Source organism: Scyliorhinus torazame, chromosome 7 (genome assembly GCF_047496885.1).
Source record: "Scyliorhinus torazame isolate Kashiwa2021f chromosome 7, sScyTor2.1, whole genome shotgun sequence".
In the NCBI taxonomy this organism is placed as follows: domain Eukaryota; kingdom Metazoa; phylum Chordata; class Chondrichthyes; order Carcharhiniformes; family Scyliorhinidae; genus Scyliorhinus; species Scyliorhinus torazame.
Genome location: NC_092713.1, coordinates 219,017,405 through 219,089,493, shown reverse-complemented (window position 1 = coordinate 219,089,493; position 72,089 = coordinate 219,017,405). Strand labels below are relative to the sequence as shown.

The window sequence follows — 72,089 nt, the reverse complement described above, 5'->3', positions numbered from 1 at the left end:
TCAGAAGCACAGAAGCTCCAGATTCTGTACACGTGGCTGAGCTCTAATGTTTTTCCCCTCGTCCAGGACGCGCCTACCTACACAGAGGTCATGGCGCTACTGAAGGAGAATTACGCTCAGCAGATCAACAAGACCTACGCCAGGCACCTCCTATCCACGCGGAAACAACTTCACGGTGAGTCTGTGGAAGATTTCTGGCGTGCCCTGCTCGCCCTGGTGAGAGACTGTGACTGCCAGGCCGTTTCGGCCATTGAACATTCAAACCTGATAATGAGAGACGCGTTCGTTACGGGCATAGGGTCTGACTACATCCGCCAGCACGTCTTAGAAGGGGCCACTCTTGACCTCGCGGCGAACAAGAAACTAGCGCTCTTGCTCACGGTTGCCTCACGCAACCTACAGGCTTATGCCCCCGACTGCACGGCACCCCCCCCGTGCATCGTGGACCCCGCCAATGGCCACCCCATCGTGGACCCCATCAGCGACCACCCTCAGCCAACCCCACGCCTGCACCGCGCGGCAGCCAACCAACCATGGGGGACCCAAGTGCTACTTCTGCTGACAGCCAAAACATCCCGGCAGTGCTGCCCAGCACGGAGTCTGCAAGGCCTGTGGCAAGAAGGGACAATTCGCTGCAGTGTGCCAGGACCGCTCAATCGGCGCTCTTGTCCCGGCAACCCCCGCGTGCGGCCAGTGGGCGCCGCCATCTTCCTCTCCTCAGACCACGTGCAGCCCGTGGGCGCCGCCATCTTGCTTGCCTCACAACACGTGGGGCCCGTGGGAACCGCCATCTTGCTCCACTCACAACACATGCGGCCCATGGGCACCGCCAACTTGCTTGCCTCAGAACCAATGGGCACCACCATCTTGCCTGACCCAGGAAACTTACAGCCCGTGGGCGCCGCCATCTTACCCGCCTCAGGACCCCTGCCTGTCGGGCACCTCATCGGGCCGCTCATCGCCTGCAACCGCCGACGACCAGCCACGTCTCGCCTCGGTCGCGATCGACCAGTCTCGACCGCATCACCTCGCGACCGCTTCGACAAAGGTGAAGGTCGACGGGCACGAGATATCCTGCCTTCTGGACTCCGGGAGCACTGAGAGTTTCATCCACCCTGATACGGTAAGGCGCTGCTCCCATGCGGTACACCCCGCTAACCAAAGAATCTCCCTGGCCTCCAGATCCCACTCCGTGGCGATCCGGGGGTACTGCATCGCCACCCTCACCGCCCAGGCTGTAGAGCTCAGCAGTTTCCGGCTCTACGTCCTCCCCAACCTCTGCGCTGCCTTGCTACTCGGCCTGGACTTCCAGTGCAACCTCCAGAGCCTAACCCTGAAATTTGGCGGGCCCCTACAACCCCTTACTGTGTGCGGCCTCGCGACCCTTAAGGTCGACCTGCCTTCCCTGTTTGCAAACCTCACTCCAGATTGCAAACCCGTCGCCACCAGGAGCAGACGGTACAGCGCCTAGGACAGGACCTTCATCAGGTCTGAGGTCCAGCGGCTGCTGCGGGAAGGTATCATCGAGGCCAGCAACAGCCCCTGGAGAGCCCAAGTGGTAGTGGTGAAAACGGGAGAGAAAAACAGGATGGTCGTTGACTACAGTCAGACCATCAATCGGTACACGCAGCTCGACGCGTACCCCCTCCCACACATATCTGATATGGTCAATCAGATTGCACAGTACCGGGTCTTCTCGACAGTGGACCTGAAACCTGCCTACCACCACCTCCCCATCCGTAAGGCGGGCCATTTGAAGCAGACGGTCGCCTTTACCATTTCCTTAGGGTTCCCTTCGGTGTCACCAACGGGGTCTCGGTCTTCCAACGGGAGATGGACCGAATGGTTGACCGGTACGGACTGTGGGCCACTTTCCCATACCTGGACAACATCACCATCTGCGGCCACGACCAGCAGAACCACGATGCTAACCTTTCCAAATTTCTCCACACCGCTACACTCCTCAACCTAACTTACAACAAGGAGAAGTGTGTGCTGAGCACGAACCGATTAGCCATCCTCGGCTATGTGGTTCAGAACGGAGTTCAAGGGCCCGACCCTGATCGCATTCGCCCCCTCATGGATCTCCTCCTCCCCGACTGCCCCAAGGCCCTCAAACGATGCCTGGGGTTCTTTTCATATTACGCCCAGTGGGTCCCAAACTATACGGACAAGGCCTGCCCACTCATTCAATCCACCGTTTCCCACTGACGGCCAAGGCTCACCAGGCCTTCAACCGTATCAAGGCCGACATCGCCAAGGCCACGATGCACGTGGTCGACGAGATGCTCCCCTTCCAGACGTTGGCAGACGCCACACTCAACCAGGCAGGCAGTCCCGTGGCATTCTTTTCCCGCACCCTCCATGCCTCTGAAATTCGACACTCCTCTGTCGAAAAGGAGGCCCAAGCGATCGTTGAAGCTGTGCGACATTGGAGGAAGTACCTGGCCGGCAGGAGATTCGCTCTTCTCACTGACCAATGGTCAGTTGCCTTCATGTTTAACAACACACAGCGGGGTAAGATCAAAAAGATAAGGGGCGAAATTCTCCGGAAACGGCGCGATGTCCGCCGACTGGCACCCAAAACGGCGCAAATCAGACGGGCATCGCGCCGCCCCAAAGGTGCGGAATGCTCCGCATCTTTGGGGGCCGAGCCCCAACCTTGAGGGGCTAGGTCGGCGCTGGACGAATTTCCGCCCCGCCAGCTGGCGGAAAAGGCCTTTGGTGCCCCGCCAGCTGGCGCGGAAATGACATCTCCGGGCGGCGCATGCGCGGGAGCGTCAGCGGCCGCTGACAGCATTCCCACACATGCACAGTGGAGGGAGTCTCTTCTGCCTCCGCCATGGTGGAGACCGTGGCGGAGGCGGAAGGGAAAGAGTGCCCCCACGGCACAGGCCCGCCCGCGGATCGGTGGGCCCCGATCACGGGCCAGGCCACCGTGGGGGCACCCCCCTGGGGCCAGATCGCCCCGCGCGCCCCCCAGGATCCCGGAGCCCGCCCGTGCCGCCTTGTCCCGCCGGTAAGGTAGGTGGTTTAATTTACGCCGGCGGGACAGGCATTTTAGCGGCGGGACTTCGGCCGATCCGGGCCGGAGAATCGCGCGGGGGGGCCCGCCAACCGGCGCGGCGCGATTCCCGCCCCCGCTGAATCTCAGGTGCCGGAGACTTCGGCAACTGGCGGGGGCGGGATTCACACCAGCCCCCGGCGATTCCCCGACCCAGCGGGGGGTCGGAGAATTTCGCCCCAGATCTTGAGGTGGAGGTCCGAGCTCTTCACCTACAATTACGAGATTTTGTATCGCCCCGGTAAGCTCAACGAGGCCCCCGATGCCCTGTCCCGAGGTACATGTGCCAGTGCACAAGTGGACCGACTCCGGACCCTGCACGATGATCTCTGTCACCCGGGAGTCATCTGCTTTTACCACTTCATTAAGACCCGCAATTTGCTCTGTCATAATATACACCAGTATATCATGGTGCAGACACACACTGATGGACACACAGTGGGACCAATCAACACACACCACACCGCAGCCAATCACCAGTGAGAGCACACGCACTATAAAGAGAGGGGGCATCAGAATTCCCGCTCATTCGAGTTGCAGCTAGCTAGGAGGACAGAGCTCACAGCCTGTAACACAGACATTCACCATGTACTGAGTGCATCGACTGGTTAGGACAAGGCAAAGGTCTTTAGTTAAAGCTAGTATCGTATTAACCCACAGTCTAAGTAAGTTTAAACAGTTAATGATTCAATAAAATAGTGTTGCATGTTTCAAGTGTTGGTGACCTGTATGTGATCCAGAACACCCAACACATCATGCCCGACTCTGTCGAAGAAGTCAGGGCGATCACCAGAGACTGCCAGGACTGTGCGGAGTGTAAATCGCACTTCTACCAGCCAGACTGTGCGCGCCTGGTGAAGGCCACCCGCTCCTTTGACGCCTCAGCGTGGACTTCAAAGGGCCCCTCCCCTCCACCGACTGCAACACGTACTTTCTTAATGTGGTCGACGAGTATTCCCGATTCCCTTTCACCGTCCCATGCCCCGATATGATATCTGCCACTGTCATCAAAGCCCTCAACATCATCTTCGCTCTGTTTGCTTTCCCCGCCTACATCCACAGTGACCGGGGATCCTCATTTTCTGAGCGATGAGCTGCGCCAGTACCTGCTCAACAGGGGCATTGCCTCGAGCAGGACGACCAGCTACAACCCCAGGGGAAACGGGCAGGTGGAGCGGGAGAATGGGACGGTCTGGAGGGCCGTCCAGCTGGCCCTACGGTCCAGAAATCTCCCAGCCTCCCGCTGGCAGGAGGACCTCCCCGAAGCACTTCACTACATTCGGTCGCTCCTGTGCACTGCGAAACTCCCCATGAACGTCTCTTTGCCTTCCCCAGGAAGTCCACCTCCGGGGTTTTGCTCCCAACGTGGCTGACAGCTCCAGGACCCATCCTCCTCCGCAAGCACGTGTGACTCCACAAGGCGGACCCGTTGGTTGAGAGAGTACAGCTACTCCATGCAAATCCGCAGTACGCCTTTGTAGCGTACCCCGATGGCCGCAAGACACAGTCTCCCTCAGGGATCTGGCACCAGCTGGGTCCCCACACCCCTGCCCCCCGCCCCCGTGCCACCCTCCCCTCCCCCAGCACACCCCACCGCAGCCCCCGTTCCAGGACAATCCGTCTTCCCCTTGCTGCCATACGGGGATGAAGAGGATTTTGACATGCTCCCGGAGTCACCGAAGACCAAGCAGATGCCTGAGTCGCCACCAGCACTGCGTCGCTCTCAACGACATATTAAGGTGCCTGATCGTCTAAATTTGTAACCTTCCCTGTAATCTTAAAACCAATCTATGTATATACCCCCGCTGGACTCATTTTTAACAGGGGGTGAATGTGGTAGTCACCACTGTTGTATTATATTGTATATATGGGTATTACGGTAAGGCCCCTGTACTACAGGTACGGAGGTAGATCCCTCCCAGGAGGCGGAGTATAAATGTGTGTGCTCTCCGAACAGCAGCCATTTCGTAAGCTGCTGTAGGAGGCCACACATCTCTGTGTAATAAAGCCTCGATTACATTCTACTCTCGTCTCGTTGTAATTGATAGTGCATCAAACATATTATGTATTAGAGTAACACTATTGGCTGGTGTAATGTCGTATGTTACGCAATGACATCATCAGAGCATTTTGCAGGCTTTTGTGGAGTTTACCATTGCTCCCTGTTTGAGCAGCATCTTGTAAATAAACCCCTTGCACTATGTTATACAAACTCGACGTGTGCCTTCTCTTTCTCTTTGTGGCTCCAACAAGGAATGTAACACTACAGGTCAGCTGGAGGGGATGAACATTTAAAGTGGTGGATTGGGTGGTAACAAAGCAGACCACTTTGTTGTCTTTGGTGCTACTTGAGTTGTGTTGGCGCTGCCCTCATCCAGACACGTGGAGAGTATTCCATTAAACTCATGACTTGTGCCCTGTAAGTGTTGAAAACATTTTGGGGGATTAGGAGGTGAGTCACTCACGATAGAACACCCGGCCTCTGACCTGCTCTTGCAGCCATAGTATTTATGCCAGTTAGGTTCCTGATTAATAGGGACTCCAGGGTGTTTTTTTTCAATTTCAGTTGTTTCCCGATGCTGGCAGTGCCAAGAAAGGGGGGGTCGGTGTGGGAGCAAGTAGAGGCGGCATCATGCAAGGGCACTAGTTTGGGGGCATTGGTAACGGCGCCTCTGCCGTTCCCGCCGGCACGGTACTCCACCAACCCCGTGGTGGTAGCAGCCCTGAGCATCTGGGGCATTGGAGGAGACATGTGGGAGCAGAGAGAGCGTCAGTCTGGTCTCCAATCTGCAATAATCACCGGTTTGCCCCGGGGAGGCTAGATGGAGGGTTCCGGAGATGGCAGAGAGCAGGGATCGAGAGGATGGGAGATATGTTTATAGAGGGGAGCTTTCCCAGCCTGAGGGAGTTGGAGGAGAAATTTGAATTGACGGGAGGGAATGAGTTTAGGTACCTGCAGGCACGGGACTTCCTCCGCAGGCACGTCTCAACCTTCCCGCTCTTACCACCAAGGGGGATACAGGACAGGGTAGTGTCCAGAATGTGGGTGGGAGAAGGGACGGTTTTGGACATTTATAAAGAACTCGTGGGGTCAGAGGAAACGCAGACTGGTGAGCTGAAACACAAATGGGAAGAGGAATTAGGAGGAGAGATAGAGGATGGTATCTGTGCGGATGCGTTGAGCAGAGTCAACGCGTCCACATCATGCGCCAGGCTCAGCCTGATACAGTTTAAGATCGTTCACAGGGCCCACATAACAGTGGCCCAGATGAGCAGGTTCTTTGTGGTAGAAGATAGGTGCGCAAGGTGTACGGGAGGACCAACGAACCATGTCCATATATTCTGGGCGTGTACGAAGCTTAGGGGATTCTGGCAAGGATTTGCAGATGTCATGTCCAAGGTGTTGAAAACAAGGGTGGCACCGAGTCCAGAGGTGGTGAATTTTGGAGTGTCGGAAGACCCGGGAATCCAGGAGGAGAAAGAGGCAGATGTTCTGGCCTTTGCCTCCCTGGTAGCCCGGAAACAGATATTATTAGCTTGGAGGGACTCAAAGCCCCCGAAGTCAGAGACCTGGCTAACTGACAAGGCTAGCTTCCTCTGTTTGGAGAAAATCAAGTTCGCCCTGAGAGGGTCAATGTCAGGGTTCGTCCGGAGATGGCAGCCGTTCGTCGTCTTCTTTGGGGAAAATTAACCGTCAGCAGAAGGGGGTGGGGGTGGGGTTGGGGGTTTAGTTTAGTTTAGAGTAGGGTGTTAGAAAAGGTGGGACCTGTGAGGGAGGAAGACGGCTTTTGCACTATGTTTATATTTGTACGTACACTGTTTCTTCTGTTATAAAACCATAAAAACCTCAATAAAATGTTTATTAAAAAAAAATGGTAATGCAGTTGAAGGTCAAGGGAAGGTGGTTGGGCTTTTCTCTTGATCGATGTCTTTATTGTCAGGCACTTGTGTGGCATGAATATTACTTGAATATTACTGTACAGAAACTTTGCCAGGGAGCCTCAGTGTTTTTCCCTTGTGCTCATTCACTGGATGACACGGCTCATGCAAGGTTACATTTTTGAGGGAGCCAACTGAACTGAAATTCCATTTTACTAGTGGCTGAAATAAATACACACAACAATAATTACTGTAGGTGACGCATTCTAATTCTCTGCCCCCATACGTTACATTTCTTTTGTGATTAATCTTAGATTTTATGATTCAGATTTGGCCAGTGACTGGAGTGTGAACACTGCTGTTTCGCATTCCTAAATACAAATGCCCTCCTGTGCAGATGATGGTGCCTCTTTAAATATTGATCTGATGTGCTGGTAACATGATCCGCAAGTCTGCTGAGCTCTACTCCTTCCTGCAAGATTAATGCTCGGTCCATTAGAGCATTGACTCTTTGATGTTCAATAAATTTTCACAGTGTGTGGCTCGTTAGTTCATGATTTGCTATTGGTGATTTAATTGCATTTATTTAATTTCAGTACTCATGGGGAGTGTGGGAGAGGGGAAATCTTGAAAAGTTGCCAATGACTAAACAAATCTTCCCAATTGCTCTGTTCAGTTTTATATCCTGAAGAAGCACATTTTGAAAGGAAAAAGGTGACGCTGTGCTATTTTCCACAAATTTTTGCATGATGCTCTAGGAGGAAGGTGGAAATTGGAATATTTTGAGAGTGATTAAAATCTGTGAGCCTGTGATTAAATAGATTCTGCTGAAAAGGAAATTAGAATTTAGTTACATTTCCAAGTATTGAATCACCTACTTTATGCACAATTTGGATGAAACCTTTTTCAATGCAGCATCAAAATTGTACAATTTAACAAATTGCTGAATAATTAAATTTAATTAGAGGTTGTTTGGCTCCTGTTCCAGGATGTTCCAAAGGCTTTTAACCTTCCGGTACTGGGCGGTTCAGATGTATTCAGGCCAAGTCTGAAAACTGCACTTCCCATAAGTGTTGAAATCTTAATAGAACCATAATCTTTCTTAACATTTTAGTTAGTCCTCCCAGTAGTCCCATAAATGGATTTTGTATCCTACAATCTGTTGAAACTGGACTTTTACAATAATCTGCCCCTAAAGGATACATGGTTCTAAGATGAGTAGAGACGGGGGCTAGATTCTCCGCACCCTGACGCCAAAATCGCGTTCGGCGACGGGGCGGAGAATCCAGTTTCACGCATGAAATCGAGACGGGCTTCAGTTCCGCAATTCTCCGCCCCCGAAAAGTGGCGTACTCGGGGAGTACGCTGCGCCGAGCATCCACCATCTGAGGCCATTGCCAGAGGCCTGCCCCGCTATACTCTGTCCCCAACCGGCCGAATTCCAGATGGTGTATTTCTAATGTGGTCCTGCCGTTCGGGAAACTCACGAGGCGGCTATGGACTCAGTCTGCGGCCGTCACAGTCGGGAGAGGATCGATCGGAGGGCAGGGGGGACCTCATTCGGGTCTGTTTTTTTTTGTGCGGGCGGTCCAGGTCGGGCAAGCGGCCGATCGGGGGCACTATTTCCGCGGTCCAGGTCCGAGAGCTGAGTCCGCCATGGAGCACCGTGCGGCCACTGGAGGCCGCCGCTGTGCGCATGCGCGGCCTCTGAGCCGGAAGTGCGGGGGGCCGGATCGGCAGCTGGAACTGCGAGCTCTACGACAGCTGCCTGCAAGGCTGTGGATCTGTGACCTTTTGATGCAAGTTTTCCTGGCGTAAAAGCCCACAGTTTCCACAATGCCTGGGGACATAGTCCCGAAAACAGAGAATCCAGCCCCCTATTTGTAATAATTTGCAGACTGTACTAAATGGCTTAACATACAAAACTATAGCGCTGATTTAAATTGCATTTTGACTAAATGTTTTCCACAATAATGGCTGAATATTGTGCCTGTTCAGGTCATCAGTATGATGGTGATAAGTACATTTCAGGAAACGCCTGCTAGATTGTCACTGTTCATTTTGTTGGTCTATTTACAGGGAAATAGTGATATGAAACCAAAACGATTACAGCAAATAGCAAAAAATAGTCATCCATCACAGGAGTTATCTTTGGATAGAAGTTCAAAATCCCTGAATGTCAACTTGCACTTGTATTCACTCTCTTGTGCAACTTTCAGTAAAAGTGGCCTCAGGTTATAACTGCCTCTTCATTCCACCCCATCGATTCACCTGGTGTTGAAAGTTAAAATGGAAAAGGGACCTGTGCATTATTTTCCCATTCTGATCTTGTCAGCTTCAAGTTTACATTGCAGTTGACAGGCTACACATAGGTTCTGCGACGAGAATCCAGGCGAGGTCTTGGATGGGGCAGCCTTCAGAAGCACGCTGATATACACAAATAATTGTTTGGTGCAATGGGAAGCCTGCCAGAAGGCCTGTGTTCAATTTCAAGGAACATGGAGGAGTTCAGCACCTAGTTGGCACAAGGCTTTGTGCTGAGTTTGGAACCCAACCGCCTCAGCATAAAAGGAAAGGAGTGAGACAGTTGGTGGAGGGTGAATTGGGGTTTATTTTACTGGTATCTGATGCACTAAGCGTCAAGAACCACAAAGACATGTGAGACTTTAACCAAGGCTTTAATACACTACATAGGAAGCTTACCCGACACAGACGACCCCAGACAAAATGGGTCATGTCTCAGAAGCTGGGTCTTATACCTAACTCCCGGGGGAGTGGCCAAGGCGGAGCTCTCCGTGGCCAGGTCAGGTTACATACAGGTGACCGAACCTCTACAGAGCTACAGTACAATACACAGTACAATACACAGGATTACAGGGCCACGTTACACACAACTATTATATAACTATGTACAATGCTAGGGAAGTACAGTGGTGTATCACCACATTCACCCCTTGTTTAGAAGGAAGTCCGGGGTAAAAATATGGAGTAGCAAACACAGTGAACAAACAGGGAGTAACGAACAGAGTCCATCAGGAGGTTCCGTGTCGTCAGAGGTCGAGACGAACGATGGGTTTGGTCGATCTCTTTGAACGTCGGAGCTGCGGTGCTGAGGTAGTGTCCGGCGGTATCCGTGCGGTCGGTGGTGCTGGGTCGTGAGGCGGCATGACGTCCCCCACCGCTTCGGCTGACTCGAGGCGAGACTGCGGGATGACAGCGGCTGGCACGGAGTAGTAACAGGCCGAGGGATCGATGGGAGCCGAGAGGGAGCGGGGTGGAGGTTGCGGGGCGGGGGCGGCAGGGGCCCCAGAGGGGGCCAGGTCCTTGATGGAGACGGTCTCCTCACGCCCGTCGGGGTACGCTATGTACGCGTACTGTGGGTTGGCGTGGAGGAGACGGACTCTCTCCACCAGGGGCTCCGCCTTAGATGTCCGCACGTGCTTGCGGAGCAGGACGTCTCCCGGGGACAGGAGCCAGGACAGAAGCGATGTCACGGATGCCGATCTCCTGGAGAAGAGAAACATCCGCTCATGAGGGGTAGCATTTGTTGCAGTACACAAAAGGGACCGGATGGAGTGGAGTGCGGCAGGGAGGGCCTCCTGCCAACGGGAGACTGGTAGGCCTTTGGACTTGAGGGCAAGCAGCACGGCCTTCCAAACTGTCGCGTTCTCCCTCTCCACCTGTCCGTTCCCCCGGAGGTTGTAACTGGTCGTCCTGCTCGAGGCAACGCCCCTGGCGAGCAGGTACCGACGCAGCTCCTCACTCATGAAGGAGGAGCCCCGGTCACTGTGAATGTAATTGGGATAACCGAACAGCATGAAGAAGTCGTGCAACGCTTTGATGACGGTGGCGGAGGTCGTGTCGGGGCAGGGAATGGCGAAAGGGAACCGCGAGTACTCGTCGATGACATTGAGGAAGTACGTGCTGCGGTTGTGGGTGGGGAGGGGCCCTTTGAAGTCAATGCTGAGACGTTCAAAGGGGCGGGTAGCCTTGATTAGGTGCGCCTTGTCTGGCTTGTAGAATTGCGGCTTGCACTCCGCACAGACTTGGCAGTCCCTAGTCATGGCCTTGACCTCCTCGACTGAAAAGGGCAGGTTGTGGCCCTTGGTGTAGTGGTAGAACCGCCTGACGCCCGGGTGACAGAGGTCATTATGTAGTGCCCGCAGTCGGTCATCCTGTGCGTTGGCACAAGTACTACGGGACAGGGCATCAGGAGGATCATTGAGCTTACCTGGCCGGTATAAGATACTATAATTGTAGGTGGAGAGTTCGATCCTCCACCATAATATCTTATCATTTTTGATTTTACCTCATTGTTTGTTGTCGACCATGAACGCAACTGATCGTTGGTCAGTAACGAGGGTAAATGGTTTTCCGGCCAGGTAGTGCCGGATGGCTTCCACTATGGCCTGTGCCTCCTTCTCAACAGAGGAGTGGCGGATCTCGGGGCCTTGGAGTGTGCGGGAAAAGAAGGCGATGGGCCTGCCCGCCTGGTTGAGGGTGGCACCCAAGGCAAAGTCGGAGGCATCGCTCTCGACTTGGAATGGTGCAGACTTGTCTACCGCATGCATGGCGGCTCTGGCGATAGCGGTTTTTAGGAGGTGGAAGGCCTGGCAGGCCTCGGGCGGGAGGGGAATGAGGGGGACCGGAGGAGGGGTCGGGCCTTGTCAGCGTACTTGGGCACCCACTGTGCATAGTAGGCAAAGAACCCGAGGCATTGCCTCAGTTCTTTGGGGCAGGTGGGAATGGGGAGTTCGAGAAGGGGGCGCAGACGGTCGGGATCAGGGCCGAGGACACCGTTCTCCACCACGTAGCCGAGTATGGTGAGGCGGGTGGTGCCGAAAACACATTTTGCCTCGTTGTACTTGAGATTGAGGCGTTTGGCAGTTTGCAGGAATTTAGTGAGGTTGATGTCATGGTCCTGCTGGTTGTGGCCGCAGATGGTGACGTTGTCCAGATACGGGAAGGTAGCCCGCAGTCTGTTCTGGTCCACCATTCGGTCCATCTCCCGTTGGAAGACCGAGACTCCATTGGTGACGCCAAAGGGGACCCTAAGAAAGTGGTAGAGGCGGCCGTCCGCCTTGAAGGCCGTGAAGTTACGGTCCTCCGGGCGGATAGGGAGCTGGTGGTAGGCGGATTTCAAGTCTATGGTGGAGAACACCCGGTACTGTGCAATCCGGTTGACCATGTCAGATATGCGGGGGAGGGGATACGCATCAAGCAGCGTGTACCGGTTGATGGTCTGACTGTAGTCAATGACCATGCGGTGTTTCTCGCTAGACTTGACTACCACCACTTGGGCTCGCCAGGGGCTGGTGATCTTTTCCGAGAGAAGGAGCTTAATCTCCGCTCGAATGAATTGGCGGTCCCCGAAACTGTGACGCCGACTTTTAGTAGCCACGGGCTTGCAATCGGGGGTGAGATTAGCAAACAGTGAAGGTGGGGGGGGGGGATCCTGAGCGTGGAGAGACTTGCTTGGGACCCGGGGGGGGATCAGGGAAGAACTGGGGGTTGGAGACCGTGACGGGGGGGAGGGGGCCGTTAAAATGCAAGGTGAGGCTGCGCAGGTGGCATTGGAAGTCCAGGCTGAGGATCGCGGCGGCGCAGAGGTGACGGAGGACCATGAATTTGAAATCCTGGAACACCGCGCCGTTCACTGAGAGGGTGACGACACAGTAGCCCGAAACCTCGGCCGACTGGGAGTTGGAGGCCATGGAAATATGCCTGCGCGTGGGTAGTACCTTGATGGAGCAGCGGCGCACAGTGTCCGGGTGGAGGAAGCTCTCCGTGCTGCCGTTGTCGAAGAGGCAGGTAAAAGTGAAACAATTTACCTGAGCCTCCATGGTGGATCTGGCGAGCTGATGCGTTCGGTCCTGGTCGAGGACGATAGATGCGATGGTGGAGCTGTTGGAGAAGGGTGCCGGATCCGGGGAGCGGCCTGCGGAAGAAGGTGGCGGCGCCCAGGCGCCGTAGGCTGCTGTTGGAGGCCAGTTTGCTGTCGTTGGCTGCATCTCAGTTGTTTGCAGCATTTCGGTCGGGTGCGCAGGACCGGAAGTGACGATCGGCGGTGGACCGGAAGTGACGTCCGGCGGACCGGAAGTGAAGGAAGCCGGGCCGGGGATAATCAAAGATGGCGGCGCCCATGCGTCGCACGTGCCGAATAGCGAGCCGGGAACGGAGGATGGCGGCACCCAGGAGTAGCAGGCCGCGGTGTTGGACCCCGAGGCAGCGGTGGAGCGGCAGACGTTTGCAAAATGGCCTTTCTTGCCACAGGCTGAACAGGTAGCATCTCTAGCAGGGCAGCGTTTCCTGGGGTGTTTTGCCTGGCCACAAAAGTAACACTGGGGCCCAGGCATTATTTTTACTGCTGGTGTGGCTGGGTGGGTCGTGACTTGCAGGGGTTGTTGCTGGGCGGGCGGCAGGGAGGTAGCGGCCACGTAGGGAACGTGGGCAGGCGCATAGGAAGTTTGGGCAGGCGTGTAGGACGCATTATTGTCATAGGCTGCCTGTTGGGCCTCTGCCATAGTGACTGCCGTGTCCAGAGTCAGGGTAGTTTGTGCCAGTAGGAGTTGGCGAATTGGGACGGAAGCGATGCCGGCTACAAAGGCATCGAGCGCCAGGGCCTCAGTGTTCTGCTCAGCGGAGACTGCTGGCGCGTTGCAGGTGAGCGCGAGGGCACGGAGGTCCCGAACGAACATGGCTAGGCGTTCACCCGGCTGCTGGTGCCAGGAGGCGAGGCGGTGGCGGGTGTAAATAGAATTAACAGTTCATGCATACCGGCTTTTGAGCTTTACGATGGCATCGGCGTAGGTCGTCGTTCCCGTGATGAGGTCGAAAAGCCCGTAGTCGAGCCGTGAGCACAGGAGGTTGAGTCGGTCAGCGTCTGTTTTGGCGAAGGCGGAGGATGCTTGCAGGTAGGCCTCGAAACACCGGAGCCAGCAGTTGAAAAGGTGATCCGTGCGTGGAGCGTGGGGGTCGAGCGAGAGCTTGTTGGGTTTCAGAGCAGCCTCCATTATAACTGTAGTGTATTAAATTGATGCACTAAGCGTCAAGAACCACAAAGACATGTGAGACTTTAACCAAGGCTTTAATACACTACATAGGAAGCTTACCCGACACAGACGACCCCAGACAAAATGGGTCAGGTCTCAGAAGCTGGGTCTTATACCTAACTCCCGGGGGAGTGGCCAAGGCGGAGCTCTCCGTGGCCAGGTCAGGTTACATACAGGTGACCGAACCTCTACAGAGCTACAGTACAATACACAGTACAATACACAGGATTACAGGGCCACGTTACACACAACTATTATATAACTATGTACAATGCTAGGGAAGTACAGTGGTGTATCACCACAGTATCACACTTGAAATAATTCTCCATGACCACCTTCAGAAAAGAAGTGTCTTTCCTCTTACTCCTCCTCCTCTTTCCCCTCAGCTGTTCCTCGTATAGCTAATGGCAAGGTGTGTTTTCTCATAATGGACAAGGTTGTGATGCATGTAGTAGGCCGCTATGAATCTTGATGCCCACTTTGCTGAATGTTACAGGGCTCCTCCAGAACTGCCTAGGCAGCAGAAATGGTGATAGACTATGTGAATAATCTGTTCCATCATATTTTGTGTGGCAACATGGCTCTAATTATAGGCTAACTGTGCATCTTTCCACATTAACGTCATGAGATGTGTCATCAGATGATAGCCCCATCACCCAGTAGCCATCCTTTGGCTTGTGAGTTGGTTCAAAAGCAGATGGCATAGCGCACTGCCACAGAATGAAGACATCATGACATCTTCCTGGATGCTGGGCATTGACCTGAATGACTTGCTGCCCATGGTTTCACACTAGCTGGATTTTGATAGAATAGAATCTTTTCCAGTTCTGGTACATGAAAGAGTTAACTTGTGGTGACCACACAGCGGACCACAGGGAAACTCTGTCTGCTGGCCTTTAGGAAAGAGAAAGGGTAAAGCAATCAGCTCTTTTTGACCAGGGACCATCAGTAAACCTCTTTACGTGACACAGGATAGCAACTGGGAAATGTTGCAAATATCTCCTATTTCAGTCTGGATGGAGCAAGACCCATAATAATTTATCACCACTGTCACCTTCACAGCCAGTGAGTGGCAGTGCAGCCCTTGACATTCTTCAGGATTCCAGTTGTGGCTGCAGGTGGACAATTTCACTAAGGACATCTTTACTTAAGTGCAGAATTCTCACATTTTGTTACTCACTGAGATTCAGGTCGAAGAATTTCTCCCTGAACACTCTGGGCATATAGCCTCCTTCAGAGACTTTCTCCTCCTCCTTCCTCCAGCAGCTTGTTCTGCTCTGCAGATCCTGTGTTCATTCTCCCGCTGTATGGTATTCTAAGGAGAACGCCAACAAGTGTGCCAATGTCTAGGGCAATTGGGTTTCCCTAACACCTTGAAGTTAGCAAAACTCATTGAGCACCTTCCCTACAAGCTGTTATAACTTGAAATACGTAAAAAGCCTTACAACACCAGGTTGAAGTCCAACAGGTTTGTTTTGAATCACATCCTTCCTCAGGTGAATGCTGCGCTCCGAAAGCTAGTGATTCAAAACAAACCTGTTGGACTTCAAGCTGGTGTTGTCAGACTTCTTATTGTGCCCACCCCAGTCCAACGCCGGCATCTCCACATCATAACTTGAAACAAAGCAGCAAACACTTTCAGAATCATAGCATCAGCCATAAAAAATAAACCAGCAACTAGTCTATAAATAGTGTCAAGCCGATGTTGCACTGGGAGATTTGCAGCAGAAGCATGTACATGCACATAGAGACAGCAGCTGTAGCTCCTGAACCCAATTTCACAACCCCTGACCTGGATTCTCTGCTGGCGGGATTCGCCATTGCGCCGGCAGCGCACTTACGCCTGGAGATTTCCCACCGGCATGGGGCTGCCCACAATGGAAAATGCCATTGGTCGGCTGGCAGTACGGAGAATCCCGCTGTCGGCGGGGATGCGCTGCACCAGAAAACTGGCGCGGCAGGTTGGAGAATCCCGCCCCATCTTCAAAAATGACTATTTTAACCCAAATACGAAGCAATGGAAAAAACCGTATAAAGTACGAAAATTCTGAGGAGCTAAAGGAAATCTTTAGTGAGTAACTGCAGACATCCTCTGAGAGCTGAGCAAACATGTCTCTTTTTCTCAATTAATGACATTCCTTTGGGACAGATTGTTCATTACTATGAACATTGATTAAACGCCTCAAAAAAAGATACTCAGCCATTTCAAAAATAATTTCTTACGTCTATATTGAAAATAAAACAAAGTATTACTGAACTTCTTGCTTCACTATTTCATGCATCCAAAATGTTCACTAAAATGTTAAAGCAAGGTTCAGTATTCTTAGAAAGTGATCGTACAGCAGATGTTGGAAATCTGGGGCAAGATCTACCAAGGTTCATTATTCTTAGAAAGTGATCATACAGTGGATGCTAGAAATCTGGGGTGAGATCTGTCATGATACCCACATTAACATATCATGGTGCAATCACACACACACACACTGATGGACAGGTAGTTGGACCAACCAACACACACACAGCATCGCAGCCAATCACCAGTGAGAGCACACGCACTATAAAACAGGGAACACCACAGTTCCCGTTCATTCTACCAGGAGATGGCTCAGAGCACAGAGCTCACAGCGTGCCACTCAGACATACACCATGTGCTGAGTGCCTCTCTAAGATAGTGCTAGGGCTGGGTCCACAGGTTAGCTGGGGAAGTACGAACCACAGCCAGAAGTTAACAGTTATTATTGTACAGAATAATAAAACAGAGTTGTACCATCTACAACCGTGTTGGTTCGTTTGTGTATCGGAACACCCAACACGACAAGATCTACTGGCCGCATTGCGCCTGAAAAGCAGCATGGCCGTTAAATGCCAGGGTAATCCCACTTCTGAGGCCTACCCGGCTCGCAACGCCTCATGAGATCTAATGTGATTTCGCAAGATATCGTGACGTGAATTCCACCCATTGTGGGTGGGATCACTTTTTGGCAAATCTGCATATTGGAGTGAGACAGCTAACCTCACATTAATATGCGTTCATGTGATCTAACCGAGGCTTGGGGCCCAATCCCCTCGCCTTGGAGATGCTCAGTTCTGGTCTCCGCAAAGAGGGACCAGATGGAATGGCACTCATGGGGGTTTCCCAGAGAATCAGAGGCCCCCAGGTGTTTTCCATCTGGGCAGGGTTTGACCCGAGCACTGCTGCTGTCGCCTGGACTCCCTAGTACTGCTAGCCTCATGTTCTGTCAGTGCTACCTTGGTGCCAGCCTGGCAGTGCCAAGCTGACATTTTTCACATAATGGGGATTGGGCCCAGGGTTGCCCTGTGTCGGTGAGGGGGGTGGGGGCTGCGAGGACCACCTTATAGGTGAGTTGGGGCTCGGGAGAAATCAAAGTTCTGGGGTGGGGGGGGGGGGTCGAGAGATTGGATGCATTCCCTGCTGAGCCCCCCGATCTACCCGAATGGTCGTTAGATTGCTTGGCACTCTGAGTGCCAGGAAACACCCGGCTAATCACGCTATGGGACTCTGTTCCCATTCAGGTAGATCACGCCCCTGAAGTCAAATCTGAAAATACTCAGCGGGTCAGGTAGCAACAGTGGGAAGATAAATTTAAGAGACAGTATTTAATGGAGCTGACAGATGTGTTCCCTCTCAAAAGGAGAGTCAGCAAAAACATCGCATTGCCTCTTTCAGGGAAGCCCTAAATTAAGTGCTCTTCAAGCAAGAGGCAGCAATGGGCCTTCTCTGCTTCAAGGACCCTGGATTGGCCAAGCATAACTAGTCGATCAGGGCCAGCAGCTCGATCGATCATCAGGCAGTTGTTAAATGTTATAATGGTGACCCTGGAGGGACGAAGTGTGGAGGTGATGGTCGCCATGGATGCAGAGAAGGCCTTCGACCGGGTGGAGTGGGGCTATTTGTGAGAGGTGCTGGGGTGGTTTGGGTTTGGGCAGGGGATTGTGGATTGGGTCCGTTAGTTGTACCAGGCGCCGATAGCGAGTGTGTGAATGAACCGGATAAGTTTGGAGTATTTCAGGTTGCACCGGGGGACGAGGCAGGGATGCCCACTTACCCCATTGCTCTTTGCCTTGGCTATACTGAGAGTGTCAAGGGACTGGCAGGGGATAGTGCGGGGGGGGGGGGGGCGCAGGTGGGGGTGGAGCATAGGGTCTCATCGTCCGCAGGCGATCTACTGCTCTATATTTCAAATCCTTTGGAAGTTATTGGGGGGAATATGGGCATATTGGAGGAATTTGGCCATTCTTGGGGTACAAATTGAGTATGGGGAAGAACGAGGTTTTTCCGATCCAAGCAAGGGCAGGAGAAGAGGCCGGGGGAGTTGCCATTTAGAGTAGTGTGGGCGAGCGTGAGGTATTTGGCCATTCAGGTGGCGCGGGGCTGGGAGCAGCTGCACAAGCTGAATCTGGCTCGGTTGGTGGAACAGATGAAGGGGGATTTTAGGAGGTGGGATGTGCTCCTGCTGTCACTGGCAGGATGGGTGCAATGGGTGAAGAGAACGGTTCTCCCGAGGTTCTTGTTTGTGTTCCAGAATCTCCCGATCTTCATTCCAAAGGAGGGTGAATGCACTGATTTTGGGGTCTGTTTGGGTGGGTAAAGCCCTGCAGGTGAAGAAGGTGCTGCTGGAGCGGGGTCGAGGGGGTGGGGGCACGGGTTAGCTCTTCCAAATTTGATGGATTATTATTGGGCGGCGAATATAGCCATAGTTATGAAGTGGGTAGTGGGGGAGGGGTCGGTGTGGGAGCGGGTGGAGGCAGCCTCTTGTAAAGACTCGAGTTTGGGGGCATTGTTGACGGCGCCTTTACCATTCACGCCGGCCAGGTACTCCACAAGCCCGATAATGGTGGTGGCCTTGAAGGTGTGGGGACAGTGGCGGCAGCACCTGAGGCTGGAGGGGGCCTTGGTTTGGGCACCGATCTGCAGGAATTATAGGTTTGCTCCGGGGGTCTAGATGGGGGGTTTCGGAGATGGCAAACGGCTGGGATTGAGCGGTTTGGGGCAGCTTCTCGAGCTTGGAGGGGCTGGTGGAGGAATTTGAGTTGTCCACCGGGAATGGGCTCTGGTATTTACAGGTGAGGTATTTTGTCAGGAAGCACATACCGTCCTTTCCCCACCTGCTTCCCCAGGGGCTACAGGACAAGGTGGTGTCAAAAATCAGCGGTAGGTGAGGGCAAAGTGTCGTAACTTTATAAGGAGTTGATGGATTGGGAGGGAGCCCCGATTAGGGTAGTGAAGGGTAAGTGGGAGGAAGAGCTGGGGAGGGAGGTGGAGGCTGGGGTGTGGGAGGAGGCCCTGAGGAGGGTGAACGCATCGTCTTTGTGTGCTAGTCTTAGCCTTATTCAGTTCAAGGTGGTTCACAGGGCACAAATGACTGTGGCCAGGGTGAGCAGGATTTTTGAAGGGGTGGAGGACAGATGTGGGCAGAGCACGGGTAAGCCCGCGAATCATGTCCACATGTTTTGGACTGTCCGAAACTTGGGGGAGTCTTACAAGGGTTCGCCGACGTTATGTCGGAGGTCTTGAAGGTGAGTCCAGAGGTGGCGATTTTTGGAGAGTCAGAAGACCTGGCAGTCCAGGGGGCGAGAGAGGCTGATGTCTTGACCTTTGCCTCCCTGGTAGCCTGGAGACGGACCTTATTGGAATGGCAGGACTCCGGGCCGCCGAAACTAGGGGTTTGGATGAGTGACATTGCAGATTTCCTCAGGCTGGAGAAGACAAAGTTCAGGGTCTGTGTTGGGGCTTGCCCGGAGGTGGCAGCTGTTCATCGACTTCTTCTAAAATAGTTAAGATGTCAGCAGTGGGGCAGCACGGTGGTATAGTGATTAGCACTGCTGCCTCACGTGCCGAGGTCTCAGGTTCCATCCCGGCCCCGGGTCACATTCTGTGTGGAGTTTGCACATTCTCCCTGTGTTTGCGTGGGTTTCGCCCCCACAACCCAAAGATGTGCAGGGTAGGTGGATTGGTCACACTAAATTGCCCCTTAATTGGAAAAAAAATGAAGTGGGTACTCTAAATTTATTTTAAAAAAGGAAAAAAAAAGATGTCAGCAGTTGGGGGGGGGGGTTAAAAAAGATGGTAGGGGAGTTGGGGAGTTGGAGGCGCGATGATGGGGTGTTAGGTATTTAGGTGTTTTGATTATTTGCAGCCCTGCTTGGTTGTTTTGTTTTATGGTTGTGTTTGACGTGTATATATATATAAAAATGCCTCAATAAAATATTTTTTTTTTAAAAAGAAAGATGAGGTGCTGTTCCTCAACAATATTGGTGATTGTGATGACATTAATTAGTATGAAGTGTTCCCTGGCTGTATACTAGCCAAGATTTGTCCTTTAACTAGAACTGCCAAATTGCCTTTCTAATGATTGTGGACTCTTGCTATGCACAAAATGGTTACCATACTGCACTTTAAATGTAACATATTTTATGTGAAGTGTTTGGAAGGTGATATTGAGCTTTATGGATGCAAGCCTTTCTATTACCATGAGGGGAACGCCCCTATAAAGACTGATATTATTGTATTTTTACTATTTAGAATCAATTCCAGGTCAATTCAATGATAGGGAAGATAAAACAATTAGTCGTATATTGATATGGTAAGAACAATAATTGGGTCCAGCAGTTCAAGGGCTGGTATTGTACAAACAAATCTGATCAAGGTCAGGACTGCAATTCTTGAGCTGAGTAAATACAGGGTAATGCATAATGAACCTATTGTGTTTTCTAATCTTGCAATGCTGAACATTTGAGGCGATCCAAGTGTTTGTTTCCTGTTTCATACTGTGAGCCAGACAGAAGTAGGGAATTTCAACTACCCTAAACTCACATGAATGCAGAATGAAAGGTTTAGACAGCACAATTCTTAAAATGCATTCAGGAGAACTTTTTTTAGCCAGTATCAAACAAGTCCAACAAGGGAAGGGACTGTTTTGGATTAAGTTTTAGCGATCGAGTCAGGGCAGGTGGAAAGGGTACCTGTGGGAGATCACTTTAGTGGTAGTGATTATAATTCAATTAGGGTTAGAGTAGTTACGGAAAAAGATTATCATAGATCGTGAGTAAAAGTTTTATAGCAGGGCAAGATCAATCTTTACTAATTTGCGATGAGATTTGGCAAAACTGGACTGGAAATCAGCTACTTCTCGTGCCAGAGCGGTGGGAGGGATTCTAGGACGAGATAGTGAGAGTTCAGAACAAAGCTGTCCCCACAAAGAAATAAGGAGGGAGAGGCTCACAGATCTAGACACCTCCTAGATGTCAAAGAGTATACAGAGTACAATAAGGCAAAAATAAAGCTTATGTCAGATTGTGAGGGTTCAAAACTGCAGAAAACCTAAAAGAATATGTTTTGTTTGCGGTAGGGGTTTAGATGGGGTTTGGGGATTGACTGATCTCCCAAAAGTATGCTGCATGGGCCAATAGGATTTTTAACCAGATCTATTTATTTATAGCAAGTATTTACACATTTGGATCTCCACATGAGGTAAGAGCTCCTGCTCTCTTCAAGGTCTTCTTTGTCATGTGAACTGACATCATTATTACATTAGCATCAAGTATGTTTCAGATGTTAACTCTTTATATCATCCCCCAGGTCCTTATCCCCATCAGATTTACATCCAACTACATCTCCCTGTAAATTCTTAGACTTCACACATGTTTAGTCTCTGAGGTGCCTGGACCAATCTCCTTGATTTTGTTCAGATCCCCTTTTGGGTTCAAGGATATTCTGTAGACTCCCTTCTGTCGGTGTGAGTGCTCTTCTCCTGGTTGACTGCAGAGTTTGTAGTAGATCCATCTCCCCATTTCTTCAGGATATGAGCAGTAAGCCTATCTTCCTAATGGCTTTATTTCCAAGGGTATTAAGGCACTGCAGTTTCTCCTTATGCTTCTCCAACCTGTCTCAACCCGGTACAGTCTTGTTGGTGGAGTTTTTTCAATGATTAAACCACCCCTCTGATAGTCTTGGACCCATACTCTCACCCTGGGCCTCAGCACTGGTAACTCATGTGCTCTATGCCTGTGATTAAAGTTCCTAGATTCACTATTACTCTATCTTCCTCACGCTGTTTTATCCACTCATAGTCGTTTGTGGTGATGTTGGGTTTGAATTTTTGTGTCAAAGGTGGAAGCAACATTCTCAATCTCTTACCCATTAATAACCTTGATGATGAAAAACCATAAAAGTAATGATCTATAACTCAGAAGAGCTAGATTAAGTTCTTCATTTTTCTTTAGTAACTCCTTAATAATTCGTATCCCTCTCTCTTTGCTTGAGGGTAGCAAGGTGGACTGGTTACATGGACAAAGCCATATTCATTTGCGGAAATTTTGAATTGCTCATTTTCGAGTAACGTCTCAATGTCAGAAACTACAATGTCTGAAATGCCACGATGGATTCAATGACTGCTTCGGTCGTGATACGCTGCAATCAATTTGCTGCAATCCATCATGAATAATAATCAGTCATGATAAGAAAGGTTTTTCCCTTAAATTCAAATACGTCCATTCTCATGGCCTTGATGGAAGAGAAGAATGTAATTGTGGTTGTTTTCTATTTACGGCGCTAGTACTAGAGTTCAAAATAATTTCTTCTATAGCGTGAGTAATACCTGGGCTCCAGAGTGATTTTAGTACTCTCGCACAATATTTTGTTATTCCTAAATGTGAAGTCTTTGAAGAATATCAGGCTACTGGACGCCCAAGTCCTCGGTGACAGTGAGTTACTTGCAGTTGCTCAAAATACTGGTGGAGTATTGGATTACTGGGGATATAGTTTGGCTATCTTTCCAGACAATATTTTCAGATTCAGACATTCTTCATCGCGTTTCTGCGCTTGCTTCATGCCCTGAAACTTTCCTGCAATAGAGTGTAAGTGCTGAGTGATTAAGGATGTTTCTGCTTCAATCTTCTCAATGAAGTCTAAATCCTCATGTTCATTTTCTTCTGTGCTCACTGTTGTTTGACATTTTCCTTGAACATACTCTATCATGGAGTCATTTGTCATCAGTCTTAACCTGAACTATTGGATTCTAGGTGGCATCTTTTTAAAAATAAATTTAGAGTGCCCAATTCATTTTTTACAATTAAGGGGCAATTTAGCGTGGCCAATCCACCTGCCCTGTACATCTTTGGGTTGTGGGGGCAAAACTCACGCAAACACAGGGAGAATGTACAAACTCCACATGGAGAGTGACCCAGAGCTGGGATCAAATCTGGGACCTCGGCGCTGTGAGGCAGCAGTGCTAACCACTGCACCGCTGTGCTGCCCTACTAGGTGGCATCTTTGTAGCTTCTTTCAAGTTCGAAGGGTCACTAGTAGTTTATGGTCTGTTTCAATTTTGAAATGTCTAGATCACTGACAGAAATGGAACAATAATGTGTTATGTTGGAAAAGTAAGCTTTGGCACCAATATGAGTGTGTGAAGAAATATTTCAAACCATGTTATGGTTTTCAAATGGACATTTTGGTTCATATAGAATCATAGAATCATAGAATCCCAGAATCTCAGGGCGGCACGGTGGTGCAGTGGTTAGCACTGCTGCCTACGGCGCTGAGGACCCGAGTTTGATCCCGGTCCCAGGTCACTAACTGTGTGGCATTTGCACATTCTCCCCGTGTCTGCGTGAGTTTCAGCCCCACAATCCAAAGATGTGCAGGTTAGTTGGATTGGCCACACTAAATTGCCCCTTCATTGGAAACAAAAAAATAATTGGGGTCTCTAAATTTATTTTTAAAAAATCATAGACTCCCTACAATGCAAAATGAGGCCATTCAGCCCTAGAGGGTCAGTGCAGACTTGATGGGCCGAATGGCCTCATTATGCACAGTAGGGATTCTATGATTCCATATGAACCAAAATGTCCATTTGAAAACCACAACATGCTTTGAAATATTGTTTCACACACTCATATTGCTGCCAAAGCTTATTTTTCCAACATGGCACATTATTGTTCCATTTCTGTCAGTGATCTAGAGGCATAGTAGACCGGTCTAGACTTGCGGTCTTTTTGCAGTTGAAATAGTACAGCCCCAGACCTGCAGATAACACATCTGCTGCTACTATGGTTGGTAAATCTGGGTTGTATAGTGCCAAGATTTCCAAAGAGATTAAAAGTAGTTTAATCCTTTTGAAAGCATATTGTTGGCCTATGTTCCAGCACCACCGGTGACCCTGTCTCAAAAGCTATTTCAAAGGCACGTTGACTTTTGCTAAATTTGATAGGAACTTGCCTAATTGGTTCGTGTTCCCGAGGAATCTTTGATGGTCAGTATTCCAGGGCCGAGGGTGTTCTCTTATAAAACCTTTTTTTGCAGATCAACTATGCTTCCAGTGGCTTGTACTAGGTTACCTAAAAACTTAATAATGGGTTTGTAAGTTCATATTTTTCATCCAGCTATAGGTCTACATCCTGTAAGGCTCTCAGGTTGTTCTGACCCTGCGATCATGCTTCTCTCTTGTGGATCCCTGTGCGAGTATATCATATTATTTCTTCCAGGCCTTCTAAAGTGTTAGACTTCGTTCTCTGGAAAGTTTTTGGAGCGACCGCGTTTCCAAAGGGCAACCTATTGATACAATAATGACCAAAGGGAGTCGTAAATGCGAGCAGCAATCTGGATTCCTTCTCCAGAAGCAATTGCCAAAATCAATCTGTTCACATCCAGTTTAGTAAATGATATGCTCTTAGATCATTTTTCTAGCTCTCATCTACTGAGGCTATCGGATGGCTCTTACATTTTACTGCTTTGTTTAACTCAGTTAAATCCATGTTGACTCTTTGCAAGCTGTTTGGATTTTGGACTGTAACCCTACCTGAAAATCTTTTTGTTGGCATGGTAACTGGTGAGGTAACCCCTTGCTGCTGCATCTTTTCATTTTCAACCTTGACTGTGTCCAAAAATGGGTGGGTCTTTTCCTTGGGATAAAGCGACAGTTTTGTTTAGCATTAGCTTTGTAGGCTGTCATGACACTCAGTCTTTAGTTTGCCCAGTCCTGTTCACAATTTTGGGAATTTGCTTTGGAATGTGGCGCTTTCTGCTTAGTAGAGAACACTATTGACTTTGACCGACATTGAGAGTTTCGAAGATTTCTCTATCTTAATATTTCAACCTTGCTATGAGCTGGCCATTCTCGTTTATTGTCGTTCCCCTTGGACCTTGTAATTTAATAGATGAGGGTTGCAATCTGTTTGAGCCATGTTTCTTCATAGGATAAAATAGAAACACCTGCTCCTGTGCCTAATTTAAACACTGTGAGGTGTCCATCCTCTTTGTGTTTAACATTCCAATACTTACTTTCAATGTCACTATAAAAGCTCAGATGGCCGAGAAGGTAAGTTAAACAGTACTTAATAAACAAATACAAAGTAAAGGCTGTAACATGGCTTATAGTTCAAATGTCCCAACTGGGACTACCGATCACACCAGTCTCAGTCCGGGCCAGCTTTTATTAGGCGGGTTTACGAACTCCAGCTGGGTGGGCCTCTGCCCACTAGCGAGAGAGCTTGTATTTCACGAGTCCCACGAGTTAATTGAGGTGTCCGTGTGGGTTTAGTGAGGGTTATTGCAGTCACTTATCTCCTCCAGGAAGGTTAATTCTGTTCTTGTGGCTCTTACATTTCTTTTAAATGGCCCTGCTTTAACATGCTTTAACATTTTCTCTCCCTTTTTACAGGTTGTCAGTGTTTTCAAGTGACAAACAGTTTTAAAGATACCTTCTGGCAATCTACACCCTACCCCGCTGGGCATTAGTTTCATTCCCGCCACACCAGAGACATTTGAAAATGGTGGTTGGCATGCTTTTCCCAGTTTTGGTGGACTTAGACCTGAGTATGTTTTCCATTTTACAACCAACAAATGGAGTAGTCTCACTCAATCTTCTGCACAGGACCTCTACTTCACCGTAAGCGAAAACTCAATTCTGTTTCCAAAGTTCTGTTTGCCTTGTGATCTGCATTGCTTTCACCAGTATTAAATCCTCCCTTATATGTAAAAGACCTGATCAAGCTATGTCTAACACCCTGACAATGATCCTGTCGCAAATCAGTTCATCTTTTAAAATTCCATAAGCCAGCCTATAGAGATCGTCGATAAATTAATCCATACTTTCGCTTGGCCTTTGTTTTCGTCTGTTAAATTTAGCCAACTCCATTATTAAGTTCTGATGGATTCTGAAATAAGAGCCAAAGGTTTGCATGATTTTTTTCATAAGAAATTGTAGTCTCAACATGTTATCATGTTGTCGGTATTAAAGTAGGGTACTAACCTGGTATTTTTTATGTAATCCTGCAGCAGTTCAGCACATTGTGAATCTTCTTCTTCAGTTGTCCAATTTTAGATCTGCTACGGGCCTTCCATACGCTAAAACGGTTCTGTTTTTTTTTTTAGTGGATTGCATGCTTCTGCTGAGCCGCCGAATTATTCCTGCACTTAATCCTGCTTTTCTGCTGCTGCCTGCTATTTCAGGCCTGTGCTCACTGCTGTATGGTTTCTGTGTCTGTGTCACAGTTTACCTCTTCTCCCATGACATTGAGTCTTGGAATTTCTTTTTGCCCTTCCTTCAATGTTTTCTTCTCTTGCCAGCCCTTAAGCTCCTTTCCGCTTTGCTGGGTCTTTCATTCGCTGCCACCGTGTTTTGCTGTGTGCTCGGGGTTCAGACAAGGTTTGAGGATTGTCTAGTCTCCCAAAAGTATGTTGCTTGAGTCCGCAGTCTTTTTAAAAAATATATTTTTATTAGGGTATTTGCAATTTTTATAATAATAACAATAACAGCGACATAGACATGGTACAATAAACATTTCCACCCCCATCACAATCTTCGCACACCCCAACCATAAAACAACAGACTGGCCCTCCCCCCACCTCCCCTTTGCCGTTCTGCTGACATTTTAATTCACAGTCTTTTTAACCAACGCTGTTTATTTATAGCAAGTATTTGCACATTTGGACCTCCACACAAGGTAAGAGCTTCTGCTCTCTTCAAGATTTCTTACTCCTGTCATGCGATCTGATGTCAATATTGCATAAGCATGATGTATTCTTCTGATGTTAACCCTTTACTCTATAGAGTGTAGAAAGTGTAGGGGTAACAGGCGCCAGAATGTGGTGATTAGGGGCTTTTCACAGTAACTTCATAGCAGCGTTAATGTAAGCCTACTTGTGGCAAAGAAGATTTTTTTTAAAATTAAAAATTAAGTTAGGACGTGTCTGCATGGATTTCGTCCCCACAAACCAAAAGGTGTGCAGGGTAGGTGGATTGGCCACACTAAATTTCCCCTTAATTGGAAAAAATGAATTGGGTACTCTAAATTTATTTTTTTTTAAATTAAATTTGGAAAGCAAAGGCGGGGCATGAAAAATATTTGCAATTATAATCAAGTTGTGTATTAAATATCTAAAGAGCAAGAGGATACCTAAGGAAACAGTAGGGCCAATCATAAGGGCTTTGTTCTTAATGAATACCGTGTACATGTTTTCACAAAAGAGAGAGATGAAGCAGGCATTGTAGCTAAAGAGGATTGTAAAATGTTGGATGGTATAAACATAAGCATAAATTTTCTGGTCCCGCTCACTGCGAGAACCATCATGGGTGGAACGGACAATTTGACATACCATTTAAAGGCCCATTGACCTCTGCGGGAGTTTCCATTTGGGACAGGTGCAACCGGAAAATCCTGTCCATAGTAACATCGAAAATAGTAAGGTGTTCAGCACCCTTGAAAGTGGGTAAATTACCAGACACAGATAAAATGTACCCTATGCTGCTGAGAGAAGCATAGGAAGAAATTACAAAGCTCTGACGATACTTTTCCAATCGCCTCTGGCTACAGGCATGGTGCCAGAGTACAGGATGACTGCTAGTGTCGCTATTGTTTAAAACAGGGAGGGGGGATAGCCCCGATAAGTACTGGTCAGTCATCCCAACCTTGGCAGTGGGAATTTTATTGAAAACAATTCTGAGAGCTCGCATTAATTTAGAAAGGCACAGATTAATCAAAGACAGCCAGCATCGATTTGCTAAGGAAAGTGTGTGGCTGAACAACTTGATTGAATTTTCTGAGGAAGCAACAAGGAGAGTCAATGGAGGGCAGCCTACATATATTTTAGCAAGGCTTTAGACCAGGTCCCACATGGAAAAATAGTCAGAAAATTAAAAGCTCATGAGATCCAAGGGAAAGTGGTAAGGCTGATCCTAAATTGCCTCAGTGGCAGAAAGAAAAGAGAACGGTTGATAGATGATTTTTTGACTGGAAAGCTGTTTCCAGTGGATTCTACACAGCTCAGTACTGGGTCCCCTGCTATTTGTGGTATATATAAATGATTTAGATGTGTAAATGTATGGGGCATGATTAAGATGTTTGCAGATAATACAGAAATTGGCATGTGGTTGAAATCGAGATAGAAAACTGTAGACGTAGGAAGATATAATTGGACTGGCTAGGTGGGCAGAAAAATGTCAAATGGAAGTGTAATAAATAATAATAACTATCTTTTATTGTCACAAGTATGAAGTTACCCTGAAAAGCCCCTAGTCGCCACATTCCGGTGCCTGTTCGGGTAGGCTGGTACAGGAATTGAACCGGCGCTGCTGGCCTTGTTCTGCATCACAATCCAGCTGTCTAGCCCACTGAGCTAAACCAGCTCCTAGTTAATGCTTTTGTGGAGGATTCTATGAAGTGTAGTAAAACAATGGGACCTAGGAGTACATGTTCCTAGATGCCTGAAGGAAAGAAGAAAGGTTAACATGTGGTCTGATTTACTTTGCTGAGAGCTAGATTATAAAATAGAGAGGTTCTGCTAGATACATATTAAATGCTAGCTGGGCTGCATCCAGGGCATGATATGCAGTTCTGGGGCGAAATTCTCCGGTATCGGCGCGATGTCCGCCGACTGGCGCCCAAAACGGTGCAAATCAGTCGGGCATCGCGCCGCCCCAAAGGTGCGGAATGCTCCGCATCTTTGGGGGCCGAGCCTCAACCTTAAGGGGCTAGGCCCGCGCCGGACGAATTTCCGCCCCGCCAGCTGGCGGAAAAGGCCTTTGGTGCCCCGCCAGCTGGCACGGAAATGACATCTCCGGGCGGCGCATGCGTGGGAGCATCAGCGGCCGCTGACGGCATTCCCGCGCATGCGCAGTGGAGGGAGTCTCTTCCGCCTCCGCCATGGTGGAGACCATGGCGTAGGCGGAAGGGAAAGAGTGCCCCCACGGCACAGGCCCGCCCGCGGATTGGTGGGTCCCGATAGCGGGTCAGGCCACCGTGGGGGCACCCCCCGGGGCCAGATCGCCCCGCACCCCCCCCAGGACCCCGGAGACCGCCCGTGCCGCCTTGTCCCGCCGGTAAGGTAGGTGGTTTAATCTACGCCGACGGGACAGGCATTTTAGCGACGGGACTTCGGCCCATCCGGGCCGGAGAATCGCGGGGGGGGGGGCCGCCAACCGGCGTGGCGCGATTCCCGCCACCGCCGAATATCAGGTGCCGGAGAATTCAGCAACCGGCGGGGGCGGGATTCATGCCAGCCCCCGGCGATTCTCCGACCCGGCGGGGGGTCGGAGAATCTCGCCCCTGATCATCACATTTCAAGAATTATGTGATTGCACTAGAGAGGATATAGACAAGATTTACAAGGATGCTGCATGGACTGGAGAATTTTAAATATGAGGAAAGATTGGATAGGGAGTTGAAATTGTTCACCCAAAGGTTGGTGGGGGTCTAGAACTCACTGCCTGAAAGGATGGTAAAGGCAGGAATCCTCATCACATTTGGATCTGCATTTGAGGTCCGTAACCTACAGGGCGACAAACCAAGAGCTGGATGGTGGGATTAGGCTGGTTAACTTGTTTTCAGCTGGAACAGATACAATGGCCTCCTTCTGTACTGTAAATTTCTATGTTTATAAGTACAGTTGTCATATCTTGCCAAGGCAAAAGCTAGACAGAGGCACAATGGGCATGTTGTGGAAGGGATCATAGTTTGCATTCTGATGATCAGAATTCAGAGAAAACGAAGAGGGTGAAATTGGCCAAATGGGCTCACACTGAATTGGCAGCCTTTTCCCAACAAGCCCAGTTTTGTTTTCATTAAAGTCAATCTTTTACTTAACTCCTTTTGCAACTCCAGGACATCCCAAAGTGCTTTTAACCAATGAAGTCCTTTTGAAATGCAGACACTGTTGTAGGAATGACACTAGCCAATTTGCATACCACAAGGCTCCACAAATTGGAATTAGATAAATGACCAGATCAACTATTGGTCACGGAATAAAACTGGTGAGGACGCAGGGGAGAACTCACTTGGTCTTCTTAAAGTAAACCATGGGGTCTTTTATGTGCAGCTGAGATTGCAGACTAACCTTAGTTTAATGTTTCAAATGAAGGATCGCCTCATGCAACGCAGTGATCTGAGAACAACCCTGGAAGGTCAACCTAGATTACATGCTCAAATCTTTGAAGTGGCACTGAAATCATATCCTTCCGATTCAGAGACCAGAAATGTTACTGGATAAACCAAAGCTGCCGTTGGTAATCCTCAACCTGGCGAGTTGCATCGGGGCACGCGATTGGCACCCCACAGTCCCACCCAGCTTCAAATTAATGGGGTACGGCTCAAGTTTATTGTCATTTCATCACTTGAAGTGTGGGCTAGCATCCGGTTGGTTGTCTAAAACTTAAATTTGACATCAATTACACCAATCCCCTTGCTGGTCACCCTTTACCCTCCGTAGTGCTTCTGCCAATTCCTTTCATACTATCCATATACAAAGTTCCACTTATCAACTTCCCTATTCTTACTGACCAACATTAGCTCCCACAAATATATTATTCTGTTTGCGTTGAAGTCTTTCCATGGCCTCACCGCTTCCCTTCTGAACTCCTCCAGCCCTAACCCTGAGGTTGTAGCTACAACCTTTACAATAGTAGGATATAGAATCAGAAGGATATGCCGTCAGTGTTGGACTTTCTAGATTTCACATCCTAAACCCCGCCCTGGGCCTCTCCATCTTCTTTAATTCTTTGATCAAAAGTTTTAGTATTTGGAGCTATTCTTTCCTGCTTTTCCTGAAACCCCCAATGATCAGTAACTGATGCTTCCCTCAATTAAAGGTGATAAATAATTGCAAATTGACATATTACTGATGAGTGCTAACATCGGGGTAAATGCAGCCGATTGCATTACGAACCAATCTTTGTCTTTTAAAAAAATCATTTCCAAGGTGAGACTCTAGCTGACCTGTGAACTGGTTTGATCAGTTTTCAAGAGGAATTTCTAATTACTCAATGCTTCACAGGGCCCGTCTCATCCAGAGGCACTACTCCAAAGTAGAGCTCAATACTGAAAATGTAGGTGTTGCACTGCCATTATTTTATAATAGGATCTACTCTGTCGCTCCCTACAATTCTTGCTCCAGAGGTTCTTAAATTAGGTGCAGTACAGATAAAAAGTAAACCAAGTAATTGGTTTAGATTTGAAAGTAAAAGCAGTAAATGCTGGGAGTACACAATGTAGAATCTGTGTTCCTTGACAGCTAAACCAACCTCTTGAGAATTTCCAACATTTCCACTTTTTTATTATTGCAATTTGAGGGTGATATGCTAATCTCTATAAGTTAACATTACTCACTAATTAATTCAATATAAGAGTGGCATTTATCAGAAACATGTTTGCAGCCTGAACACTGAACCACAGTGTAGCTTCGAGTGTTGCGTAAATTTAAACATAGGCAAAGCAATCTGGTTAAAAACATGCAAACCTGTGGCAATTGTGCTGCAACAAAACTGGACAAACAAGTAACAATACATTTCATTTCAAAATATTGAAAAAAAGCTCTGACAATTCCAACTCCCTTTGGACTTAAAGCAGCAAATTTGACGGTTTGCACATCAGAATTGGCCAGAATTTTATATTGCTCGGGCTGGCACGCGCTTGACTTGGAAGCACGCGGAATCGCAGGAGAATACGTCAGGCGCACGTCCCGACATCATCGCGCGATACTTCAATCGGCAGGCAATTGAACCCATTAAGGGACCAATTTAATGCAATTTTACGTGGCCCATCTGTTTTTATGCTTAGTGGGCGGGACGATTGGCCAGACAGCCTTTATATTTTAGCTGAAATCTCGATCCTGGGCGAGATGAAGGACGCGATCTACTGGCTGTATACGCTGGCAGGATATTCCGATCCCATGCTGGCGCACAGGTTTCCCTGCGACGAGGTGTGCAGTGACTGGGAAATCCTGTTGTCAACGCCGGGGTCGGTAAATCCCGTGGGCGGGCCACCTCTGCTGCCGAGGAAAATATGCGCCATGTTGGTCGGTAAATCCCGCCCACTATGTCAGGGCTGAAGTAAAATTTAAAAAGGTGTGTGGGTGATATGCCATCAATGAACACACGACGAGTGGTGAACGTAACTGAGGCTTTAATAAATTAAACGGAAAGCCTCCTGGCCTCGGATCTCGAGCTGAGGCAGCAGCGGAGACTAGCCACCTTTACACGAGCCCAAGGGGAGGCGGAGCCAGAAGGCAGTGGTTTACCACATTACATATAATACAGTGGCAGTTTACCACAATACACAATATATACTACAGTGGTTCGGAGCCAGCAGGGACAAGCCCAGACATGTAACAGTACAACAGTACAATACAATACAGTGGTTTACCTCATTCACCCCCTGTTAAAAAAAAAAGAGTCCAGCGGGGGTGGTGGACTTAAAGGTCATATTTGTCGGGGTCCTTGACCTTCCGCCGTGATCGCCTCAGACCCGGCTGTGGTGTGGGCACCAGTGCACTCCGCGCAGACCTGGCAGTCCCTGGTCACGGTCCTGACCTCCTCGATGGAGTAAGGCAGGTTGCGAGCCTTGATAAAGTGAAAAAAACGGGTGACCCCCGGGTGACAAGAGGTCATTGTGGAGGGCCCGGAGTCGGTCTACTTGTGCGCTGGCACATATACCGCGGGATAAGGCATCTGGGGGCTCATTGAGCTTCCCAGGGCGATACAAGATATCGTAGTTGTAGGTGGAGAGCTCCATCCTCCACTTCAGAATCTTGTCGTTCTTGATCTTGCCCCGCTGTGTATTGTTAAACATGAAGTCAACCGACCATTGGTCAGTGAGGAGAGTGAATCGCCTGCCGGCCAGGTAATGCCTCCAATGTCTCACAGCTTCTACGATGGCTTGGGTTTCCTTTTCGACGGAGGAGTGTCGAATTTCGGAGGTATGGAGGGTACGGGAGAAGAAAGCCACGGGCCTGCCCGCCTGGTTGAGGGTAGCGGCCAGAGCAAAGTCCGATGCATCGCTCTCCACTTGGAATGGGATGGACTCATCCACAGCGTGCATCGCGGCCTTGGCAGTATCTGCCTTGATGCGGTTGAAGGCCAGGCGGGCCTCAGCCGTCAGGGGAAAAATGGTGGATTTAATAAGTGGACGGGCCTTGTCTGCCTAATTGGGGACCAACTGGGCATAGTAAGAGAAGAACCCCAGGCATCTCTTCAGGACCTTGGGGCAGTGGGGGAGGGGGAGTTCCAGGAAGGGGCGCATGCGGTCGGGGTCGGGCCCTAGGTTTTCCACAACGTAGCCAAGGATGGCTAGGCGGGTTGTGCGGAAATCTTTTCCTTATTAGAGGTGAGATTCAGGAGTTTAGCGGTGTGGAAGAAGTGCCGGAGGTTTTTGTCATGTCCTGCTGGTCATGGCCGCATTGGTGACATTGTCTAAGTACGGGAACGTGGCCCGCAGCCCGTACTGGTCAACCATTCGGTCCATTTCTCGTTGGAAGACTGAGACCCCATTGGTGACGCTGAAGGGAACCCTGAGGAAGTGGTGGGGGGGGGCCATCTGCCTCGAAGGCAGTGTATTGGCAGTCCTCCGAGCGGATAGGGAGCTGGTGGTACGCGGACTTCAAGTCAACTGTGGAGAAGACTCGATACTGCGCAATCTAATTGACCATGTCAGATATGTGGGGGAGGGGGTACGCATCGAGCTGCGTGTACCGGTTGATGGTCTGGCTGTAGTCGATGACCATCCGGTGCTTCTCCCCAGTCTTGACGACTACCACTTGGGCTCTCCAGGGGCTGTTACTAGCCTCAATGATCCCCTCTCGTAGGAGTCGCTGGACCTCCGACCTGATAAAGGCCCTGTCCGGACACTGTATCGTCTGCTACTAGTAGCAACGGGCTTACAGTCCAGGGTGAGGTTTGCAGAAGAGCGAGGATGGGGCGACCTTAAGGGTCGCGAGGCTACAGATGGTGAAGGGGGGGGGGCAAGGGTTCACCAAACTTTAAAGTAAGGCTTTGGAGGTGGCACTGGAAGTCGAGCCCCAGTAAAACGGTAGCGCAGAGATGGGGAAGGACGTAGAGTTTAAAGTTAGTGTACTCTACGCATTGTACAGTAAGGGTCGCGACACAGTACCCCCAGATTGCTGTTGAATGTGATCCGGAAGCCAGGGAGATTTTCTGGGTCGCGGGTAAGATTGTGAGGGAGCAGCGCCTTACCATATCTGGGTGTATGAAGCGGTCTGTGTTCCCGGAGTCAAAAAGGCAGGCCGTCTCGTGCCCGTTGATCCGGACGGTCATCGTAGATTTTGTGAGGTGATGAGGCCGGGACTGGTCGAGCATGATGGAGGCGAGTTTCGGAAGGTGATGGGTAGTCCGGTCGGAGGTAGTGGCGGCCAGCGTACGACTGGGTGAGCAGGGCTCCCGGGAGGCTGCGGAACGGTTCCAAGATGGCGGCCCCCGTGGGTCGCACGTGGTGGGTGGCATTCGGGATGGCGTCAAAGATGGCGGACCCCATGAGTCGTGTGTGGCGGGTAGAGTACAAGATGGTGTTAAAGATGGCGGCCCCCATGGGTCGCACGTGGCGGCCGAAATCGAAGATGGCAGCGAAGATGGTGGCACCCACGGGTCGCACATGGCGGGTGGCGCGGCAGCTGGGGGCGGCCCCGACAGGCAGCAGGCAGCGCTGCTGGGCCTAAAAGCTATAGGGAGAGATCGGGCCTGGCAGGCTTTCGCAAAATGGCCCTTCCTCCCACACCCATTGCAAGTCGCGTTCCGTGCAGGGCAGCGTTGTCTGGGATGATTACCCTGGCCGCAAAAGTTGCACTTCAGGCTTCCGACTTTGGCGGGCTGCTGCACGGCACAGGCTACCACACCCGGGTCGGATGATGGCGGCGCCCACGAGGTCCACGAGGGTGCCGTGCAGTCGGAAGTGTAGGCCTCCATGTTCTGGAAGGCCACCTCCAGCGAGTTTGAGAGCTGCACTGTCTCTGGGAGGCAGAGTGTACCCCCTTCTAGCAATCGCTGGCGGATGTAGTTTGATTTCATGCCTGCGACATAAGCGTCCCTGACCAACAGCTCCACGTGTTGTGTAGCCGATACCGCCTGGCAGTCACAGTTCCGGCAGAGTACCCGCAAGGCACGCAGGAATTCTGCTAGTGATTCCCCAGGGCGTTGTTGTCTCGTTGCAAGAACGTGCCTAGCGTACACCTCGTTTACAGACTTTACATAGTGTCCCTTCAGCAGCATTATCGCCTCCGTATACGAGGGGGCGTCCCTGATGAGAAGAAAAACTTGCGGGCTCACCCGTGCGTGGAGGATCTGCTTCTTTTGGAGGTCGGTGAAGTCTTCGGTGAAGGATCCGAGGTACGCTTCGAAGCAGCTTAGCCAGTGCTCGAATGTTGCAGTGGTGTCGGCTGCCTGTGGGTCCAGCTCCAGGCGATCAGGCTTGAGTGATGAATTCATCTTAGATGTTTAGTTTATTAAATTGATATGCCATCAATGAACACTTGACGAGTGGTGAACATAACTGAGGCTTTAATAAACTAAACGGAAAGCCTCCTGGCCTCGGATCCTGAACTGAGGCTGCGGTGGAGCCTGGCCACCTTTATACCGAGCCCGAGGGGAGGGGGAGCCAGCAGGCAGTGGTTTACCACATTACATATAATACAGTGGCAGTTTACCAAATACACATGATATATGCTACAGTGGTTCGGAGCCAGCAGGGACAAGCCCAGGCATGTAACAGTACAACAGTACAATACAATACAGTGGTTTACCACAGTGGGGGCTGAGGTTCATGTTTGAACGTGCTGCCTAGAAAGTTCCTGCAGTGTCTTTTCTTTGCAATTTTTTTTTTTAAACAAGTCTGCAGCTCCCTGAGACAGCTCCTCGGTGGCTGACCGTCCCTGGCAGTCACTGACCTTTTCTCAGCACGTGTTTCATGTTGGCTGCCCATTAATTGGTCGGCGAATCTGAAATTGTGCGATCTGGAGCCGATCGTAGTTTCCGGGGCCCACGTGCACCCAATGGGCAAAACAATTCGGGCCTTTGTCTTTATGTTGGAGCTGTTCATGCGAATTTTGCCTATTTTAATTCTCAAAGTGACCTTATGTAAACAAAGGAAAATATCAACTTCAGAAATATACTTTGTGGAGCAGCAGTAATATGTACAAGTGTTGCGGCTATTTATATCATAGACTCACTCAGGCTTAGTTGAAACACTCAGACGGTTGGATATACAGGGCCCAAAAATTGTTTGCTCAGCGGCAACAAATGACCAGCAGCGGTGAATCTATGGGCGCGATTTAACAAAATGGGAACAAAGTCCCATAGCGAGCGCATTTAGCCACATGTTTCCCGGTGCTCGCAGCGCCGATAAACACAAGGGTGTAAAACACAACTCACATTTAATACGGGGCCTCAACGGGGATCGCACGACAGAGGCCACACATAGCCCCATTTTGTACACTGAGGAGATCCGCTCACCGGAACTCCTCAGCGTAACGAGAGATCGGGATGCCAATTTTAAATGGCGTCCCGATCTCCGAGGCCCCTAAAGCGTCCCCCAATTCCCCAAGCCCCAACACTCTATGGGAGGGTCCCCATTCACCCCTGAATCCCCCGCCCAACACCCACACAGGGCACCTGTCCCGATCGTACCCATGCAGAAAATGCCAGCTTGGCACCTTGGCAGTGTCAACCGAGCAGTTCTACCTGGGCAGTGCCAGTCTGGCACCAGGTGGCACTGCCAGGGTGAGAAGATGGCACCAGCCTTTGCCAGGGTGCCACCCTGCCCAAAGGGCATGCACCTGGGTTCATCTGATCCCCTGGGAGAACCCCACGAGTGCTGTTCCGTCTGACCCCCGTTTTTGGAGATCAGAACTGAACGGCGCTCGCCCCATGCCACGGGCAACTCTGGAATCTGCACAGTAAAGTGAGACTAGCTATCTCGCTTTAATATGCAGATTTGCCAAGACGTGATCCCACCCACAATGGGCGGGATTCATATCGCAATATCGCGCGAGATTGCGTTACGTCTCATGAGGCATTGTGATCTGGGTAGTTCCTGGGAGCTGTGTATCCCGGCTTTTATCAGCTATGTTGCGCCATGGCGAGCTGCTTTGTGGGCGCAGCATAGCCACTAAATCAAGCCCTATAAATTATCACTCATTAGGACAGCAATTGCTGATTTTGATTTCAAAATGTGTGTGTGTGTGATCTGCTTTAAATTATTTTAAAATAAACACAGCTCCATGTCCCAATAGATTTGCTATTAGTTTGATTTGCTGCTCACAAGTTTTATTACACGTTTGTTTGTTTTCTCCCCTTCCTTCTTGAGAGGATTGATTCTTTCCTGAGGTGGGTGGTTCCATGGGCATTCAACTCTCACCTATTCAAGTGGCCATTAATTATATGTAAGCACCGAAAAACAAATGAGAGATTGTTAGACTTTTCAGCTATAGCGGCCACTTTTTTGCAAAGTTTGAAAATGGGGGTCTTCTGAAGTGACTGGAACAGTGTTTAGTGTCACTGAGATCACTGTCTACTGCCACCCTAATGGAAATCAAATAACGACACCAACCAGGGATAGAGCCTGTGACCTCAGATGAATTCACTCCAAAAGAGCCTTTGTTGCTCTATAATAATGTTGATGAACCACAAGCCTTCCCTTATATCGATCAAATGACCACACAACCAGTTAGTTAGTTCAAAAGATGGTTTATTTACATACACAAGAGTTATCTCAACATGCAAACACAATATTTACTACGAGTTAAACTACACCTATCAGCTACAATAACCTATACTTAACTTCAGGGCGACCGGCACTGTGCAAATGGATAAGGCCTTTATCTGGATTTCACTTGGCTGGTTCGAAGAAAGTGGCCCTGTCTCTGCTGGGCTCATCCGTCAGGTAGCGATCGTTGGTCTTGAACTTGGCTGGCTGTTCCTGCTACGATTGGGTTGACACAGGCCGGATCCAAAAGAGACAGAACACATGGCTGTGTCCTCTTTTATCCCTCTGGGATTTCGCGCTCTTTGGGGCAGTCCTTAACCTTGGACCCAATAGTTCGACAGTGCTCTGATCACTGTCTTTGATTTCGGCCAATAAAAGGGCAGGTGCCTTGGTAGCTGGGCGGGTCCTTACCGGTCATTAACCTTGGCAGTTGGGCTTTCTGAGTAAGGGGAGTGGCGCCGATCAGGCTGTGGCTGTACCGGTTGCTTGATTGGTGTTCTATTGTCCTTGAAAAATGGGCCATTACGAGCGGGGGTTTCGATCAGGTCTGGTTACTTGTGTTTCAGATACACATAGGCTCTGTATCTGCCTGAGTCCTGGGTTAGCCATAATTCCCATGGTCCTTTGCAGGTGGCCATCTTAGATGGCTACACCATTTAGACAAAACATTTTTATTGGGAACTGTTGTCTGGGTGGCTAATTTTCCACTATTCATATTAAACATAATATTGGGCAAGGTTTTAACTGACTAACACATCCAATTACACAGCATTACAATTGGGCCCAATAAATTAATGCAAATATATTGCATTGCCTAATTTTCAGGCCTATTAAATAGAGTTGTAAGTTGGTATACATTGGCAAATTCAGAAATTTTGGTGGAGATGCAGTACAGGTTGGAGATCTGGCTCTAACATGACAGGAACCATTTTCCAATGCTTTCTCTTTGAATGCATGAGTGATGAATTTACCTTTCAGTTACGTACTGTTGTGTAATGGGTTAATAGAATAGACATGCTACTGACTAAACGTAGACGATAATGTACCTGTGATATCAGCAGTCATGTGCTAAAGATTCTTGTGCCTCCTCAATGAAGTACTATAAGGAGTTAACAGATGGGTTATGCTAATTGTGATGAACGGTTACTGCCTTATCATCATGTAAGGTGATGTCCCCTTTAAGACCGGGCTTGAAACCCTGGGGACTCCGCCTCTGGCTCCGCCCATCTGTCGAAAAGGAGGCACAAGCCATTGTGGAGGCTGTGCGGTGCTGGAGACACTACCTCGCCGGTAGGAGGTTTACCCTCGTTACCGACCAACGGTCGGTCGCCTATATGTTTGATAACACGCAACGGGGCAAAATAAAAAACGATAAAATTTTGAGGTGGAGGATCGAACTCTCCACCTACTCGTACGATATCAAGTATCGTCCAGGGGAGCTCAACGAGCCCCCAGATGCCCTGTCCCGCGGCACATGCGCCAACGCGCAGGAGGACCGCCTGCAAGCCATCCACAATGACCTCTGCCACCCGGGGGTTACCCGGCTCGTCCATTTCATCAAGTCCCGCAACCTACCTTACTCAACCAAGGAGGTCAAGGCCATGGTCAGGACCTGCCAAGTCTGTGCGGAGTGCAAACCGTACTTCTATATGCCAGACAAGGTTTGGCTCGTGAAGGCCTCGGGCCCCTTTGAGCGACTGAGCGTGGACTTCAAGGGGCCCTCCCATCCACCAACCATTATGCCTATTTCCTCACCGTGATCGATGAGTTCTCCCGCTCCCATTCGCCATTCCCTGCACCGACATGACCTCAGCCACGGTGATTAAGGCACTGCACAGCATCTTCACCCTGTTCGGTTTCCCTGCTTATATCCACAGCGACCGGGGTAGATAGTTCATGAGCGATGAACTGCGTCAGTATCTGCTCAGCAAAGGCATCGCCTCGAGCAGAACGACCAGTTATAACCCATGGGGAAACGAGCAGGTGGAGAGGGAGAACGCGACCGTGTGGAAGGCTGTCCTTCTGGCCCTGCGGTCGAGAAATCTCCCAACCACCCGCTGACAGGAGGTCCTACCCAATGCCCTACACTCCATTAGGTCACTCCTCTGCACGGCCACGAATGAGACCCCTCACGACCGATTGTTTCTCTTCCCCAGGAAGTCTACCTCCGGGGTCTCGCTTCCACCTTGGCTGATGGCTCCGGGACCTGTTCTTCTCCGGAGGCACGCGAGGAGCCATAAAACGGACCCCCTAGTTGAAAAGGTCCAACTGCTCCACGCCAACCCCAGTTACGCCTACGTGGAGTACTCCGACGGCAGGCAAGATACGGTTTCCCTCTGGGATCTGGCACCCGCTGGATCCTCCACCACAGACGCCCCTTCCTGCGCCGCACCCCTGCAGGACCCGTCGCCCCCTACAACACACCCCCTTCCGGCCCTACCACCCATTGGTGAGCTCCTACCGTGCACCCCCCCTTTACACACCCCGCCGGCGCCGGCTCCGCTACCCCCGGCCCTGCCTAGTTCCTCTGCCCCGACCCGGACCGAAGCTCCGACCGCTGTGCTCCCGGATGTGCCCTCAACCGGGACGTCCGTGCCCGCCGCACCACCACCCGAATTGAGGAGGTCGAGGAGGACGATCCGGCCACCGAGACGGATGGACCTATGATGGCACTTCACCCCCACCGGACTCCTTTTTAAACAGGGGCTGAATGTGATGAACGGTTACTGCCTTATCATCATGTAAGGTGATGTCCCCTTTAAGACCGGGCTTGAAACCCTGGGGACTCCGCCTCTGGCTCCGCCCATCTGGGAGCCATACATAAAGGCCTGCCTCATGGTCTGTGTAACAGTCAGCTCTCATCTCTAGCTGTAGTATAGTTATTAGTCTAATAAAGCCTTCTTTACAGTTTAATCTCTAAGCGTCATTATTGAGGGTACCTCACTAATGTATGACACAGATGATGATATGTCAATGACATCAGCAAGTTGTGAGTCAAAGAGAGAGAGAGAGGAGTCAGAGAGAGAGAGAGTGAGAGAGAAAGGTTGGTGTTATGCCTAGGTGCAACATGCCTACTCTGTAGCCTGTTTAGATGTGGTCCTAATAAACACGTGTAAAGCGGATACTAGAGTCTGTCTACAGTCTAAGAATCAAGTCCCACACCTAGCATTCAAGTAGTGGGGCCTATCTCAGAACATGGTGGCAGCCATGGAGACATCAGTGTAAAAAAACACACACTGGTGTTATCGAAAGGATCCACAGTGTGAAGAAACTTTTGAAAACAGCTCTTAGAAATTCACCGGATGAAGGAGGCACATTGTAGAGAGGTAATAATGCAGTACCTGGTGAGCAGTCCCGGCCCTTGCTCCGCCTCTTTGACTGCCTCAAAGGCCCGCAGAAAGGCTAGCAGTAGGAGTTACGGCATTTTCTCCAGTACTGAGCAGCATCAGGTCTCCATGAAAAGGAGGAAAAACTTCAAGTTAGATCCTTGCTTTATGCAGTAGGTCCAGCATCTGTGAAAGCTTAGATATGTCGCCCAGTATATTAATCAAAGCTTTACCCGAGTGCCCTTAGTTGTGAGGTGAACAAAGGACAAAACCCGAGTATAAATTCAACAATCTCTATTAAACACACAATTAACCCGTAAATTAACCCAAAATATATAATACCAGAAACACCCAAGATTCGGTTATGCTACCCGCAAAGGTGGCTTGATTGAACTGTGGGACCGATCCTTGAATCCCTCTGTTCTGTTGTCGTGAAGGTGAGTCTTGCACCCTATTTCTTCCTTCCTTCTTTCTCTGGTCAGTTGTCTTGATTGCCTCTGCATGGAGTCTCTGCTCCTGATGTGCCTTGGGTGCCTGTTTTTATCTCCCATTCTTCCACGTCCTTTTGCCATTTCCTCTGGCTTTCTTTTTTTTTAAATTTATAGTACCCAGTTAATTTTTTCCAATTAAGGGTGGAGCCATCTGGGATGGCCACTTCCAGAATACAAAATGGACATTTGCAAAGATTGCAGGGAAAAATGGACAATGTTAAGAAAGCAAGCAGGCACAGAGCCTGTCTGCATATTGGAGCCGCAGCTCCCAGACGAGACTGAAACTGGAGGCCCATTAGCATATGGATGGCCCATCTCCGGGAACAAAGGAAGATACTTAAGTAACCGATCTGGCTCCAGACCTCACGGTGCCAGATCCCCAAACTGAAGGCAGAAAACAAAGCAGGCCAACAGCCACTCAGGACACGCCCAGCCATCAGGGCACCCACCCCTTTATTGGTCAGGATCAATGCGATTGATCAAGAAATGGCCCAATTGATTGGGGCCAAGTTCAAGGCCCGCCCAAAAGTGCGCGAAGCCCCCTTCGGGTATAAGAAGAAGGCCCAAAGAGAAAATCGTTCTCTTGCACTTGGCTCTCACAGCGGAGAGACCTGTCCACCAGCTGCACCAGAAGCAAGTAAGTCCAAGGTCAACGCTCGCTACCAGACGGACGACCTTAGCTGTTCCCCTCTACCACTTCGACCCCAGCAGCCTCAGAACCGAACAACGGCCATTGTTCCTCTGACTGAGTGGGCGCCCGAAGCTAAGTATAGGCTTTAGCAGTAGTGATAGTTTAGTCTGTAGTATTTCGTGCATGAGTAGATATTACTGTGTGTGTAAATAAATAGTATTGACTTTGAACTAACTAACTGGTGTACCGACTCTTTTGATCAGTATTCGGGTTTGAACCTTGTGGCGGTATCGAAAGATACCTGGTGACTCTAGGGCAAACATAATTAGGAATAAGGAAGGCGACCATACTGACCGCCATATTCAGAGCCAACCAAAGAGAGCAACAAGGGGCAATTTAGTGTGGCCAATCCACCTAGCTTGCACATTTTGGGTTGTGGGGGCGAAACCCACGCAAACACGGGGGGACTGTGCAAACTCCACACAGACAGTGACCCAGAGGCAGGATCGAACCTGGGACTTCAGTGCCGTGAGGCCGCAGTGCTAACCTACTGCACCACCATGCTGCCCCCTCCTCTGGCTTTCTGCCAATGATGCCTCGGGAGGGGGTCTCAGCAGCCAATGGTCTGGTTGCTGACCGTTTGACAGGGCACCTGAGCCCACCCCAAGTGTCCCATCTCTGGTGGTGTGGACTGCACGTAACCTGTTCCCATATAAGAGAACAGCTGGGTGACAGAAAATCTGGCCCGATCTGGGCTACTGACAATAGACCTGTTCATATCAATAGGGTGCGATGATCTCCTGATGGGTGATTGAAGGGGCAGGTCCAGACATAAGACCATAAGACCATAAGACCATAAGACATAGGAGCGGAAGTAAGGCCATTCGGCCCATCGAGTCCACTCCGCCATTCAATCATGGCTGATTTCAACTCCATTTACCCGCTCTCTCTCCATAGCCCTTAATTCCTCGAGAAATCAAGAATTTATCAACTTCTGTCTTAAAGACACTCAACGTCCCGGCCTCCACCGCCCTCTGTGGCAATGAATTCCACAGACCACCACTCTCTGGCTGAAGAAATTTCTCCTCATCTCTGTTCTAAAGTGACTCCCTTTTATTCTAAGGCTGTGCCCCCGGATCCTAGTCTCCCCTGCTAATGGAAACAACTTCCCTACATCCACCCTATCTAAGCCATTCATTATCTTGTAAGTTTCTATTAGATCTCCCCTCAACCTCCTAAACTCCAATGAATACAATCCCAGGATCCTCAGACATTCATCGTATGTTAGGCCTACCATTCCTGGGATCATCCGTGTGAATCTCCGCTGGACCCGCTCCAGTGCCAGTATGTCCTTCCTGAGGTGTGGAGGCCAAAATTGCTCACAGTATTCTAAATGGGGCCTAACTAATGCTTTATAAAGCTTCAGAAGTACATCCCTGCTTTTATATTCCAAGCCTCTTGAGATGAATGACAACATTGCATTTGCTTTCTTAATTACGGACTCAACCTGCAAGTTTACCTTTAGAGAATCCTGGACTAGGACTCCCAAGTCCCTTTGCACTTCAGCATTACGAATTTTGTCACCGTTTAGAAAATAGTCCATGCCTCTATTCTTTTTTCCAAAGTGCAAGACCTCGCACTTGCCCACGTTGAATTTCATCAGCCATTTCTTGGACCACTCTCCTAAACTGTCTAAATCTTTCTGCAGCCTCCCCACCTCCTCCATACTACCTGCCCCTCCACCTATCTTTGTATCATCGGCAAACTTAGCCAGAATGCCCACATGTCTGGCAGCTTGTCTGTTGGTTGAGTATTTGACTTTGGTCATGCCTGAATTCCAACAGCCTGCCTGAGGTTTGACTACCATATGATTTTAAAATGCCTAATTCTTAAATTTAGGATATCCAATTTAATTGGCCTTAAAGCTAGGCCCTGGTAGGTCACCACACAGGAGTCTACCGTGGACCTTGGCGGAGGTTAGTCGGCCCGTTGGCCATGGTCGCCAATCCAGTTATAGCCGCGAAATCTCGCAAGAGGGCCACGTTGGAATTTGCGCTGGCGAGATCTCAGTTTGCGATCTGATCACCCTGCTGGTGATGTGATCAGTTTCATGCCAAGAAAGGGCGTGAGCCGGATTTCCATTATTTAAAATATATTTACATATACGTACTGGACTTGATGCCGTAATGTCCGCCCGTATCTTATCCTCCCACCCAGTTGGAGTGATGGGGGTGGGGTAGGGGGGAACGTAGGAGGGCTTAATAATGTAACTTTGAGATTGGAGCACCCTTTAAAGACACAGCACTGATCTCAGAATCCCAGTGGCTGGTGTGTTTAGGCCACTTACCCCCGTGCTGGCTGAGATCCTCACCAGCACTTTTAAATTGCGCAGCGTGCAGTTTAATCAGATGAAAAAAGGCATCTGTGAGACAAACAGGTTTCACACAGCTTTTCTCACCTCATCCAGCACTGTGCAATTTTGGGAAAATGTTACTCTTTGAGTCCATTCTTAAAGCCGTTGACACATATCTTAGTTTGAAGCAAAGTTTGTAATTGAGTGAGCACATTTAAAAAATATATATATTTTATTCCATACATCCTTCAAAAACACTCACGTAGCACCAACAAAACATAGTACATCCAGTTTGTTCAATTTTCCCCTTTTCATCCCCCCCCCCCCCCCCCCCCCCTCCCTCCCCCTGTGACAAACAAGCTCTCAAACATGGACAGAAACAGCCTCCACCGGACTACAAGCCCCGATACCCTGAGGGCAAACTTAATTTTCTCAAACCTGAGGAACTCATGTAGGTTCTCCAACCATGCTGCGACCCCCGGTGGCACTGCCAACCTCCAATTTAAGAGAATACGTATCCAGGCAATCAGAGAGGCGAAGCCTACGACATCGGCCCCCTTCCCCTCCTGCACACCTGGCACCTTCGAAACTCCAAAAACCGCCACCGTAGGGTCCAGCGTCAACTTCACCCCCACAATCCCCGTCAGACTCTCAAACACCGTTTCCCAGAAGCTGTCCAATTTTGCACCCCCCCAAAACATGTGGGAATGGTTTGCCGGCCCCCTTTCCCACACCTTTCCCACACATCTGCCTCTCCCGGGAGGAACCCACTCATCTGGGCCCGGGGTCATATGGACCCTATGCACCATCTTGAACTGTTTAAGGCTCATCCTTGCGCAGGAGGAGGTTGAGTTGACCCGACGCATTACTTCACTCCAAATTCCCCATCCCATCTCCATCCCCAACTCTTCCTCCCACATCCGCTTAATCCCTTTCACTAAGGCCGCTCCCTTCTCCCCCAACCACCCACATATATCGCCAATCGTTCCATCCTCCCACACACCCTGGAGCAACAACTTCTCCAGCAACATTTACCCGGCATCTGGCTATATGAGGGCAGTTCCTTCCACGCAAAATCCTGCACCTGCTAATACCTAAATTCATTCCCCCTTGGTAACTCAAACCTCTCCCACACTCCTCCAGCCTTGCATACTTACCCTCTGCAAACAGGTCTCTAACCCGCATTATCTCTTCCTTCTGCCACTTTCTATACATTCCATCCATCCCCCGGCACAAACCTATGATTCCTGCAGAGTGGGGCCAGCACTGACATGTGGCCTAGTTTAATGTGCCTCCTTGGCTAGTTCCAAATTCTAATTGATGACTCTACCACCGGCTACTCGTATACATCCCCGAGGAGAACGGCAACAGGGCCATCACCATGGCCCTCAGACTCTCCCCTTACACAAGCCCTCCTCCAATCTGACCCACTACAACCACTCCCCATTGCATTGTTTTGGCATTTGCCACCCAACAATAATACAGCAAATTCAGGAGCGCCAGCCCCCCATCCCGCCTCTGCATTTGCAACAGGGCCCTATGAGATGAACGGTTACTGTTACATGTACCCTTGTCATCATGTGAGGTGATGTCCCCTTTAAGACCGGGCTTGGAATCCTGGAGAACTCCGGCTCCGCCCATCTGCGAGCCGTATATAAGGAGCCACCTTGTGGGCAGTGCAGCTGTTAGCACACGTCTCAGCTCTAGTCTAGTTCTTAGTTTATTAAAGCCTTCTTTACTGTTTACACTCTAAGCGTCATTATTGAGGGTACCACACCCTACTAACCCACGGCATCCTGTCCGCCCAAACAAATTCTGATATCAACTTGTCCACCCTCCCAAAAAAAGACCTTCAGGAGAAAGATTAGGAGGGGCTGGAAGATAAACAGAATTCTTGGCAGTACATTCATTTTTTTTCACCTGTACCCTCCCTGCCAGAGTCAAGTGCAAGGCATCCCATCTTTTAACGTTCCTTCCAAACTCCTCCACCAAGCCTGTCAAGTTCCACTTGTGCATAGTGGCCCTGTCATGTGCCACCTGAATTCCCAAATATTGGAATCTGACCCCAAATTCGCCCTCTATGCCGAAGCATTCACTGAAACGATCTCACTTTTCCAAACATTCAAATTGTACCCTGAAAAGGCCCCAAATTTCCCCAACAAGTCCATAATCCTCCCCATACTCTCCAGCAGGTTTGCACAAACAACAATAAATCATTGGCACACAATGACACCCTGTGCCCCATACCATCCCTCACAATCCACTGCCAGTCAGTGGAGGCACGCAAAGCTATTGCCAGGGGCACAATAGCCAGCAGGAACAGCAATGGTGAAAACGGACACCGCTGCCTTGTCACCGTATGCAGCCCAAAATATCCCAAATTCGTCTCATTTGTGCTCACGCTAACCATGGGGGACAGAGCTGCACCTGCGCCACAAATTCCGGCCCAAACCTCCCAAAGATTTTGATCAAGTATTCTCTCAGCAAAACACTTTCTCCGCATCCATTGACAGGATCACCTCCAGGTCCCACTCCTCCGAGGACGTCATCACCACATTTAACAACATCCTGATATTACTGGAGAGCTGCCTCCCATTCACGAACCCCTTCTGATCCTCGGAGACGACCTCCGGTACATGCCCCTCCAACTGTCTCTGCAACAGCTTGACCAAGACAATTATGTCCATATTCAGCAACAAAATGGATCGATAGGTGTGGTGAACGTCTGCTATTACAATTCACCACTGTACTGTGTTATATTATGTTGATGCCCTTGTGGGCTCCGCCTGTGGCTCCGCCCCCTCGGGGGTGGTATATAAACCTGTAAGCCTGTAGGCAGCACTCAGTACAGAGCAGTCGCAGACAGGCACAGATCTAACGCATTAAAACCACTGTTCACTTCTCGTGTGAATTGATAGTCGCATCAGTTTAATACGCTAAAATATTGCAATGGAAGCCGCCCTCAAACCTGACCGACTGGAACTCGACCCACAGGCAGCTGAAGCCAAGGGAATCTTTTCACACTGGCTCCGCTGTTTTGAGGCCTACCTCGCCGCCTCCTCCTCGCCCGCCATCACCGAGGCACAGAAGCTGAGTCTCCTCCACTCCCGGGTGAGCCACAGAATTCCGTATTTATCGAGGAAGCGACCACGTAGGCAGACGCGGTCGCGATCCTCAAGAGACAGTACGTGAGGCCGGTAAACAAAGTGTTTGCGCGGCATCGCCTCACTACTCGCCGTCAACGCCCCGGGGAATCGCTGGAGGAATACCTACGCGACCTGAGGGTACTCGTTCGAAACTGCAATTACAAGGACGTCACGGCCTTGCAGCATATTGAACTCGCCATCCGGGACGCCTATGTGGCTGGAATCCGGTCCAACTATGTCAGACAGCGCCTGCTCGAAAAGGGCGCCCTCGAACTAGAAGAGACGGTAAAACTATCTACCTTGTTGGAGGTAGCTTTCCAGAGCCTCAATGCTTTCCCCTCCGACCACGCGATTCCCTCGTGGTCACCCGACCCGAGTGTGTCCCAAGCCTGTGCCGCGCGGCTGCCCGCCCAACCCGGGGGGCTGCCCTGCTATTTCTGCGGTCAGAACCAGCACCTCAGGCAGCATTGCCCGGCTCGGAACGCAACCTGCAGCGACTGCGGCAAGAAAGGACATTTTGCCAAAGTCTGCTTGGCCCGACCCAAAGCTCCTAAATCGCAGGCCCGACTCACAGACCCCGCAGCGTGGCTGCATGCCTGCCGGTACCGCCCCATTCTGATGCGTCATCCGCCTCGTGCTATCGTGGGGGCCACCATCTTTAACCCTACCTGACACGTGCGACTCATGGGGGCCGCCATCTTGGCCACCATCTTCAACGCCGCCCGACACGTGCGACCGACGGGGGCCGCTATCTTGGCCGCCATCTTCAACGCCGCCCGACATGTTCGACCGACGGGGGCCGCCATCTTGGGACCACCCCGCTACCTCCGACCACGCCGGCTACCCGCAGTTTGGCGCTGTCACCCTCGACCAGTCACGGCTCAAGCATCTCAAGAACTCAATGATGACCGTCCGGGTCAATGGCCACAAAATGCCCTGTCTGTTTGACTCTGGGAGCACCTGGGAGCACGGAGAGCTTCATACATCCAGATACGGTAAGGCGCTGTTCTCTCCAGATTTCCCCCGCATCCCAAACAATCTCCCTTGCTTCTGGATCACATTCAGTGCAGTCCGGGGGTACTTTGTCACGAACCTCGCGATACAGGGCGCTGAGTACGCCAATTTTAAACTCTATGTCCTCCCCCATCTCTGCGCTCCTCTCCTGTTAGATCTGGACTTCCAATGCAACCTCAGGAGCCTGACCCTGAAGTTCGGCAGGCTCCTACCCCCTCTCACCATATGTAGCCTCGCGACCCTTAAGGTCGCCCCTCCCTCGCTCTTCGCGAACCTCACCGCCGACAGTAAACCCGTCGCCACCAGGAGCAGGCAGTACAGTGCCCAGGACAGGACTTTTATCAAGTCAGAGGTCCAGCGGCTCTTGAGGGAGGGGATCATCGAGGCCAGTAATAGCCCCTGGAGAGCTCAAGTGGTGGTCGTCAGGACCGGGGAAAAGAACCGGATGATTGTAAACTACAGCCAAAACATAAATTGGTGCACGCAACTCGATACGTACCACCTTCCCCGTATAGCGGACATGGTGAATCAGATTGCACATTACCGGGTTTTCTCCACGGTAGATCTGAAGTCCGCATACCACCAGCTTCCAATCCGCCCGGAAGAACTCACTACACGGCCTTTGAGGCAGACGGCCACCTCTTCCACTTCCTCTGGGTCCCCTTTGGCGTCACCAATGGGGTCTCGGTCTTCCAAGGAACGATGGACCGAATGGTGGACCAGTTTGGGCTGCGGGCCACGTTCCCGTATCTGGATAATGTCACCATCTGCGGCCATGATCAGCAGGACCACGACGCCAACCTTCAGAAGTTCCTCCAAACCGCCCAAGCCCTCAATCTCACCTACAACAAGGAGAAATGCGTTTTCCGCACAACCCGACTAGCCGTCCTCGGCTATGTCATGGAAAACGGAGTCCTAGGGCCCGACCCCGACCATATGCCCCTCCTCCTGCAACTCCCCCTTCCCCACTGCCCCAAGGCCATGAAAAGATGCCTCGGGTTCTTTTCATATTATGCCCAGTGGGTCCCCAACTATGTGGACAAAGCCCGCCCACTTATCAAAGCCACCATCTTCCCCCATACGACTGAGGCCCACCTGGCCTTCAGCCGTATCAAGGCAGACATTACCAAGGCCGTGATGCACGCGGTGGACAAGTCCATCCCCTTCCAGGTGGAGAGCGACGCGTCAGATGTCGCCCTGTCCCGCGGCACATGCGCTAGCGCACAAGATGACCGACTCCGGGCCATCCACAATGACCTCTGTCACCCAGGGGTCACCCGGCTTCGCCACTTCATCAAGGCCCGCAACCTGCCCTACTCCACCGAGGAGGTCAGGGCCATGACCAGGGACTGTCATGATATTCAGGTAAATATCATTGTACAAACATACATACATACTGATGGACAGATCAACGGACCAATCAACACATACACAACACCACAGGCAAGAGCATACACAGTACAAAACAGGGAACACGACACTTCCCGGGCATTCCAGCAGGAGACAGCCCAGGGCACAGAGCTCACAGCAAGCCACTCAGACATCCACCATGTGCTGAGTGCCACTACACGATAGAATTAGGAATAGGTCCACAGATTCTAGGGTTATGATCGAACCTCAGTAACCAGTTTACCACTGTAAATAAATGTTAGTAATAAAACTGAGTTGTACCATTCGCAACCGTGTTGGTTCGTCTGTGTAGCAGAGTACCCAACACATCAGGGACTGCCAAGTCTGCGCGGAGTGTAAGCCGCACTTCTATCGGCCAGACAAGGCCCACCTGGTGAAGGCATCCCGCCCCTTTGAGCGCCTCAGCGTTGATTTCAAAGGACCCCTCCCTTCCACTGACCGCAACGTGTATTTTCTTAACCTCGCTGACGAGTACTCCCGCTTCCCCTTTACAATTCCATGCCCCGACATGACCGCGGCCACTGTCATTAAGGCCCTGCATAGCATCTTCACCCTGTTCGGTTTCCCCACTTAGGTCCACAGTGACTGGGGCTCCTCGTTTATGAGCGACGAGCTCCGTCAGTACCTGCTCGGTTAGGGCATTGCCTCGAGCAGGACTACCAGCTACAACCCCCGGGGAAACGGACAGGTGGAGAGGGAGAACGCGACGGTCTGGAAGGCTGTCCTTCTGGCCCTATGGTCTAGAAGTCTCCCAGTTTCCCGCTGGCAGGAGGTCCTCTGCGACGCGCTCCACTGAATTAGGTCGCTCCTCTGCACAGCCACGAACGAGACCCCTCATGACCGCCTACTTGTCCTCCACAGGAAATCCACCTCCGGGGTCTCGCTTCTGTCCTGGCTGACAACACAGGGGCCTGTCCTCCTCCGAAAGCACGTGAGGAGCCATAAGTCCGACCCCCTGGTAGAGAGGGTCCAGCTCCTTCACGCACCACGACGGCCGACAAGATACAGTCTCCCTCAGGGATCTGGCATCCGCTGGTTCCCCTGCGACCATCACCTATCCCCCCCCACCCTACACCAAACATCGCCCCCGCCTCTCCATGGCCTACACCCCCCCCCTCTCCCCATCGCCGACCTACAGCGATGAAGCTCCAGACGACATGCTCCCAGAGTCAACGAGCCCAATACCCGTGCCCGCAGCGACGAGTTAAACACCTGTGCCCGCAGCGAAGCCGGAGCTGTGGCGATCACGGAGAACGATCAAGGTGCTGGACAGACTCGATCTGTGTGCCCACTTCAACCCCACTGGACTTCAATTTTTTAACAGGGGGTGAATGTGGTGAACGTATGCTATTACAATTCACCACTGTACTGTGTTGTTTTATGTTGATGCCCTTGTGGGCTCCGCCTGTGGCTCCACCCCCTCGGGGGTGATATATAAACCTGTAAGCCTGTAGGCAGCACTCAATACAGAGCAGTCGCAGGCAGGCACAGATCTAGCGTATTAAAACCACTGTTCACTTCAACTCATCGTCTCGTGTGAATTGATAGGTCGCATCAATAGGACCGACACTCCATCAGGTCCTTCCGTTTCTTTGGGGTCAGCAAAATGGGCGCCTGTGCCAGTATATCCGGTAACTACCCCCCTCTTCACCGCCTCATTGAACATACTCAGAAGATGGGGGTCAATTCTGCTGCAAACTGCTTATAAAACCCCGCCAGGAAGCCATCCGGCCTGGCGCCTTTCCCAACTGCATTATGCCAATGCACTCCATTACCTCCTGCAGCCCCAGTGGCTCCTTCAGTGCCATCCGCTCCCCCTCGTCCAACTCCACAAACTCCAACCCATTCAGAAACTGATACATAACCTGCCTCCTCCCCTCCAGGCTCGGCCCTAAACAGCCCTCGAAAGAAGGCCTCAAACACCTCAGTGATTCTCTCCGACTCCGACACTACTTCTCCCCCTGCCACCCTCACCTGCACCATTTCCCTCAACGCAATTGCTGGGCCTGCAGATGAGTCGCCTTTTCCCCATACTCGTATTGCACCCCTCGACACTACCATAGCTGCCCCACTGCCTTTGAATGAGCATATTTTAACCAGCACTAATGACTTGGGGAAATCAACAAAATTATTCCTAAATTACCTAATTCGCCAGTTAGTTCTTACGGATACGGGACACTGAAGAACAAACTAATCCATAAATATACTTGTGGGTATCCAAGCTGAAAATCTGTATGACTTTCTACAGACCAAGTATGTGAGGCAGGCTGAGCTATCAGGCTATAACTCGCGGTGGACACTGAGGCTTCGCATGATTCTGTAGATTGGGTAGACACATGACCAGTGGTCCCACCCATAAGGAAGCCCGCCAAACCAAGCAAAAGGATGGAAAACGCCACTACAGCCGACATTTTGAGATACTTATATTGTGGCGCAAAAAAACCAACATGGGTGCCAACATTGCCCAGCAGGACGCAAATGCTTCCAGTGCGGCAAAACTGGGCATTTCAAACATTTCTATAAGTCCAGCAGTGTTAATTGTATTAAAAACCAGAAAGTATTTACGAAACACAGGAATTGGTGTCATAGATGGAACACAAACAGCCCATGACAGCAATGAACCCTGGTTGGCCTGACATCCCGCCAGTGGGCCCAAACAAGAGACTACTGAAAAGGGCAGTATTAGCAGCACTGGAGAAGCAGCCACTGCCCTTACCCCACCTGTTTGAAAGTCTTGCGAGCCCACACAGTGGCTACAGTTGGTGCAGTAACGTCTTGAGGTACTGAACAGCATCGCTGGCCAGTTCAATCTTTTACTTAGTAGGGCCTGTCGCCGAGCACGTTCTCAGCAGTCAGAGGCTTGACAGGATCTCTGCAGACTTTGACCATGTTGAAAGCTTTTGATGTGTTTTACTTCATCTCAGGATAGCACTGCTGGGCAAACGTGCTTCATCCACAGGTTCCACAGACCAAGGGAATTGGATGAACCACTTCTTACGGTTTAGTGCACTGTAGCTAGCACTAGTGAACAGATGTCCATGACAATCTTGTTCTCGCTTGACCATTGCATGGAATAGTCAGGCTGACCCAAATATGCAATTTCAGTCTATCGCTCTGTGACACACCTGTCAGCAAGGTCCACTCATTGTTTATGCCGAAATGTGGTAACCCCGCTCATCCAAAAGCCTGCCCAACTGGCCACAAAGGTCGGAAACCATGGGTGAAATTCTCCGGTATCGGCGCGATGTCCGCTGACCGGCGCCAAAAACGGCGTAAATCAGTCGGGCATCGCGCCGCCCCAAAGGTGCGGAATCCTCCTCATCTTGGGGGGCCGAGCCCTAACCTTGAGGGGCTAGGCCCGCGCCGGACTGATTTCCACCCCGCCAGCTGGCGGAAAAGGCCTTTGGTGCCCCGCCAGCTGGCGCGGAAATGACATCTCCGGGCGGCGCATGCATGGGAGCGTCAGCGGCCGCTCATGGCATCCCCGCGCATACGCTGTGGAGGGAGTCTCTTCCGCCTCCACCATGGTGGAGACCGTGGCGAAGGCGGAAGGAAAAGAGTGCCCCCATGGCACAGGCCTGCCCGCGGATTGGTGGGCCCCGATCGCGGGCCAGGCCACCGTGGGGGCACCCCCCGGGGCCAGATCGCCCCGTGCCCCCCCCAGGACCCCGGAGCCCGCCCGCGCCGCCTTGTCCCGCCGGTAAGAGAGGTGGTTTAATCCACGCCGGCGGGACAGGCATCCTAGCAGTGGGACTTCGGCCCATCCAGGCTGGAGAATCGCGGGTGGGGGGCCCACCAACCGGCGCGGCGCGATGCCCGCCCCCACCAAATCTCCGGTGCCGGAGAATTCGGCAACCGGCGGGGGCGGGATTCACGCCAGCCCCCGGCGATTGCCGGTCGGAGAATCTTGCCCCATACCACCGCCACCTTGAAGTGTTTATGCTGCCACACAAAGAGATAATACAGATAGCAAAACTGCCCAGCAGGGGGCGCAGAGTGCTTCCAATGTGGGAGGACACGACACTTCCAGTGGTCCTGTTAATTTAAAATAGCTAATAAATAAAGAAAATAATGGAATAACTGAAGAAAATAAGGGAATAACTAAACCAGAATAAAGACCACAAAAAGACAAATGCCATCTCAGACTTCCTTGGAGAAGTACAAGACCATTGCCAAGAGTTCTGGTCAATCACTTTAGAAGTCAAAGGATTTTGAACCCACTTTAAGGTCGATATGGCTGCTGCGATATCCATACTGGTTGACCATTTACTGTGGCTTGGCATAGTTCCTGTCCAGCCATCAAATATTAATCTCCAAGTTCCAGGGGGAACTAACGTTCAGGACAAAGGTCAGAATACAGCTATTCCACGTCACAAGAGGTAACAGACCACAGAGACCTTCTGTATTCCGCATTATCAAAGCATCTCTTTACTCAGCAGGAATGTGTGCATACAACTCTGCTTCCTATGAAAAATAGACAAAGTCTATCCACCAGATAAGCGAGAGAATTCCTCCAGGCTGGGTAAGTTAGAAAGCAAATATCACTTTTCACTGCTCCCAGATGAAATTAAATGAATGAAATGAAATGACAATCGCTTATTGTCACAAGTAGGCTTCAAGATGCCATGGTGGTGTTCCTGTTCATCCCCAGGAGGATAGCACATCCTCTACTACCAAAGGTCAAAGAAGAACTTGACCACATGCTGCTCATAGCTGTCTTTTGTAGAGGGTGCCATCTCTGCTACTCCACTACTGGGCCGATATCTGGGGTTTGAGTATCTGTGTGTGTCTCTCTCCAGCTGGCACTGAAACTTCAGAGGCCAGGGGATGCCGCACTGGGACACCTCCACGGAAGAGAGCACTGAATCAAGCCTGCCGTTTATCCCTAACCGGAAGCCTGAGGCTTATATCACACAGATATCCAGACCCCTACCAATGCCCAGGTGATTCTCTCTCTTGCCGGTGGTGCAACACCCACCCGGTTCCTACTTCGCTGGAGTAGCTTTCCCAAGAGAGAGAATAGGACACTGCTGTTTATTACCTAACCAGCAGCCTGTCCTGAGTGAATCGCTCAAGATGACCCTAGATTCTTGAACCCGGAATTAAGGTGAGGAATATTTTAACAATGACTTGGTCAGAGATCGCTGGTGAGAGATTGAAGAATTTAAACGACTCCAATTATCAGCAAATCAAGGTTTATTGCAAAACCCAGGTCAAAATCATCAAACAGAAGAAATTATAATAAAATCTTAAACTCTAACACAAACTAAGTCTATTCAGAAAGTACTATAACGGACACAACGAAAAATCTTATTGTTACACAGTTTTAGCAATGACACAGAACACAAATCAAGTCCCCTTCCCCAAAGCCTCAACCACTATCAAGATCAAGGGAGTTTCGCAAGCTGCTGCAGGGTACTTACGGTCACAGGCTGCAGAGGTCAAGTCAAAGGTGGAGAGGTCGAGCCAAGAGACCCTCAATCGAAACACAGCCCCTTTTATATTGTTTTACCTGGCCCTTTCCTGTGTTCGGCCAGCCCCTTTTGCATTGAATTGGTAAGGTTTAAAGTTCCCGCTGGTCCCGCCCCCTTTGAGCCGGTCAGAGCTGTCGACTTCCGGGTTTTCCTCCTCCTTTGCGTTGTATCAGTCCAAGTTTAAAGTTCCCGCTGGTCCCGCCCCCTTTGAGCCGGTCAGAGCTGTTTGCTTCCGGGTATTCCTCGCAGGTCCGCTCCTTCGCGTTGTATCAGTCCAAGTTTAAAGTTCCCGCTGGTCCCGCCCCCTTTGAGCCGGTCAGAGCTGTTTGCTTCCGGGTATTCCTCGCAGGTCCGCTCCTTCCATCCAGGCAGACCTGCCGCGATTTGAATTTGGCGCCGACTCCGCCCCCTCCTTCCAGTGAGTTCCTGCCGGTGGCTTCTGTCAAGATTGGAGTACCTCTCCCAGGTCCGCCTCCAACTTGGTTTTTTCTACCGCTTATCTTCAAGGGGCTTTTCCAGCGCAATGTACTGAGCCCAGACAGTCTGCTTTTTAGGATAACAAGGTTAGGCTCTCTTGTGAAGATTTTCAAAAGGTCTTCCAGCTGCTCCGGAGATGGCTGCTATTCTCACCTTGCTATGTTGATGGGGTGTTAATTGGATTCTGCTCTGGTGGAGGCCAGGTCATTTACATCTGCATGGGGCTATGACCATCCCATTGTCCTGCTTGCAGGCAGGCCCCCTGTGTATTCCCGTGCCCCTTTGTCTGTGTGTTAATCTTATCTCGTTGTCTGGCTCCTTCTTCCTTGTAGCTCCTAGGGGGGGGTTTGTAAATACCTATGCCCCTACTCAGCTCAGCGGACCAAGCCTGCTGGGAAATCTGGTTACGTTCTCTTGGCTGAAAAGTCAGTTTACAGTCTCTGGGTTTTATTCTTGGGCAGTCCAAAAAGCCGAATTGCCCGAAAACCTTACAGATGCCCCTTCGATACGTCCCTACCTGCTTGGACCGTACCGACACAGGTGAAGGGCAATCATTTCCTTTTGTGTGGACCGTAGGCCATTCCCCCAACAACATGCGAAACTACAAGTCCCAAGACAGTTCCCTTAATCTAGGCTATCCCTGATTTCATTGAAAGGGAAAGACAAGACCATACTTAATTCAAACACACAGTAACATATACACATTTCACCGGAACCCCAAACGTAAGGGTCCCTGTACATATATCACAATCAAGTAACTGAAACCCGCGAATCCATACAACTATTTACATTTGAATCTCTTTATTTCACTAAGGATCCTCTTTTCTTGGCTGCACACCGCTTCTTCCCGTTGAAGGCTCTTCATTTTTCCTCCGTCGTCGATACCTGCAGCTGAGAGGTTTAGTCCAACTGAGGCGCCAGCATAATGTACCCCCTTGTACAACATTTTCTTTGTGGGGACAAACACCAAACCATTCTCAGGCCCCCCTGGTGGTGATCGGACAGTTGTGAGGGTCGATCGGTTGGGCTGTGGGCAGGGGTCGCTTTACCTGAACCAGCAGTTCGGTAGCTTTTACAGTCATCCCTTCCCTGGGCGTTACACATCCCTCCCCACTGCGGTCAATTCATCCCGTTCCCTGGGTTCTGCCACCGCCTAACAAAAGTGATCGATGCCCCTTGTGGACATGCCTTGGTAGATCCCCATAAACACAAATAAATGCCCTGGTCAGAAGCCCACCACTTATCCCAGCAAACGGTGATCCTACCCGGTGACCCCGTGATGGTCCGGTAGGTGTTGTTGTCCAGGCGTTCCCAGTCCGAGGACCGATCCCTCATGTCCAGCCTCAGCTTCCTGGGCCACCACCATCTCCCCAAAGGAACGTCCCCCTCACAGGTTAAACACACCCGCCTGCCCTCAGTCACCCTAACCCGGTCAGTCGAAGGACTCTTCTGTCTCGCCTCTGCGTAGTTCTCCCGGTCCCACCATCGCCAAGATCATCAGCACGCTCCACATCGTCGGGTGCCCCATCTGTAAAACAGACAAAACACATCCTTGCCTCTACAGCCCTACCTACCTTAAAGTGCATGGGTTCTATCCAGCGGCAGCAGCAGCTTCCGCTTTGAAGTTGTGAAATCAACATGAAATTGCCGCAGCCTGTCTGTGGTTCTGTGTCCACAGCCCGGCTCCCCCAGGGTCCTAGTGCCTGCTGCTATCCGGCGGCAGCAGCAGCTCCCGCTTTGAAGTTGCCGCAGCCTGTCTGTGGTTCTGTGTTCACAGCCCGGCCCCACCAGGGTCCTAGTGCCTGCTGCTATCCGGCGGCAGCAGCAGCTCCCGCTTTGAAGTTGCCGCAGCCTGTCTGTGGTTCTGTGTCCACAGCCCGGCTCCACCAGGGTCCTAGTGCCTGCTGCTTCATCATTCTACCATTGCACTAGGCGCTTCTGTGATCCCACGATCCTAAATACCCACACACCACTACACCCTAATTAGAACTAGGAGGGGGAAAACGATATATACAATGCCACCCGTCTCCGGGTGGCCAAATTAACCCATGATCCTAAATAATCCACACACCACTACCCACTAATTAGAACTAGGAGGGGGAAAATGATATATACAATGCCACCCGTCTCCGGGTGGCCAAATTAAAACTGGGCCCCGCTAAACTGGGGCAGTTCACCTGTTTGGTCCAACGGCTCGGGCCAGACCGTCCCCTCCCGGGGGTTCGGGCTGCCCCTTGCCTCTCCTTCCCCAACAGGGTTCGGTGACCCCTCAGCGCTCCCTTCTACTCGGGCCCCCTTACTGCGGGACCGGGTTCTAGGGAGGTGTGATGGGGACCATCTTACCGGGGGCTTGGAGACCCGATTGCTCCTTCGTCCCCTGACTGGTTCCCAAGCCCAAGGTGATACCTCCACTTCCTCCGCCTCCTTAGCCTCTATACTAAGGCAGGCCACCTGACCCACAGGTAAGGGCTTGGGAATCGTTACTGTCCCTGGGCTGGGTGCTTGCAGCACTGTCGTTTTCTTTGGGACTGCCCCTTCGGGACAGCACCTTGTCACCGGTTGTGTGACCGTGGAGTCAGGGACCTCCCCCACCGTCGTTAATTCTACGGGGGGTTTCTCCACTACCACCCCCAGTCTTCCCCCCACCTTGCTCTTTCTTGCCCTTATGGGGTGGAACAATTTAAATTGACTGATGTGGCGTTCGCATGGGTCCCACCTTAAGGGATTTAAACTGCAAATAGCCGCTGAGGAAGCCTCCAGAATGGGACCCTGCACCTGGACCGGATCAGGGTCTGGGGCTAGAACTACCCCTGCGCTCCCTTTTTCCTGAGGCTGCTCCCTGGGTAGTCATACGGGTTCTTGTGGTGTGGGTGCGGGCAGGCCCTGGCCCGTTGCCATTGCCACCTGTCCTGAGCCTTGCAAAAGGGCTAAAATTTTACTTATCTCGATGGTTCCCGGGGCAGCTGCTCCTGCCGCCGGGGTCTGACTTTCTACTGCGGGAGCCCTCTCCTGCTTGCTAGGGTTTTTACATTCCCTCTTGAAATGCCCGGCCTTCCCACACCCGTAGCATACCGGTTTCTCGTCGGAGGTCCGGGTGCCCTCATGCTTCCACTCTCTCTTAGGGGCTGCTGGCGCGATTTCATGCACCCTACCCTTAAGGGGCTTGTCCTCACCCCTCTCCCCATTACGATATGCGAGGGTAAGTTTCCTAAGGACCTCTTCCTCATTAAGGTCCGGACTCTGCGGGTCGAACCAGTGTTCGGCCTTTGCCCTAACGTGAGGGAGACAGTTAGCTACTAGGGTCTTCAGCCAGTGGGCTGTTCTCTCATCTAAATTCTGCCTATCCGCGGGAGTCCCGCACGCCTCCACATAGACAGTCCACAGCCTGTCTGCGAACATATTTGGCGATACCCCTGGCTGCTGCTTGGTTTCCCCCACCCTCATGAAAGGGCTACCCAGATTCAAGCCCATTGCCTCCAGAACAGCAGTCCGTGTTGCCACCCATGTGTCAGGTCGTCCCCCATTCCCGGAGGTCACTGCCCTGCATAGTTGGGGATCTAGGGTCATCAGGAGCATCCTTATTTGCTCCCCCTCGTCGCATTCATTAATGCTGGCTGCCTGCTCCACCTCCATAAAATGAAGCGACGGATCCCCTTTTGGAGTTAGCCTGGGAACGTGGGCCACCATCCCCCTGAGCGCGGATGCCCCATGAGGAATGATAATGTCGCCCTCAACCAGTCCCCTATCTGCCAGCCCCGCCGGGGGACCATACCTTCTCTGCCTGACAGGGCACATCCGCCCTACCTGGGGTTCCTGCTCCTCCTCCCCACTGTCCAGCTCTCCTGCCCCATTGGGTAGCCCCCCTGTCCCCGGGCTAACTACCCATATAGGAGACGCCGCTATCTGGGGATACACCACTGACCCCCCTTGGACCTGCCCCTGACCGGGCGGTCCAAACCCTACCTGCTGACCCGGCCCCACCACCGGCATCCCAGGCAGCGGTCTGTCCCCATCCCATGGGGACCCACATACGAAACCAGGCGGACACGCCTCCAGCTGGGGGTACCCTGCCGACCCCCCTTGGACTTGCCCCTGAACGTGCAGTCCGTTCCCCGCCTGCCGACCCGGGCACGATCCCGGTGCCTCAGGAGGCGGTCTATTCCCCTTGGCCTGTGGGGAATCATCCGCTGCGAGGAGCACCTTGCCCCTTGGGAACCCCCCTGGACCTACCAGGTGTACCTGTCCCCTGACCTTGGACAAGGCCTCCTCCAACTCCGTTATTCGTGCCTGGCACGGCCCATGGGCACAGTCCCCTACTTCCTCGCGAGCCACTCGGTACGCTGCCTGGATGTCCCGGAACTTCCCCTCCAGCTTCCTACACTGCTCTGTACTCCGAGCATAGAGTTTCTGGAGCCTTCGTTCCTTTTCTTTACCCTCCACTATCTGGCAGTGGAGATAGTCCTTCTCGCACCGGTTAGACTCGCTTTCCTGTAGGCTGCCCCGTTTAAATTCTGCCAATTCCTCCCGCAGTCGTTCTGCTGCGCTCGCGCTGTCCTGTTTAAATTCTGCCAATTCCTCCCGCAGTCGTTCTGCTGCGCTCGCGCTGTCCTGTTTACTTTCTGCCAATTCCTCCCGCAGTCGTTCCGCTGCGCTAGCGCTGTCCCCTGCGCTGGCCCTCACTTCTCTCAACTCCTGCTCTAACTCTTCGACCCTTTCCTCTGTTATGACTACCTGTTGGGACAGGCAGACCAGCCAAACTGCCTTCTCCAAGTGCTTTTTATGTGCCTTACTTTCTGTCCATGCAGCCGCTGCCATTACCGGTTGCTCCGCATTGATTAGTTCTGAGATCCAAGGTTTGGTGAGGTTGACCTTTTGCCACATATACGAGCAGATTCTCTCCTCCATTTTACTTCGTTCCCTCACCCCCTCTGCCAAGTCACATACTCCAAACCACCGGGGTCCTGCCGCGGTCGCCATTGTAGAGGGTGCCATCTCTGCTACTCCACTACTGGGCCGATATCTGGGGTTTGAGTATCTGTGTGTGTCTCTCTCCAGCTGGCACTGAAACTTCAGAGGCCAGGGGATGCCGCACTGGGACACCTCCACAGAAGAGAGCACTGAATCAAGCCTGCCGTTTATCCCTAACCGGAAGCCTGAGGCTTATATCACACAGATATCCAGACCCCTACCAATGCCCAGGTGATTCTCTCTCTTGCCGGTGGTGCAACACCCACCCGGTTCCTACTTCGCTGGAGTAGCTTTCCCAAGAGAGAGAATAGGACACTGCTGTTTATTACCTAACCAGCAGCCTGTCCTGAGTGAATCGCTCAAGATGACCCTAGATTCTTGAACCCGGAATTAAGGTGAGGAATATTTTAACAATGACTTGGTCAGAGATCGCTGGTGAGAGATTGAAGAATTTAAACGACTCCAATTATCAGCAAATCAAGGTTTATTGCAAAACCCAGGTCAAAATCATCAAACAGAAGAAATTATAATAAAATCTTAAACTCTAACACAAACTAAGTCTATTCAGAAAGTACTATAACGGACACAACAAAAAATCTTATTGTTACACAGTTTTAGCAATGACACAGAACACAAATCAAGTCCCCTTCCCCAAAGCCTCAACCACTATCAAGATCAAGGGAGTTTCGCAAGCTGCTGCAGGGTACTTACGGTCACAGGCTGCAGAGGTCAAGTCAAAGGTGGAGAGGTCGAGCCAAGAGACCCTCAATCGAAACACAGCCCCTTTTATATTGTTTTACCTGGCCCTTTCCTGTGTTCGGCCAGCCCCTTTTGCATTGAATTGGTAAGGTTTAAAGTTCCCGCTGGTCCCGCCCCCTTTGAGCCGGTCAGAGCTGTCGACTTCCGGGTTTTCCTCCTCCTTTGCGTTGTATCAGTCCAAGTTTAAAGTTCCCGCTGGTCCCGCCCCCTTTGAGCCGGTCAGAGCTGTTTGCTTCCGGGTATTCCTCGCAGGTCCGCTCCTTCGCGTTGTATCAGTCCAAGTTTAAAGTTCCCGCTGGTCCCGCCCCCTTTGAGCCGGTCAGAGCTGTTTGCTTCCGGGTATTCCTCGCAGGTCCGCTCCTTCCATCCAGGCAGACCTGCCGCGATTTGAATTTGGCGCCGACTCCGCCCCCTCCTTCCAGTGAGTTCCTGCCGGTGGCTTCTGTCAAGATTGGAGTACCTCTCCCAGGTCCGCCTCCAACTTGGTTTTTTCTACCGCTTATCTTCAAGGGGCTTTTCCAGCGCAATGTACTGAGCCCAGACAGTCTGCTTTTTAGGATAACAAGGTTAGGCTCTCTTGTGAAGATTTTCAAAAGGTCTTCCAGCTGCTCCGGAGATGGCTGCTATTCTCACCTTGCTATGTTGATGGGGTGTTAATTGGATTCTGCTCTGGTGGAGGCCAGGTCATTTACATCTGCATGGGGCTATGACCATCCCATTGTCCTGCTTGCAGGCAGGCCCCCTGTGTATTCCCGTGCCCCTTTGTCTGTGTGTTAATCTTATCTCGTTGTCTGGCTCCTTCTTCCTTGTAGCTCCTAGGGGGGGGTTTGTAAATACCTATGCCCCTACTCAGCTCAGCGGACCAAGCCTGCTGGGAAATCTGGTTACGTTCTCTTGGCTGAAAAGTCAGTTTACAGTCTCTGGGTTTTATTCTTGGGCAGTCCAAAAAGCCGAATTGCCCGAAAACCTTACACTTTTGACCTGTCACACAACCAACATGGTGGAATTCCCAGCTGGTAACAGTTCCCAAAGGTGAACTCGGGCTGTGGGTGGACCTCACAAGATTAAACAAAGCACATCAACCTGGTGAAACATGCCGACAGGGTCTTCTTCGCCAAACCCGTCACTAAAAGTAGGTTTTGGCAAATATCTCTTGACCAAGGTTCCAGGCTGCTGACAACCTTTTGTGACAGATTTAGGTAATTCTGGACCTGATAATACTTTCTTACTAAGCTATGATTTAAGTTAAGCCACCAAAAGAGGGAAATCTGTTTCTGTCCTAAGACTTAGAATAGCTCTCACAAGGGGAGAATGCTTTTCCGGGTCTCAAACAGTTAAACAAGATTTCAGTTACTTTCTATGGAAAAAGTTCAGATACGTCACTCATAACTAAATCGTTACATCTGTCGGTCGTGGGTCCTAGTCATTTAAGACTTCCTAAATGAGTGTCTAGGATTTTAAACTTTGAGAGCAAGTCTGCAGTTTAATTTTTAATAAAAGTATTTTTATTGTAAAATACTCTCAATTGATATATACAGAATTGCAGAGTTAAAAATATAAATTGATTAACAGTTCTTAGTTATCTATTAAGAATATAAAACCGTTAACAGTCCTTTGTTATCTGCTAACAAACTAACTTCTCTTAAGAGAATTATATATCTGAAACATAGAAAATCTTAAAGTATCTCCTATTAATTTCTAATAAATTTCTAAGACGTTTAATAGGAACATACTTACAAAGAATCACGGGGTCTTTGTCTGACAAGGCAAGCTGTTTGAACAGACCTTTACTCACTTCAGCAGAGCCGAATGAAAAGATAACTTTTGTTAAAATGCCTTCTCTATTTATATATAAAATCCTCAATTCAGTCAAGGATTCTTCCTGTTATCTTGTCACTTAATGTTGGTTAATTGCCTATAGCCAAATGGCTAATTTGCTGTGTTATCAGCGATATGCATTTAATGATCTTAGTGTCTGCTTGACTGTCAGGTGTCTTAAGATATATTGGTGAAGAGGCGTTTGTTTAAGAGTTCTGTCTATTTTAATGTGTCCAGTTTCTTAGATCTATAGATTGTCAAAATAGACACTTTTCCAAGGGTGTTATCTTAAGTGTCAAAATATTATATAGCTAAGGAAGGATTTGTTGTTCTGTTTATCTGAGGACTTTCCTGTCTCACAGTTTACGTTTTTATAATTGCAGGGAGGTGATCTGAAGAATTTGTGATCTGTCAATTCAAGGACTCATCTCATCCTCCATTTGTCTGTAATGTCTTACTGATCCTTGGGGTCAGCTAAAGTTCTCCTGCAGCATATAGTGACGGTTTCAAAAGGCCTTTTATTTCACTTTGAATTAAAATACATGATCTGTTAATTTCTGCTGCTTATCCTGGTCCTTACTTTAAACCGAATTCTGAGGCGAACGTGCTATCCATTACGCAGGTTGGCTGTTTTTGTTTTAATCGTCCTCTTTTTCGCATCTCATCAGTCCTGGAGCTACGTGGTCTGGCAGAGTTGTGAAGGCTCCACACATTGACTTTCTCTAACATGGGGACTCTGTGGCAGAGTTGTGTAATGGATTAATACAATAGATATGCTTGTTGTGTTTGGTATTTGTTATCCAGGAAGGAATCTACTGAACTACTTGTGACTTGTCCAAGCCAGGATCTTTACTGAATCACACGTGGTAAGATAACGATCTGATACAGAGCAAGTCATCATGGAGTTTCTTTGTACTCCAATGGAACTACCCCGAGGCACCACTGTCCTCATGTACGTCTTATAACCATATCTGTGGATCACCAGAGGTGCCCCACTTATATCTGAGTGCCTTGTCACATGACCAGTGTCACAAGACCGCATGGTGGGTCTGTACTGCCACCTGCTGGTTGGAGGTCGCACCATCTACAATATTGCTGATGGGCATATCACCACAATATTAATGAGTGATGTAAACCAGTGATTTTCAAACATTTTTGCTGGCGACCCATTTTTGCAAAATAGACTCCTCTCGCGCGCGACCTACGCCACGTTATGGATTCAATAGACAATAGATTCTCCACAATTATTTTTGAAAACATCACGTTCATTGTTTGCACTTCTGTATTATTTTATTAAATAAATTTAGAGTACCCAATTAATTTTTTCCAATTAAGGGGCAACTTAGCATGGCCAATCCACCTAGTCTGCACATCTTTAGGTTGTGTGGGCGGAACCCACGCAAACACGGGGAGAATGAGCAAACTCCACACGGACAGTGACCCAGAACCGGGATCAAACCTGGGACCTCAGTGCCGTGAGGCAGCAGGGCTAACCCACTGTGCCACCGTGCTGCCCTACACTTCGGTATTATTAAATCTAAAAAATTGTGAATGAAAATGTATTTTCTATTTTTGTTGCTATTTGGAGATCTAAATAACTTGTAACAAAAATCTCTGCACAGGTCAGTGAGCAAGACTATTAATCGCAGACTTCTGAGGTGTTTGAAGGGGGAATGATGCAATTGTTGGAAACACGCCTGGATTTGGGGCTGATGGGGAAGGTGGCGGTGACTATAAGAGTGACCCAGGGAGGCAGAAAGTCTACGGCACCGGCCTTTACCTCAGCCTAATGTGGCCACACACTGCACTGTAACCAGAATTCACCCAGGGAGAAAATGGGGAAAAAGGTCAGGCGATCCCCGAGGATCATTTCTGGAGACTATTTGGAGACCCATTTTACATCATCCCGCGACCCCCATTTTGAAAAACACTGATGTAGACTATGATGTATCAGCGACATCAGCAGTCATGTGCTCGAGACTGGTTTGCAGACAGGGCAGTAATCAGATGAGACATGTCTACTCGCCTTGCATGTCTGGTACATCGTGTAAATAAACTCATTTAGAGTAACTATCTGAATCAGGCTACAGCCCTTCTTCATAAAATACACAACCTAGTACACCCATTAAACACATACCAGAAGCATGCTGAAGGTTATTATTATAAATTATGGATGAAATCCATTTAAATAACTATCAATACCAGTAACAGACCAGTAAGTTATAATTTCTGGTAAACACCAGGCCTCATTGCTCATCACAGTGCTGAATGGACAGAGACAATACAATCACTTTTATATTCAGTACATTAACTGACCAATTGTTGAATGGCTTTTTATTTTATGGCAGAAAAAAGCCACATAAATGATAAGACAGGTTCCTATAGATCAGTCAGTATCTCACACATCTGCGGCATGGTGGCACCGTGGTTAGTACTGTTTCCTCACAGCGCCAGGTTCAATTCCGGCCTTTTGTCACTGTGTGTGGGGTTTGCACGATCTTCCCATGTCTGGGTGGGTTTCCTCCGAGTGCTCCTGTTTCCTCCCACAGTCCAAAGATGTGCAGGTTAGGTGGGTTGGCCGTGATAAACTGGCCCTTAGTGTCCAGGGATATGTAGGTTAGGTTCAGGGATATAGGAATAGGACAGGGAAATGGGCTTGGGTGGAGTGTGTAGCCACTTACAACCAGAAACATGGACGTTTGCAAAGCCTAAAGGGAAATGTGGGCAATGTAAGATTCAGGTAGGCACAGAGCCTGAATGTATATTCGTGAGCAGAGAATCCAGACAGCATCGAAACCCCCAAACGATTAGCATTTTAATGGCCCATCTCCATAAGACAAAGGACTGACACTCAGGTAACCGATACAATTCCAGACATTTCTGCACCACTCCCTTTACTCAGGAAGCATAAACAACAGGGTCAATAACCACTTAGGACACGCCCAGCCATCAAGGCACCCGCCCCTTCATTGGCTCAGATCGAAGGCAGTGATCGAGAACTGCCCAATTAATGGGGTCCAAACCAAAGGACCGCCCAAAAGTGCGCGAAACCCCCAAGGATAAAGAGAGTCACTGCCATGTGTTCGACCTCTTTTGGACCTGGCGCTCCGGCAACGTCCATCTCCAACTGCAACACCACGACCAGAAGCAAGTCCAAGTTCAACGCTCGCTACCAGATGGATGAGCCCAGCTGAACAGCAGTTACTTCTCCAGACCCAGCAGATCCAGATTCAAACAAAGGCCACTGTTACTCTGACCTAAGCTGGGTTCCTGAAGTTAAGTACAGGTTGTCATAGTTGCAGGTGTAGTTTAACTCGTAGTGTTCATGTTGCATGTATAAGTAATCTTGTGTGTAAATAAAGTATTATTGAACTTGAACTAATTAGCTGGTTGTTGGGTCTTTGATCGATATCCTGTTGAACCTTGTGGTGGTATCATTTGATACCTGGCGACTCTGAAAGCATATAATATCAATATCTAGACAAAAGAAGGGCAACCTTATTGACTGCCATATTTATAGCGAGCAAAAAAGGTAGCAAGTGCTCTTTCAGAGGGCCGGTGGTGACTCGATGGGTCAAATGGCCTCCTTCTGGACTGTAGGGATTCTATGGTTCTATGATTCTGTGTGTTGGGTTGACATACTGATGCAGTCCAATGGATTTGAAGATCTACAACAGCATAAATAAAGTTCTTAACTTAAGGAACTAAAACAATAAAGTTCACACTACTTGTTACAAGTCACAAGTTACTGAAATGTGCACCAATCACTAGTTTGGTGCATAGGTACAAAAGATAAATCGAGAAGATGAATGGAATGTTGATTTTTGTCTCAAAGAGGCTGGAAAAATGAGGTAATGGTGCTTCAGTCCGACAGAGACTTGGCTGATTATCTGTGTTCAGTTTTAGGAACTGACCATCAGGAAAAATTAAACCAAAAAATGCTGCAGATAGTCAGCAAGTCAGTACACTTCTGTGGAGAGAGAAAAGGGAGTTAATGTTCCATTACAATTCAGGAAAGATATCTTGGCCTTGGAAGATGTACAGTGCATCAGTAGTGACAAAATGATGCCAGTTTCTTTTGTAGAGCCTGGGGCATTCCTGCACCTCCCACTCACAGTAAAATAAATTTAAACTTGACCGCCATGCTCTGCTCAACTGGACTTACACCGATACTGTGTGGATTCCGCACATCATACATTCCATTCTGTGCCAAAAACGGTAATCAGCTGGTTGCTACCTGTGCATAGAAAAAAGGTCAAACTACCTGGCATGTGCTCTGGCATTTCTACAGTAGGCATGAGGATAAGATTGGAAAGGCTATGGGCATGATTCTCCGGAAAGATTTTGAAATGTGGTAGCGAGTGGGAATTGCCGCGAGCTTCCAGGCGCTCGGCCTAGCGAGGCTGGCAACATTATTCAATGTTAATTGGTCCACTTAATGAGGCCTCACGTGCTTCTCACCACGAATGCAGGTTCGCCAGCTGATTCACCGACACCGCGCTCGCCAGCCCCCCGCGAACAAGGTTGAGCAGCACTTAAGCAGCACTTGCTCAGCCAACTCCTCACAACAATGGCGCCCAGGATACCGGCTCCAAGACCCAGGGACGCTAACCTGGGGAGGCTGCTAGATGTTATCGAGGCCAGGAGGGATGTCCTGTTCCCCCTAGGGTCCAGGAGGGTCAGCCAAAGGGCAGGCAGTGCGGCCTGGGATAAGATGGCGACGGCTGTGAGCTCCTGGTGTGTGACCAGGAGGACTGGCCTCCAGTGCAGGAAAAAGGTAAATGACCTACACCGGGCAGCATGAGTGAGTAGACACCGATGCCCAACAACTCCCCCTCCAACCCTCCCTCCATCCGAGACCTACCCCCCCTACGGGAGCATGCACCCTCCCCCCAACCTTCCAAACAACTCCCAACCCTCCCTCCACCCCCCCCTTTAAACCCCCAACCCTTCCTTCACACCCCCCTCCACCACCACTGTGAACCACGCATGTGGCTAACGATGCCCTCTCTGTGTCTCCTCAGGAAAAGCTTTCCTACAATCGCTGTTAGAGGGTCCAGACTGGCAGTGGTGTGCTGTACATCAGAATCTTCACGTCCTTCGAGGAGTAGGCCCTGGAGGTGACTGGTGTGGCCAGGGACAGGGTGGTCACCAATGCGGAGGTTGGCGGACTTTGCAGAGGTGAGGAACCACCGGGCTCCACCCGGAGGACCTGCAAACGTGAGTTATTGCTTTACTGGCTGACCCATCCCTCCCACTGACCACTTGTCCATTCTCCCTCAGGTCCTCCAGCCGATGTAGTGGCACCCTCGCTAGTCTCCCAGGATAGCACTCGGAGAGCTCCGAGGGTGCCACCATAATAGTCGCGTCACAGCTGTCATCCTCACCCTCCACCAGCACAAATACACGCACCTCGGTGGGAAATGTTAGTGGTCAGGCATCTGGGGCACAATCTGGTGAGACTCACACTGCTGCTGATGTACATCAGGTGGAGGCAGGAACCCCCAGGGGAGACAGCAATTGGAGGTCTGCTGGATCCCAGGACCCAGCTGGGTCCCAGCCTGACGCTGAGCCTGCGGAAGAGCTGATAGAGACGTTAAGCAGTGGTTGGGACATTCAGAGGGAGGTGTCAGCGTCACTCCAGCAAATCCATAGCCGATTGGAGGAGTCCCAGAGGCTACGGGTGCAGGAGAGGTCACGGGCAATGCGTGGCACCGAGACCAACACTGCAAAGGTGGCGACTGCAGCGGTGAGCCTGGTGCACGATGTCTGCACCATTAGTGAAGGTGTCCAAGATGCCATGCAGCCAGTGACGGCCATGGCTGAGGGTCTCGATGGAATGACCGTGTCGCTGGGGGATGTGACCCATACCAGGCTCACCTTGATGAGGTTCTGCAGGACATGTCCTGCTCTCAGATGTGACTGGCCGAGGTGCTTGTCCCTGTCACAGGTGGGCATGGCTGAGGCGCTGCAGAGCATGTCCCAGTCACCGAGGAGCATCGCAGGGACAAGGAATGGGCACACACAATCCTGCGGTTGACATGGTGGTGCTGCGCGCACTATTTCCCCCTGGTTGAACCCCCAGCGCTTCCCCCCATCCTCCCATGGCGGCCCACCTCTGCGGAGGATCGCCCCACCCCCAGCCTGGGTTCCCCCACCCCAGCGAGTACTGGGTTGGCAAATCCAGCGCCCCCAGGCTCTTTGCCTGTGAGCAAAGATGGCTACTCACCTCCTCAGCTCCCCACAGAAGCCCTCCCGCCAGGTTCACGTTTTTCAAATGGAGTACTAATCGGCACCAGCGTGACCACTTGCTGTGGAGGCCGATGAATGACGGGATGCTGTTAGATATGGGGTGGCTCTCGTTAATTGTATGGAAATGGGGCTTAAGTGGTGATAATTGCTTTCTCGCCACGCTACGACGAGATTCCGAGTTGGCCTACGGGAGCGAGCCGGTTGCATCGCAAACTGTTTGGCGCTTGGCTCATTTCTTGTTTTCTCCTCTCCTGCTATTCACAGGCCTCGTTTTGCTTGAGTGAGAGCGTGACGAGGCCGGAGAATCGTACCCTGTGTCATTGGAGGAAATAGAACACTGCCATTACCCATCATTATGGGGTTGCTGCTGCTTTGTTTTCATCCAACGGGAGGCCTCAAACCCTTTTCCCCTTCTAATTGTGAACAAACCATAAGACCCAGGAGCAGAATTAGGCCATTCGGCCTATCGGATTTTCTCCGCCATTCAATCTGTTTCTCCCCCCGCCTTCTCATCCTGCCTTCTCCCCGTGACCCCTGATCCCCTTACTTAAAAAAATTTTTTTTTAGAGCACCCAATTAATTTTTTTTCCAATTAAGGGGCAATTTAGTGTGGCCAATCCACCTAACAGACACATCTTTTGGGTTGTGGGGGTGAAACCCATGCAGACACCGGGAGAATGTGTAAACTCCACACGGACAGTGACCCAGGGCCGAGATTCAAACCCGGGTCCTCAGCACCATACCCCAGTGCTAACCACTGCGCCACGTGCCGCCCTCTGATCCCCTTATTAATCAAGAACCTATCCATCGCTGTCTTAAAGATAGTCAGTGACTTGGCCTCCTCAGCCTTCTACAGCAATGAGTTCCACAGTTTCACCACCCTCTGGCTGAAGAAATTCCTCCTCATCTCTGTTTTAAAGAATCGTCCCTTCAGTCTGAGGCTGTGCCCTGGGGTTCTAGTTTCTCCTACTAGTGGAAACATCCTCTCCAAGTCCACTCTATCTAGGCCTCTCAGTATTCTGTTTCAATGCGATCCCCCCCTCATTCTTCAAAATTCCAACGAGTATGGCCCCAGAGTCCTCCACCGCTCCTCATATGACAAGCTCTTCATTCCCAGGATCATTCTTGTGAGCCTCCGCTGGATCCTCTCCAAGGCCAGCACATCCTTCCTTAGGTACGGGGCCCAAAACTGCTCACAATACTCCAAATGGGTCTGACCAGAGCCTTATACAGCCTCAGAAGTACATCTCTGCTCAATGTAATGAATTACATACATGCCAATCTGGAAAAAACAAAAAATGCAGACACGTCAAAAAAGCAATTGAACAGCAAGTGAAAAACAGCCCTCAATAAAGAGATTTGTTTATATCAAGGCCACTGTTTCAAGGTGACTGAGTAAATATATTTTAATTACATTGGATTTCAGGATTTTTATTCGGGTTTTTATTGTGTTATCCAATCGCCTCAAAGCATACAAAATCCATAATGGGAGTGCAGTGGCACTCATGAAAAATTTTAAAGTAACTTTATCCAATATTCTGCAGTGGTATTCTGTACTCGGGGGATAAAAACTGAAGCACAATAACGTTCAAATTTTAGAATTGGTGAATTTTGAAATTTATGCAAGGGGAAATGAACTCTGATCAGATTTATTTTCAGGTGGAATTGAGCTGGAGGCTCATGGCGTGACACTCAGGAGAAGGAGGCAGATAGAGCTCAATGCACTCAGGAAATAGAGAGACACACAGAGTGTGTGTTAGAGAGCTCAGAGATACCCAGGAGAGAGAGAGAGAGATGCAGAGAAAGCTCACAGAGATACCCAGGGGTAACACTGGAAATTGTTTGCCGAGTCTGCTGTCTGAGATGATTCCCTGGTGCCCCAGAAGTCTGAGCTCTGTGTTTTTCACATCATTAGAGTTAGTGCTGTTTGCCCTTATGTCCTTGGAGTCTTGCTTGTATATCATGTAAATGG

The 72,089-nt window shown here is 50.3% G+C and overlaps 2 long non-coding RNA genes across 3 annotated transcripts; one reads left to right on the top strand and one right to left on the bottom strand.

Moving 5' to 3' along the window:
- Positions 1–14,041: 14,041 nt before the first annotated feature.
- LOC140426841 (uncharacterized) lies at positions 14,042–64,255 on the bottom strand. Of its 2 annotated transcripts, none has more exons than XR_011948309.1 (4): positions 63,785–64,255; positions 41,340–41,449; positions 26,268–26,712; positions 14,042–14,889 (listed from the first exon to the last, which is right to left on the bottom strand). It is a non-coding gene; the product is annotated as an uncharacterized lncRNA (long non-coding RNA). The 2 variants fall into 2 exon arrangements; XR_011948308.1 differs by lacking the exon at positions 14,042–14,889 and adding an exon at positions 21,474–22,860.
- LOC140426840 (uncharacterized) lies at positions 63,027–67,243 on the top strand. The gene is made up of 2 exons (XR_011948306.1): positions 63,027–63,179; positions 64,249–67,243. It is a non-coding gene; the product is annotated as an uncharacterized lncRNA (long non-coding RNA).
- Positions 67,244–72,089: the final 4,846 nt, after the last annotated feature.